Below are 51,065 nucleotides of genomic sequence, written 5' to 3'. Positions count from 1 at the left end.
AAGTTCTAACCATTCTTTGGAACTCACTGTGCTCTCTTTTTACTAGTAGTAGTGGTACACATTTTATTTTTTTAATATAGACTTCATTTGACTCACCATGCATGCTCATTTTTTTGGTTAATAGATCTTTATTTTATATAATATAGATCATTTTTGGTTTTGTTCCTTGTAAAAAAAAAATTTTAGATTCGGTCCTTGTAAAAAAATTTTGTTTTGAAAAACTCTCATAGACCAGCTGACTGTGCATTTTTGCTGATGTGGCATGTTGCGTCACCTTTTTCAGATGACGTGGCGCCCTGACTGTATAATTATTTTTATTTTTTAATGGGGTACACATGACATTTATGATTTTTTAAATAAAAAATTATTAATTTTTTTTAAAATGAAATAAATTTTGGAAAAATTAATAAAAATGATTAAAAAAATTAAAAAACTATGGAAAAATTAATAAAAATCAGGTATAACGAAAAAAATCCAGAAAAATAAAAAAAATGAAAAAAATAAACTTTTTAATTTCGAAAGAAAAATCTAAACTTTTCATTTTTAATTCTATTCTTATTATATTCATAAATTTCGAAATATTTTAAGTTCCTGAATTTTTCATTTTTTTATAAAATAAAATTTCTTACTTTCGAAAAAAAAATATGAATTTTTTCATTTTTCCGCTATTGAAAATAATATGGAAATATGAATTTTTTGAAATAGTTTAATTTTTTCATTTTTTTAATTTTTCCAGATTTTATTTTATTAAATTTTCTAGATTTTTTTCATTTTACCAACTTTTTTTAATTTTACCAGATTTTTTTAATTTTCCAGATTTTTTTGTTTACTAAATTTTCTACATTTTTTCATTATTTTTCATTTTACCAGATTTTTATTAATTTTTCCATAATTATTTTCATTTTTTAAAGAATTTTTTATTAATATTTTTATTTTTCCATAATTTATTTCATTTTTTATAATTTTTTTTAAAAAGAATTTTTTCTTTTTAAAAAAAAAATCATAAATGCCACGTGTATCCCATAAAAAAATTAAAAAATAAAAATAATATACAGTCAGCGCACCACGTCATCCGAAAAAGGTGACACAGCATGCCACATCAGCAAAAATGCACAGTCAGCTGCCCTAGGGGGTATTTTAAAACAAAAAGAAATTACAGGGGATAAAGACCTATTAACCCTTTTTTTATTAGTTTTGCTAACGAGTGTGCTCGGAGCAATGTTTAAAAAATTTTATAAGTTGAAATTTTTATTTGGGAAATACAAGATGTTACTTTTGATCATGTAATAATTACATAACTTTAGATGTTTAACCAATGTTTTTGAGACACTAATTAACATTCTCTTTCTTTTATATTGTTACATGTGTTTTGTTCCATCTCAATTATAAACAAATATTTACTTTTTACTCCACTTGTAAAAAAAAATTATCAAGTAGTTTAATGGTTAGAGTTTACATATTTTAAATCTGAAGAAGTGTGATGTTCAAGGTTCGAACATCAACTTTACATATAGTAATATGCAATATATTACTCTCTCAACTGAGCTAAGCTCACGAGCATATACACATATCATGTCTTTTTTACTCTTATGCATGAGTAGTAAACATTGACTTTTTCTATTCTAAAACACTCAGTGGTATTAATTAAAGATGTATTTGAAAAAAAATGATAAATGTATAATAATTTGATAAAATATCACTCCCACCGTTTTTTTTATCTTTTGATGTTTAAGCTCTTAGATATAAGTCTTAAGGAGTAATTAACGTATATAAATATTTTTATGTTTCGAACTAAAAAGTCCTTGTTTATAATTAAATGTCGCAACTCATTTAATAATATTATGATGTATGAGATACCCAACCCCTTGAAAAAAAAATCTGTAGTTCACATTAGAAAATTGATCAAGCCTACGGTGTATATGAGATATATGTCTTGTACCACATAATAATTTGTTTGTGTATATTAAACAAAGTCTAAAAATGTAAGATTTTTTAGACAAAATGATCATACAATTATCTAAATTTTGGGAGTGAGAGTGAAAGAGCTTGTAATTGTGATGATTGGAGTAAAAAAAGAGATAAAATGGGAGTTGGAATACGAATACAAGTGGAATGTTCACACACAAAAGAGTGGGATTATAGTTGTTGAGAGAAACAGACATATGAGGATGAGGGGGAAAACATGGGTTAAGACACGTCAACAAGGAGCAGCTAAAAACGCAGAACCATAATTTCTCTACTCTCCCGACAACGACACACACACTCACGAGTGACGAGTCACTACCATTCCCTCCACTCACCCTCCGGCCTCCATTTCCCTCCCTTTATCTCTCTCACCCAAAAAAAAAAAAAAAAAAACATTTGAACGAAATGATAAATGATTTTTTTCAATTGAATTCAATGTATTTAGTTTGAATTTAATATTGAGGATTGATGTTAAATATTTTGAGTAAAGTTTAGTCACCTTTTATTTTCTTACTCAACAACTAGTCATGCTCTTTGTGCGTATAGAATATCCGATTAAAAAGTATCTTTAAAGTATTAAAACATCAATTAAAAAATTCATTAATAGTCTAGAAGTCATAGCTCAACTGGCAAATGCCAAAATTGCAAGGCCGGACGTTGTGACCCGGGACCTCACAGTTGTGTGTGAGTTTATTTTCAGTGGATTACCACTTCATCTAAGACCAAAAAAAAAAAAAAAAATTCATTAATAAAAATTTTATCTTAAAGTGTTATTTTTATCTCAGCAATAATTATATAATTATTTAGTATAAATTATTTATTTTAGTATTTTAACTGATGTACAAATTATTCTCATTTGTATTCTTCAAAAATTAAAAATAGTAGTTAATAGTTATTACATGCAATAGGGACAAATCCCGTGCATTATAAATACCCTTTACTCTTCACTCCTCCATCTCGTTTCCTTCTCCGTTTTTCTCCAACAATCCTCACTCTCTCTCTGTCTCTCCCGCCAAATCTCTCTAGATTTCCTTCTCTCACTCACACTCACCCCGTGTAAAAATACAAGACTGAGATTTGGGGGAGATTTGGCTCATATATTCTACTTTCTCTCTCTCTTTTGGAATATATATCTTGAGACCAAAAGCTAAAGCTTTCATTTTCATTTTCCTTTTCCTTTTGGTTCCTACTTCCACCCATATCTTGGTGCCTTCTTTCATTACAAACTCCCTAAACCTCTTAATTCCTTCAGAATATCTTCTTCCCCACTAGATCCACTTTTTCCTTCAACCCTTCCACTTCCAAGCAGAATTCTATCTACACCCCCAACACATTTCTCTATACACCCCCTCAAAAAACCAACCTTGTTCCTCTTCCAATCCTTCATGCAAACAAAAACTCTTTCTTTTTACTCTCTCACTTCACTCAAACAACCTTAACACCCACAAAAACCCTCAAACATAAACCTTAAAACCCACAAAAACTCACTATCTTTACCATGTCTTTGCAGAAGCTGAAGCTATCAACACCAAGTTCAATTTTTGAAGAAAACCCATCAACCAAAACAAAGAGAAAACCCAAAAGAAAGCTTGTTCGAATCATAATCACCGACCACGACGCCACTGATTCCGACTCCTCCGGCGACCAAGAGAGAGAGAAAAACAACCAAACAACAAAACGAAGAAAACCCAAAAGAGAAATCCTTCATATTAACATGCACTGTCCCGTACCAAATTCTTCTCTCTCATTTTCTTCTCCTTCGTCATCGTCTTCTCTTGTTTCGCCGGAGAAAACCCACAAAAAGCTCAATAGAGTGAGGAGACCCAGAAAACCACCAACCTCCGTCGTCACGCGCCGCCACAGCAATTTCCGCGGGGTAAGACAACGGCCTTGGGGAAAATGGGCTGCGGAGATCCGTGACCCGATCCGAAGAAAACGTCTATGGCTGGGAACTTTTTCTACGGCGGAGGAAGCCGCCGCTGAGTACGACAGAGTGGCAGTGATGTTGCATGGTTCAAACGCGGTTACAAACTACCCAATAACTCAGGTGGAGGTTAAAACGGAGATCGAAAAGGATTTTGAAGTGACGCCGCCGGTGAGCAGCGGAAACAGCGACAGAGGTGGTTACTCCGACGCTTTGTCGTCGCCAACGTCTGTATTACCCTACGACTGTGATTCGACGCCGTTTGACGGTTTCCGTTACGTAGACGTGGACGCTTTTGGGTTTCACATCGACGCGCCGTTAAGTTTACCAGAAGTTAACGTTCCGCTGACATGTCATCAGAAGTTGGAAAAAGAAGAGAAGTTTGAAGAGTTTGATCTTGACGAGTTTATGACGTGGCCGTATTGAAAAATCTTGAGGGCTTATTTGTCTTTTTGAGAAAAGAAAAGGGACTGTTTGGTAATTATGCTGTTTTGTTGCTGGTTGTGTAATTCCGAAGATGCCCTCAGTTGAAGTTTTGTTGTGCTTATTGGAAGAGTGTAGAGTTTCGTGCCGAAAAAGAAAACTATATTTGTGTGTATTTAATTTGTAATTAAATTTATTATTGGAAAAAAATACCAGTAAAAGAATGAGTGTCTAAATCAAAACTAGTGTGAGATTGTAAGGAAAAAAGATCATAGTAAGGACTCTTGTAATTTCATGTATTAAAGTTGACAAGTATATATATAATTATAGTAGTATATATATTAAGAAATTTTGGTATTGTATAAGTAAGTAGTTTATTGTACCTTTTTTTCTCCAAAAGAAGTACTGGTTTATTGTAAAGGTAGTCAAATTGGCTGTAGAATTTCAGAGTATGTGTCTATATTTCTATATTAAGACTTGAATTATTGAATTTCTAATATTAGTTTTAGCTCTCTTTTGAATTTTATTTTTATAATAGCTCACTTTTGATTATTTTATTGATGGGTGTTTTTTTGACATATTACTATGTTGGTTGATATCTTGCTTTATTTATTCCTTAATTGCATGCACAAATGAAAAATTAGAGGGTGACCCATTTGGGGATTATAACAAATACTTTTTGTTTTTTTTTTTTTGAAAGAGGGGATTATAAATACTTCAAATCATTTCAATCTCCCAGAACCATTTGTACAAAAATTGCATGCGCAAATGCTTTATTTTTACAACTATATGTGTTTTTTTGAGTAGATTACAACAATTTTCTTGGTGGGATTCTAATTTCTATAGATACTTCGAGTGTACGGTATCATTTTGTCTGGCCAAACAAGAAAACAATATAAAATTCTTTGTATTGAGAAACAATGATTGACGTGGAATAAAAATGCAAAATGAATAAAATATTTATGTTAATTATGTGTAAAATTTAGTAAGGAACATGCTGACTTGAGTACTAGATTTAGTTCTTATTATTTTTTATTTTTTTATCATTTTTCAACATAAATATTACTTTCTTAAATAAGTATTTAAGGACGTTCTTTAACATTTTCGTATAAATAAATGTAATATAATGTCAAAAAATGCATGGGCTCTAGATTTGGTGGCAGAATTTGAATTTAATCAAAAGGTGTGGGGCGTGTTGGAGGACAGGTGGTTGTTTGATAATATTGTTAGAGAGGTCGGATATGAGACATCTACTCTGTTCTTGAAGGATTTGTGGATTGGTGAATTACCGTTGGAAGTAAGATTTATAAGGCTTTTTGAGTTGGTTGATAACAAATTAGTTTATGTATCTGAAATGCATTTTTTGAAGTGGGTGTTAATGGGGATGCATGGAAGTGGTGAATGAGGTTGTTTGCGTGGAAAGAGGAGTTGGTGAGGGACTGTGTGGCGTTATTATCTAATGTGCTTTTGTAGGTTAAGGTGTGGGATCAGTGGGTTTGGAAGCTTCATTCCTTGCATCAGTATAATGTAAAAAATACTTATAACAACTTAACTGCTGCTGACGTTGATTTTAATTTGGTTTTTAATCACGTGTTGTGGATCAATGTGATTCCTCTCAAAGTTAACATTTTTATCTGACGTTTGTTGTTAAATCGAATCTCTACGAAGGACAATTTGTTTAGAAGACATAGCTTGAAGGACAATTTGTTTAGAAGACATAGCTTGTCTAATAGTGATATTTTTTTTGCTCGGCTGCTTGTGATTATGTGGAAGACAAAGACCACTTGTTCTTCCAATGTGATGTTTATAGTTGTCTTTGGAATCTTATTTTATGATTATTGATTGTTCGGTTTTTACCAAGCTCCTAATGGAAATTTACTTGACCATATTCTTCAATTTGGAGGGCAACGAAGTTTCCCTAAAAAGTCCTGACTTTCAACATTATTTGGACATATGTGATTTATGTCATTTGGAAGGAATGAAATACAGGGATCTTTAATCATAAGACTTGTATTCTTACTTCCTTAATTGAAGAAGTTAAGATTCAGATCTACTAGTAGTTAAAATATTTTTATGTTTTGTTTGATTTTGATTGCATAATTTGGAGGCTAAATCCTTTGATGTGCATAAAAGAAGTCTTCTAATTAGTTTCTTCAGTTGCATTTGCAGCTTTTTGGAATTGTAATTACTTGAATTTGTGTTAGAGGGGCTATTTTTAATTGTTTAATATAATCTTTCTTAGCCTTTTCATAAAACAAGAAGTTCATCATCATCTAAAAAAAAATCATCATAAATTTAACAACTTCAAAGCAATTTTTTAGTAAATAATTTCGAAGTTATGTATGATTTGTTTTGCACAAATAACCTACTTTTAAAAAATTATATACCAAACTACTCTACATTGAAACATATACATAATAGATTCAAAGTTATTTATAGGAAAATAGTAGGAATACGCCATTTCATTTGGTGTGATTGTTGTACAACATGCACTCAGTTTTTTCTTGCGAATTTTCACGAAAACTATTAAAAAAAGGGTTATGTCACTTATCGTTATGATTCAAAAATATAAATAAAAGATAGATTTCATGTATAAAATGATACTTAGTTTCAATGTTTTGAATAGACAATTTTCAAAATAAATTTTTCACTTTAATTTTTAAACTAATGTCTTAAATACACTTGTTAGTATTTAAAAAGATCACACTAAAACTTATTTCTACCTTGTGCAAAAGTAAAAAATTCGTATGTATGTACAGTAAATTCAATCTCTAACCTACCCTGTTTTTTTGTGTCTGCTACTTTTTAGAGTAAAAAAAGTGTATCAGTTTTGCTATTATTATTTTTATTTAATGTTCACTTATTCCATTTAGGATGTCCTACCAAAGAAAGATGATAAAAAATCTTATTAACTTAATCAAAGATTGTGAATTAGAATTTAATCTTAGAAATACATCAATATTAATTTGAAAAATGGTATTTTTATAATTATTTTGTGATAAATTTTTTTAATAATCATCTCTCTCGTACTCAAATTATGTTCTTATTTTTTATTTTTTTTCTCTTTCTATTGTTTTTGATCAGGAAAAAATATTATCAAATAACTTATTAAATATCACTGCTCTATTAGTACTCTCGAGAGATATTTTCATCTTTTATTAATGTCATCATTTTTTCTTTGAAATAATTCGTGTCATATCTATTCAATCGATTTGAGATAATCTCTCCAATTTTATTTTTTTTAAAGGAATGTATCTATTTATTTATTTATTTATTTATTTTTACCAAGAGATGTCCCCATTTGCATTCAGATCCTAGGTTAGCACATTCATATTCAACCGTGTCGCATCATATCTCTTTTTAGCTTTAGCAATCAAATTGTTCGTTGACATCCAAACTACCCTATATAATTCATATTTCCTAATTTCAACAAGGTTGTTAATTTTGTCCTAGAAAAACAGGGTTGTTATTAATCTAGTAATAATAATTTACTGGTCTGTAAATTTGACTTCGTAAAATATGAAGTCGGTTTTGAGTTTTTGACAAATCCTTTCGGTAAAAATATTAAAAAAAAAAAAAAAATCAATACTATAAGTTGATATATTAGGCAATGAGGAAAACAAATTTGGTTTCTTCACCATTGTACTTAGTAATGTGTAAATCTGCAATAAAAACTTTACTAAATGAAAGCCAAGACTATCCATAATAATTTAGAAGTTTTAGCTTATTGAAAACTCACATTTGTCTTTTATCTAGGATTTAGTTTGGTGTTATATTTTTTTATCACTTCCGACTCTAAAATAGCATCTCGTTGATTTGATTACAAGAACTAAAAAAGATAAAAAAAATTGAGATATTTTAATAAAGAAATAGCAAATGCAGTTGAAATTTTAAAAATGACATATAAAATGACAAGAATAGTTTTTAAGGAGATCATATATTTTAGGACGGAACTCGGATAATCAATATAAACTAATTATTTTAGTTCGATTTTTTGTCAATATATTTGGGTTTAAACTTTAAACTTAACCAATCCAATTAAATTCAATAAAGATAATTTTCATTTCATTCAAAAGTAATCACTCAAAATCCGAATCAAATCATTATATTTTATTATTATCTCTTTTTTTTCACGAATATTAGTAATGTTTTCCTAAAACTATTCATGTACAATTTAATTATTGTGGTTCAACTTTTATCAGTATTTTGATCCAAATTGAACTAAACCAATCAAAGTCGATCTCAATTGATTCAGGTATCAATACCACATCATTCAAAACCAATCAGTCAAAAAAATATTAAATCATTTTAGTCACTTATCTTTATAACTTTATTGAAAATAGTCTATTTATCCATCTCCATTAAATGTGTTGTAATTGTGAGAAAGCAACTGGCTTGTGACATGTCAACATGTCCATCTAAGATCCCTTACATAGGTTCAATTCTTCTCCATTGGTTTGGACATGATGATTGTAAAACACCTCATGTGGTTCTCCTCTTCTTCTTTCAAAATTTACTGTATCTATTGTTCTTTTTGTTTCCCTTCTTTTTTATGCAAATATAGTGTAAGAAAGATATAAATTGAGCTTCTATTTGTTGTAGTTGTAGGTAAAATAATAATTTTGGTGCATTTGCAAAGATAAAAACCAAAATGTTTACCTTCTACTTTGTTTTATTTACTATTTTGGTCTATCAACTTTTAAAATGATCGACTTATCTATTTATTCATTTTAAAGTCTGATTTTTTATGGGTTAAATTTTGAATTTTATTGACGTGGCAAATGAGATATTCATGTGACAACTTTGTTGAAGATACGACATTGTGCATGTAGTTTTTTTTTTAAGAGGTTGTGTATGTAGATTCTTATTCAACAATTAATTGTCTTTTCATCAAAATATAAATTAACCTATATCACAAAAGCATCCAAAGTTTACGCAAAATACTATATGTAAGGATTCTTACTTTATGATTCATTTCCATGCTATCAATTAAATAGTTACATAACTATCTCTCTATTTACATCATTAAAGTTGGGGGAAGAAAATCATAATTTTAAAAAAGGAGGGATCAAAACAGAAAATAAGTTCAAGTAGAAATTAGTCTTGTTCTGAGTTGGGTTAAAATCCAATTAGCTGGTGTTCCACACTTTCGACTCATCATCATACACATACCATTTCTATGAGGATCAACGACTGCGTGATCAAAATTACACCTTAATTTGCACATCATGGCGAGATACAAACGTTTGCTTACATCCTCAACTAAATTTCCCACTTTTGAATTTAATTTAACCATTGAGTGTTTGCATATTCATCATGTAGCGCCCGAGATTCAAGAGGGTGAGAAGTGGTCGTCGGTACACAAGTCATGACAACGACTCGACAACTTCAAGGAAAACACAATCACATCGAAATAAGAGAGATCTTAAGACCGTACAAGTATGGACTGCAAGGTTAAATGAATACTTATAAAAATTGTTTGGTGTTATTTGTATCAACAAGATGCATCTTCTTTGATAGTTCATTCCTTAAAAACTCTTTCATTTAACGTGCTTGACTTGAAACAATTTTGAGATTGATGATATTCTTAAAAGTTTTCCAAAAAACGTACGAATAAAGACAAAACACATTGAAAAAACTAATGTTTATTTATAGGATCAGTCGACAATACTTACAGTCATCTAATCTAAGTTGTTACACATCATTATCAGAAATCTCACATGTATGTCATGCATCTTATATCAAATATTTTATGTGATATATAAATGACCAGAAATAATTCGAAGTAGTAAAATATAAAGGGTCATGTTAACTTGTGTCTTTAGGGTACATGTTAAACATTAAATTCTTGTCACTAATGAAAAATATTAATTGAAAAAATTAATATTAGATTTTTTGAGCAATAAATTATCGCAATTTACGAGACATAATTTCTATTAGTGGAATCCTTAACATGTGCCCTAAGAGCAGAAGTTAACATTTCCCAAAGATAAAATATCTCAAAGGCATCCACGTGTACAAGGACTAAATTGATGGAAATAGTAAAAATTCGAGATTTAACTTTTCAGTGTAATTTTTCCTGTGTTTCCAATTATACCCCTCTTATTATCATTGCCTTTCATCCTCACATTTTCACTCAAAAGCATCAAACAAGTCCCTAACCTTTCACCTTCCCGCCTAAACCGTCACCCTCTCCGCTTCTCCAAAATCATCATCATCACCGGCAATCAACCTTAGAAAAGATACGGTTTTGAAGTCAGTTTTTTTGGTTTGTCAAGGTAACGCCATTCAACTTCGTTTTCCATTCACTCTTGTTCGTTTCTCCCTTTTTTGTGATTTTCGCTTTTAGTTTTAGGCATTATTTTTTCAACTTTTAACTTCATATCATGTTTCATTGATGTTTGTTTGTGATGCTTGTTTAAATTATCCTTTTAGACTAGTTTAATTAATGCTTTTTGGACTTGTTTAGTTTATGCTTTTTTGGATATGTAATCACTTAAGAATATCAAATGATTTGATGACTTGATGGCTATGTAATGTAATTTTTTTGGCTATGTAATGACTTATGGACATCAAATATATGACTTAGGATGTTATGCAAATGTCTGTCTTTTTATAATCAAAGTGTATGTCTTTTACTTTTTACTTTGTTCAGCAAATGTATGCACCAAGGATCACAGTGATCTCCGTTGTGAAAATTCAAGGACCTATTTGATGGTATTTTCACTAATTTGAGGATCGATATGATGGATATGCATATAATTCAAGGACCAATTTGATTGAAATTTTTTGACAGAAAGGTTTGATTCATTCATTGACAACCTCTTTTCATTACAACATTACATCGACTTGACACAATACAATAACATTTTAAACAACTCAATCAAACAAATTCTAGTACAATGTTGACTTTTCTTACAACACAAATTCTAGGACACCATTGTTGAAGCTCTCTCACCTCATCATTGTACGTAGAGCTTGAAGATGAAGACCGACTATTGTAGTTGTTTTTGGCCATACGCCCACCACCCATCATTTATGAACACCGAATCTTCAACAATGACCACTGATTTTTGAATTTCGAATTGAATCAAAAAAATTAGGGTTTTAAGTTTTTTGAATTGGGGAAGAACATTGACATCAATTCATGGAAGAAATTTGGGGGATTTTGAACTATAGGTGACAAATTATAACATTAGGGTTCCAAATTTATATATTTGTAGAAGAAAGAGCCGTTAATGAGGAAGAGGAGAAAGAGCCGTTAATGAGAAAGAGGAGAAAGAGCCGTTGGCAATTTTATGAAAATTCATCAATTTGGTCCTTGGCAATTTTCTGTAAATCAATCAATTTGGTCCCTGCTTGCGTGGCATCTGACGTGATAAGCTTTGTAAGAGGTTAACGTTACACGTCACCTCCGTTAACAGACCAACTTAACTTAACAGATAGACTGATTTGATTGACATTTTATAAATTCAGGGACTAAATAGATATTTTACAAAATTCAAAGACGAATTTGGTTGATTTTTGAAAATTCAATGACAAATTTGAGGTATTAGTCAATTTTATTTACCATTGATTGGCTTTTTGTCTTTGGTAAGATATCTCAATCTTGACATCTTGATTGGGCCACTTCAGCAAGATCACGTTACAACTTACTTTTCCATTATTTTACTACAATTTGTAAGGACACTTGGCTCTCTTGTCCCCCTTTCCATCTTACATATGTGAAGATGAGACCAAATCTAAGTTTGGTTGACCACAGCTTTAACGGGAACAAAGTGGGACCCACGAGCCCACACACAGCAGCCTACTTTGTTAATTACAATAATAATGTTTGGACCCACCAAGCTGCTTCATGCCTCTACACTACTTAATGGCCATTAGATTTAAAATGAGCTTGGACCCCACCAAATAAATTGTGGTTAATGGCGGCTGAGACCTCACTATAGTACACACTAGAAATTTCAAAAGGTGAAGAAGAACTTACTCGTCTCACTTAAAATTTTAGCCAACTTCTACTTCACCAACATTATTTGCATTTACATCTTAGGTTCACACTATAGATATGAAACAAACTGATCATTGATGTAAAAAAAAAGCTTGAGTAAGTTACCATTTCAGTGTCTAAAATTAGATATTCCATACAACTTTAAGTTGTCCATGCATGATTGCATGTGTATGCGAAAAACATCTTTCAACTGTCCATAAGTCATAACGCAGCTGACAAAAAAGTCGAAATTGTTTGATCGAATGTCGTGATCAGAATTTAAACCCCAACTTTTCTATGTGTGCGAGTTTCCAACAAATATTGTTATTTCATTTATCTACAAAACAAATTTAACCTAATATATACAAATTTATGAGTATTTGTATTCGATACGTATTGAACCTTTCATACATTCCATATTGATGCAATGGACTAAACTTATCAAATGTCCAATAAACAAGACAACCCATACTTACTTTTTACAATGTAACAGTAACTACTATACTTGCTTATTGATTATTTTCTTTTAAGTAAATCAATCAATCAACCAATAGGGAAAGAAATATCCCTCAATTAATGCGTTAAAGATGTTGAAAGGGCATGGAATGGGGGGATTTGGTGTGTCCCACAGTTGGTGACCAAAACAGATACGAAATTGAAGAAAAACCAACCCACCGCCCTCTATATGGTATGGCCGCCATCCACTATCTTAATTTTCAACATTATAAAATTAAATGTGTACTTATTCTATGACCTTAACGTAGGAATTAAGGGGAACCATATCATAGTACTACTAGATTACAATTTTGTATACAATTATTTCATATTATTAAATGCTCACATACTGTTCCTAGTCTTGTGAATATTCATTTTTTGAAGATGCAGTTTCTTGGTGATAAGAAGATACTTCAAAGACAGAGAGTACCATTCCTTTGCTGCCAAACTTTGGATGATATGACACCTAGGCTCGATTATTTTGTCTGTTCATTAATAAAATAATTAAATGGAATTTTTATGGTTATAATAAGACTTGATAGATTTTTAGGTCATTTATTCAACAAAAAGAAAAGATCATGTTGTACCAAAAAAGTAGAAAACCTAATGGTGCTCAAAAACCATTAGGTGGATAAAAACCATTTGGCACAAAGCTGAATTTTTTCATCATGATTTTTTCTCTTCTATTTGTTCGAGAGATTGGATCCGTTCTAACATTAATGGTGTTCGACCCTCTTTATTTCTATCTAGTCTTTGGTGGATTTGGAGGCATCGAAATTTAATGTGCCTCAACAACGAAGTTTGGTCCCAATCTCGTCTTATCAATAGCATCCACAACTCCGCTGACACTATAATTTCTTCCTTCAATCAAGAAGAATCGATTGTCTCTCCTAAGTGTTTTGTTAAGTGGAATTGTGGCAATCATATGTGCACCATTCTGAATGTAGACGGAAGCTGTAACGGGACTCCTATTCGTACCGGTTTTGGTGGCGTGTTCCGCAACAATTCTGGCTTCTTCCTCTCTGCCTTCTCAGGTTCGATCACTCATTCTGATGATATTTTGTTGGCTGAGTTAACAACAATCTATCATGGTCTTAGGTTGGCAAGAAACATGGGCATCAATGATTTAGTTTGTTACTCGGATTCTCTCCTTTCCATCAATCACATTCATGGGGACATTCAATACTATCATGTTTATGCTGTTCTAGTTCAGGACATTAAGGACCTTTTGACCACAAGTAATTTCTCTCTTTAGCATACTCTTAGAGAAGGCAACCAATGTGTGGATTTCTTGGCCAAATTAGGGGCGACTTCAGATGTTGACATCATTATTCATCCTACTCGTTCAACAGACCTCCTTGGACTGTTAAGGAGTGACACTTCGGGAGTCTTTTTCCTAAGGGCGTAGTTGCTATTTCTTTTCCTTTTCTTTGCATTTTTCTTTCCTTTGCTTGATTAGCTTTGTAACAAAAAAAAAAAAAAAGTAGAAAACCTTAAACGAGTGTCATAACTCTTAACTAACATAGCCCAAGATGCAAAGTAAGGAACACAAAGAAAATCATAAGGTTTTGTCTGTTTAGATTAACTTAATTTTAAACTTACGTAAAACAACTTATATAAATAAAGAGGGTTGTTATTGTCCTCATGAGTTTAACTAAGTTGGTATGAACAATGCATAATATATAAAAAGTCTGTGGTTCAAACTCCGACCACAAAAAAAAAGTGTTGCTATTCTTTACAAAAGAAACGACTAAGAAAAGCAAGAATGTATGTATTGAGCACGTGTTGTACAATCGGGGATTGATGACAATACATGGGTGCATGTGTATCAAATAGTTTTACCCAATCACAATATGCCACCTCATTTTCTTAGCTTTCTTGCATCAATTCTTCCATAAATTTTAGCATTTTCCGCAAATAAATAAGTTTTTATTTACTATTTATAAACTTGTCAAGATAGTGCATGAAAAAATAGCTTGAGTTACACCTTTCGTTTGTGAAATCTTGAGTTACAGGTTTCAACTTTTGTTGACTTCACCATAGACATGTTGAAAGTTGGAACTCGTTAAGATCAACAACCAAACAAAAGTATGAGAAACTATGTGAGCAAGGATGCATCCCTTTTCATGCGAATTGATTCAACAATTATGTCTTAAAACTATAATCTAAAGCTATGTGAATTGCCCAAAGCCCTGTCAAAACGATGGAGCAAGCACGAAGAAAACCCAAAAATAAAACTGTCTTTTGGATTACGAACAACTTTAACACAAGCCGTACTACCATCGACACTATTGATTTTGACTCTCATCGATCGTTGGGTGCCTCACACACTACTATGGTTCTCACTATTAATAATAAAACATATTTTTGGTTTAAATGTCATATTAGCAAGATCTTAATCGAATAACTTGTTTAATCTTTTGTAAAAAAAAAAAAAAAAAAAAAACTTGTTTAAATTAAATCTAGTCTAGGTCTAAAAATCAAACTAAATCGTAAACATAAAATCCTAGGGTACTTTTGTTTTCCTGTTTCTTTGTTGAATTCATTCAATGCCGCAAGACAAAATGACTAGAAAGTTTAAACTTTATGAACATTTCAAGGGGCTGAATTTTCTTTTGATGATTATTTGGCAGCTTTTGTTTACTTACTATATATCCATCAATTTCACGACCTTTTACTAAATCACATAAATTTCTTTTTGTTTCTGAATAAATAAATCACACAAGTAACTTTCAATTTCTTGTTTCACTTCATAGACTTTTTACTCTAGGGGACCCAAAAAAAGGATATGGTTAATCTTATTCATATACTTTAACTTTACATTTAAGGCCAATAATTTTCTATCACTTCTCTCCTGTTTCATCTTAATCAATTTATCCTAAGCATAAATTGACCCTTCAATATTCTTCATATGAACCTTTAGAAGAGCAAAGAAGGAGACTTTTTCAACCTCACTCTATATCATTATGTATTCATTATTACTATCTAGGATGAAGCATCTAGGCCAAAAATCATATTAGAGTATGTAACATAATTACCCTTGTAGTGATATTTTTCTATGCTTTTTTCAGTACTATCAGTGAGTGAAGACCCAGCTAAATAGGCAAATAGTACAATTTTTTATGAATTGCTTTGAGGTAAGGCCAACCTTAGATTTAGCAATCTTAATGTCTTACTAGAAGGGTGCCAAAACATTTGTTATGGGGCAGAGAAGTGAAGTTGCAATGTGCAATTGTTGAATGAATAGAAGAATCACATAAGGCAATGAAGGAGTGCTAAAATGATGAGACATAGCTGTAATTTTGCATATTAAAGTTAGGAACATATTCATGGATTAGCCATCATGTGACATATAGTCAGTCACATTTCACATGGTTATAATTGCAATTCACTTGACTGTGTGATGCTAAAGGGTGGCTAGAAAACCCCACTGGTTTTTTTTACCCTAAATTTTTTACCTCTGCTTATACCAATGGATTTTGCATCTGTTCTTTCTACCCTTCCATTTTGAAATTAAAATAATTAAAAATTGGGTTAGGATCCTCTCCATTTATATGTTTCTCCATTTCTTCAATTTGGAGAGATAAAGACACATAAAATTTTGAAAAAAGTAAAATATAATTAATGATGGTGGGACCCACTTAGTGGTAGGACCCACCATCTATTTTTTGTGTCTATCTCTCTCCAACTTATAAAACTCCATTTATTTTGCCAAATGGAGAGGATCTTCACCCTTAAAAATTGACTAAAGATTACATAGTCAGAATTTGAACTCAATTTTTTATTTTGTGAACATTTTGTTCTTTATTAAAATTCATTAATAACTTGAACACAATCATTTGATTTAATAACAACATTTTCAACCATGGTATTTAGAATAATATTTTTTTTTTTTAAGAAGGTAATTAGAATAATTTTTTTTTTAAGAATTTAGAATAAATAGTTATTGAGTAAATGATCAACTTAGTCTTTCACTTTACTAGGGTGTGTCGATTTAACTGATCCCTTATTTCATTAAATGTCAGTTTAGTTCCTCACTTTGTAGAAGGTTTATCAAGTTAGTCTATTCTTCATGTACAAGAAATTCATTGATAGTAAGTATGTAAATCCATCAATCAAAATACACTAAATTTACAATTTAAGAGACCAACTTAAAACTCTAAAAAAGAGAGACCAACTTGACTAACTTTCTGTTAAGTAAGCGACTAAAATGACATTTTATAAAATCAATATTACATTTCCCTTTGCGATGTCTATGTTTAGCAAGTCTCTTTTATCGCAGTTAAAATTTGTTTTTGATATTTTTTATAGGTTAATTATGTTTTTGGTCTCTATAAATATGTTAACTTTTCGTTTTAGTCCCTTTAAAATTTTCCTTCAACTTTTAGTCCCTATAAAATTTTCAATCACTACTTTTGGTCCCTATTTTTAACTAAACTTTTGTATTTTTTAATGAAACTGTGTAGAAATGTATAGAAAATTGTAAAAATCACTCCAAAAAAATAGAATTTTTTAATAAAACATGAATTAAATATGAATTTTTTACCATAAAAAATATAAAAATTCATATTTAATTCATGTTATGGTAAAAAATTCTAATTTTTTTTGGGAGAGATCTTTATAATATTATACATTTTTGTGAAATTTTTTATTTAAAAATACGAATTCTACATATGAGTTTACTTTAAAAGAGGGACCAAAAGTAATAATTGAAAATTTTATAGGGACTAAAAGTTGAAGGTAAATTTTAGAGGGACTAAGACAAAAAGTTTGTATATTTATAGTAACCAAAAACATATTTAACCTTTTTTATATCATAAATTGTATATCTTTGCAAGTAATTGTGAAGATTAATAATGACCCTAGTTTTAGAGAGTGAAAAAAATGACTCTAAATAGGTAGGATTACAAAGACAATAAATTTGGTTTAAAGTATAAGGGTTAAATATGTTTTTGGTTCTTATAAGTATACCAACTTTTTTGTTTTAATCTCTTTAAAAAATTTCTTCGATTTTTAGCCCCCCAAAAGTTTTTAATCTTCACTTTTGGTTCCTCCTTTCAAGTAAATTTGCATGTAGAATTTATATTTTTGAATAAAATTTTGCATAAAAGTTTATAATATTACAAGAAACTAACAAAACAAAATCGATTTTTTTAACGAAACATAAATTAGATATGAATTTTTAATAATTCATGTTTTGTTTCCTTCAAAAAATAATTCATGTTTTTGTTAAAATATATTATTTTTTTGGAGGGATTTTTATAATATTGTACAAATTTTTGCACAATTTCATAAAATACAAAAATTACACATGAGTTGACTTAAAAATAGGTACCGAAAATGGCGATTGGATTTTTTTTTATAAAAACTAAAAATCGAAGAATAATTTAAAATGACTAAAATGAAAAGTTGATATATTTATAAGGATGAATAACATGTTAAACCCAAACTACAAATGCAAAATGTTACTATACAGTATGTGGTATTCCAGCCTTTTAGATAGATTGGCTGGGGATTGTGATATTTATCAACTCAATAAGACTATTTCAGAACGTGAAAGATAAGATCTACTTTTTTAAGGCTCAAAGGGGCATATAAAATGGTAGCAGTAATAAAACAGTGGTTCCATCCAGCAGACCCTAATCTAACTTAATTTCATTAAATATTATTCATGCAACAAAGACAAAGTTTCCAAAAGTACAAAATGGCTAAGTAGAAAAATTCCAAAGTTCATGTAGCTCCTCAGTTTCCAAAAGTAGTGGTTATAAACAATTTACAAGTCAATTGCAGTGAAGATTTAAAGCCATCACATGTTATGATAAGAGGAAACAGCTGGGAAATGTGATTAACTAATAAAGTGCATAAAAACAAAGAAAATAATAGAATTAAGATTCATTCATTTGCAATGTTGTATTTTGCAAGAAATCTCCCAAACTTTTTTGTCCTTATTGATGTATGACACAATATCTCTCAATGTTGTGTCCTAATTTCATTTCATTAGTTTTGTTTCCTGTTGAGGGCATTTGAATGCACAGTTTTTGTTAGGTACATTTAGTCAAATTAATTTCAATAAGAAAGTGTTTAAGTTGACTAAGTAAAAAATAAGTGTTGAATATGTTACATTAAATCATAATTTGGCTTGAATGAGACATATATTTGGTCGATAGGAATGAATGAGACAGGAGGAGGAAGAGGGAGCCGAACCTGAAATTATGTTTTTAATTTTCTTCATAGTAGTCAAGCACATGTCCTCCTCTTTCACAATCCACAAAACATGCTACCAAATACTCATTTGACTAAATAAAATAAAATATAAACTCCAATCACCAATTTTGTTGCTATTCTAACTCTACTTTTTTATTTTTTATTTTATTTATAACATATATACTTCTTAAATATGCATACTAGTAGTATTTAATTGATACGCACTGATATTTTTTTTTACACTTTTAATCATTATATAATCTATGAATCATTAAAAATCTTTAAGCTTTTTCAAGCTCATTTTTATATAACATCTGGAACTCTTAAGTTGATATTAGAGTCACATTTTTATATAACATCTATGAATGCATGTTCATATCTTGTTCATTAAAACCAATCAAAATAAGAAAAATTAACTATTAAATATTTACAATAAATTGTAAAATTTCTAATGGATTGATCCCAAAACAAGCTAACAAGTGTCCTAAATATATAGGTGAAATCAAATAGATTTGACACTTATCAACTTTTCCAACTATGTACAACTATTTACACCCATATGTTCTCTTTTCTCACTACTCAATTTCTCAGATTGGGCCATAATCCATAAGGCCCATAATATTTGTTTTTCTACCAAAAAAAAAAAAGAACTTAACCTAGTCTTCTTCTTCCACTGTGATTCTTGTGTAAGAAACAGAGAGAGAGAGAGAAGAGAAGAATGGCAATGGTGAAGTCTCCAAAAAAGCATGTTAATCTCTTTTACTCTCTTGATTGTGAAGAACTTGCAAATAAAGTTGCTTCTCACTCACAAACTAACATCACTCTCCAGAATATCAAATGGAGGTAGGTACCTCAACTTCTTCTCTTGCCCTTTACTTCTTTATCTTTCAATTTTGGGTTTATCTTGATGTTTTTATTTTCTATTTTCATTTCTGTAAATTTTGGGAGAACACGGTGTTTTCTATTTTCCTAGCTTAAGTTGTTAATTTCTGGGAGTTATACATATTGATCTTTCAATGTAATTAGAGCGAAACCCAATTCAGTTCCTCGCAATTTTCCCAATTCAATCCTCGACATAAAATAAACTCAAACTATCTGTCCAATGTTAGGCATTAGTTTGGGTTTGGGTTTATTTTTTATGACGACTGAATTGGGGCACGAGAAAATTGTGAGGGACCAAATTGAGTTTTCATTCTTTATTTTAGCTCAATGTATGTTAATTTAGGTTGTAAAATTTGTAATTTTTATTATTTTTCATATTCAATTAGTAGGGTTTATAGAAGGGATGGTTTAGTTGAACATTTTTCGGGGTTGTATGGGGGTTTGGACGGGAGGAAGGGGATGCCAAGAAATGAGAGAGAAATTTTAACCTTATTTGAGAGGTTATCTTTTTTAGTGATTGATAATGGAATGCTTATAATAGTCTCAAAATTAATAATTGGGTTTAATGGTTATACACTAAAAAGTATTTTTTTTAATAAAAAAAATCACTTTTGTCATTTTTAAATGTTTGTTATGGATTTTATAAAAATCATTTTATCAAAAAAATCTATTTTCACTCTAAAATGAAAAGCTGTTAGGATTAGCTTTTCCCAAAATCTATTTTTTTCAAGAACAAGGAGGTAACATATGAACTAGTTAAAAATCAAGTTTTTTAAAAAGTGATTTTTTTTGGATAGTAAACAAAAACAAATAGCTTCAGATTTGTTTTAAAATCTCTAAAAAAAAATCTCTAGATTTTTCTAACACAACTTTTCTTCATATTACAACTTCCCCCAACTAAAAAATTGTATTGGAGGAGGATTTTAGAGGGTTTGTATGAATTCTTCAAATTCAATTTGTCCTTTGTAAAGATTAGGCTTAGATATTCTAATGCTTTTTAGTGTATCCTTTGTAAAGATTAAAGTGTTTTTTTTTTTTGGGTTGAATTACAAGTAATCTTTCCCGAGTGGCTGTGTATGGAAGCTTCCAGCGGAGGTAGAAGCTAAGATGAAAAGAAGAGTCTGAGAAAGTACTAAGATCAGATCATCTGTTAGTGAAAGTTGGTAACTTATATATATTGATTGTGATAAAGTGGCGAACGATTCATTGTAGATATGTGTTTTTTAAACGATACCAAGTCTTTAGTGGTGACACTTTGTTTGTGGAATTAGAGAGATCAGAGATGAGAACATGTATTTTGCAATATGCAATATAAAGGCTGATTTCAATAGATTCAAACTAAAAAGTAATGGATTTGAAAAGTATGAGGCTGATTTATAAAATAGGAAGAAATGAGTTTAAATTCAGTGGTGTAGGAACCGATGAACACGTTAATGATGATAATGATGCAATACATGTCAGCGGTGAACATTAACACTGCTTTAGATCATCATAGGATTTGCAAAGTGAGACTGCCTAAAATCAGTGTTGTCGACGATGGATGGCAGAATATGGAGGAAGGCCTAAAATCCACCAATGCAGCCTATGGTGCCGCAAATTGCATGTGATGGTTGTAAAAAAATCCTCCATGCCATTCTTCCATGGCGGTGCCATGATAGCCATTTAACAACACTGTTTACAATAGATTAGTAATGGATCCAACCCTTTCCTATACCTCAATGGCAGGAGCTTTATAGCACTACATTCTCATTTTTTTGCTTGAAAGAAATTACACTTCATCTGGTTGTTTGTTTAATTTTCATGTTTTCCATGACATTTGTCTGAAATTTTATTCTCATGATATTTAGTTATGTTAATTACTTTTAGTAGCAATCTTAGTTATATTCTTGGTCATACCAATTTCTTGTTATGTTATTTTAGACAAAATTGATTACGAACTTATTTTATGCTTATTCAGGTCATTTGCAGATGGGTTTCCAAATATATTTATAAATAATGCAGAAGAGCTTAGAGGTCAACACGTTGCCTTTTTGGCATCATTCAGCTCTCCAGCTCAAGTGTTTGAACAACTTTCTGTCATATATGCACTCCCTCGTCTATTTGTTGCTTCATTCACATTGGTTTTGCCTTTCTTCCCAACTGGATCATTTGAACGAATGGAAGAAGAAGGAGATGTAGCAACTGCCTTCACCCTTGCACGTATGTTGTCAAATATCCCAATATCAAGAGGTGGCCCAACTAGTTTAGTCATATACGACATTCATGCCCTGCAGGTTTGTGTTTTTAATGCATTCAAAGGAAGTTCTATTGTATTCTATGCTTTGCTTCATGAATTGCTATTGAATATACTAGTATTGCTCTCATTTAATTTGATTTACACATCATACGTGGGCTAAGTAGCAACATAGTTTAATTTGTGAAATTTTCTTTATAACATTCTCTCTAAAACTTTTAGGAGATCATTGCTTCTTTGTAGAGACTTATTGCGTTTTAGGAGCATGGTTAGGCTATGTAGTTGATATTTTAACAGTGTGCTATAGATTTTATTAGTACTTATGATTTGAAATTATACAGGAGAGGTTTTATTTCGGAGATGAGGTTCTGCCATTGTTTGAGACTGGTATTCCTTTCCTATTGAATATATTAGTATTGCTCTAATTTAATATGACTTACACGTCATACGTAGGCTAACTTGGGGGGAGAGTGGACTTTTAATTGGCGTCGTCGGTTTTTTGTGTGGGAGGAAGAACTTCTTAATAATTTGTTGGAGGTTTTAAATGGGAATGTGCGAACCGAGGGGATAGATAGATGGGCGTGGAGATTGGAGGAGGGGGGAGTTTTTTTTGTGAAGTCGGCCTATAAGAAATTGGTCTCGATGGAGAGCCAAACGGTGACAATGGGAGAGGAAGAGAAGAAGGTTTTCGGTCAAGTTTGGAAGAGTCTGGCTCCCTCCAAGGTGGTGGCTTTCTCTTGGAAGGTCCTTCTTAACCGTATACCTACGTGTCTCAACCTTTCTCGTAGGCGTTGCAGCGGATGTCTCGCTGAACTGTGTGCTTTGTGGTTCGGAGGGGGAATCGGTGAACAACCTGTTTCTTCATTGTGGTGTGGTTTTTAGGATTTGGGCGGAGCTTCTCACATGGGTGGAAGGGAATTTGGTGACGCCTCCGAATATGTTTATTCATTGGGCATGTTGGAGTGGCTTGACAACTAATAAGAAGGTTAGAGAAGGTTTGCGGTTAATTTGGCATACAACTTTGTGGGTTATTTGGAAAGCTAGAAATAATTGTATTTTTAATAGTACGGTTATTAGGTGGGATGAGATTGTGGAGGAAATTAGAGTTTTGTCTTGTCGGTGGTGTCTAACTCGTTTAAAAATTTGGGCGTGCCTTTTCTATGAATGGTGTTGGGACCCAAAGGAATGTTTACAGAGATAATTGGGGTGTTGCTTTTTGGGAGTGCTGAACTTCTGTATCGGCTGCAACCTTTTTTCCTGGTTTTTTAACAGTTAATGCAGCAGTTCTGCTGTTAAAACAACTGCAGTAGGCCTGGCTTTTTGGTTTCTGGGGTGCTGGTTGGCTGGTGTTTGCGGAACTGTGTATTGGTTTGGCTGGGTTAGTTGTTACAGCAGCAGTTCTCTGCTTGTTTTTGCTGTTATTGGGGCTGCCGTGTTTTATACCGGTTGTATTTTGTTCGGTCCTGTGCATTCTTAGGTGTGTCTTACACCTAGTTCAGCTTAATAAAATTTAGCAGATTCGAAAAGAAAAAAAAAAACGTAGCAACATAGATAAACTTTTGAAATTTTCTTTATAACATTCTCTCTTAAACTTTTAGGAGATAATTGCTTCTTTGTAGAGACTTATTGCGTTTTAGGAGCACGGTTAGGCCATGTATTTGATATTTTAACAGTGTGCTATAGGTTTTATTAGTACTTTTGATTTGAAATTATACAGGAGAGGTTTTATTTCGGAGATGAGGTTTTGCCATTGTTTGAGACTGGTATTCCTCTCCTAAAGCAACGTCTGCTACAACTTCCTGATGCTGATAATGTGAGTATTTTGCATTGTTTCAGTCACCTTTCTTAAACAATTTTGCATTTTTTCCGTCGTCACCTTTATTAAACAAAAAAATGTTAAAACCTAAAACAATGTACTTTCTATATTTCATTGCAAATTTTACATACCTGCAGTCTTAATTTATTATTGTTATGATCAGGTAGTCATTGCATTTCCAGATGACGGTGCATGGAAGCGATTCCATAAGCTGTTCGACAATTATTCAGTGGTCGGTCTCCCATAAGTATCTGTGTATTTAATTTGTATTTAATTTGTTTATAGTTGTCTGAATTTTTGGAGTGGCAGGTTGTATGTACAAAGGTACGTGAAGGTGACAAGAGGATAGTTAGGCTCAAGGAAGGTCATGTCTCTGGTCATCATGTTGTGATTGTTGATGATTTAGTCCAATCTGGAGGCACCCTAATCGAGTGTCAGGTAACCTATTAATTTCTTAATCGCAAAAGATGTATACTTGTTCAAAAAGATTTTGTATATCTTTGAAGATTATTACGATTGAGTTTGCCAACCGGAAATTGCCAACACTTGAGACTTGTTTGAGAAAGCATTTTTTTTTTTTTTTTACGTTTTTAATTACAAGATTGTTGTATTGTTTTCATTTTTTTTTTCTTTTTTAAATATTTGTATTAGAAACGATGGAAATAGAAGTTTTTTTTCCTCCACCGACTCTGGTACAAAATTTTTAAAATGGTAAATAGAATGAAAAAAAAAAATGGTAATTTTATAATTAAAAGTGGAAGGTGAAAATGAAAATAGAGCATTTCTCAAACCAAATAGACCCTCAATCTCTATATGCGTGTGTATGCACACCAACTTATGCCGATTATCAATGTATGTGTCTGCATCTAAATACAACTTAACATTTCTCTCTTTTTTCCCTCAGAAAGTTTTGGCAGCCAATGGTGCAGCAAAAGTGAGTGCCTATGTCACACATGGCGTGTTCCCTAACCAATCATGGTTGCGATTCACTCACAAAGATGGTTAGTCGTAGCTTAATCTCATCAACTTCTACATTGCTATATTTTCATATATTTGAATGTTATTGTGATTTTATCTTGTAACTTGCAGAAGCCTCAGAGAAGGCATTTGCCTACTTTTGGATCACAGATTCTTGCCCAGTTACAGTCAAAGCTCTAGCGAATCAAGCTCCTTTTGAAGTATTGAGTTTAGCAGGGTCAATTGCTAATGCCCTTCAAATTTGAAGGCAAAAATTGAGCTTTGTGAATAACAGGGTTCTCTTGTACAATTTTTTGGAGTATAACATTATTACCATTGTATCCTTTCAACTATTATGTGCATTTTAGTGAGCTTAGCACATAGAAACTAGTGAATTAAATTTCTAACAGTTTGAACCCTGTATCTTAATGAGCTATGTTGAGTGTTAACCCTGGTACAAGACATTTGAATGCAAAATCATGCAATTTAGTATGAGATTTCTCATCAACAGTCGCGAGAATTTGAATTCATTTTTCAAATCCATGTTTATAATTCCGTCTTGATTAAAAAATCTTGCATGGTATTCATATAAGAGAACTGAAACACATTTCCTCAAGGATCCTTCAATGATTTTATAGTAGGCATTATCAGTAATACATATTATGAATTATATCGCCCTGAAACTGTTTCAAGTCTCTATATATTTGTTTTTTACCCAAGGCTTTGTGAGTATATCTTAGAATTAATTTTTATAGTCTATATTTAATAACTAAAATTAATAGAATTCATGTATTATTATACGGGCTACAAGTCTACAAAATAGGACAATATTCAACAGCAAATTGGCATGACAATTTTTTATTTTTTTTTATCATGGTCATGCATCAAATCAAAGGTGAGAGAATTTGCTTTTGATCTTCACCACCAATGGAGCACACACCCTCTATTGTGTTTGGGTGATGTTGTTAATTTGACTTCATTGACTATATAACTAAAAGTGAACCGGTAATAAGGGCTAGAGACCTGATGAACATAATAACATTCACAAGATGCACAAATTACCAATTTTTCCAACTACATGGATAGTAAGATCTATGACATACTATTGAAAATAGATTTGGATGATTTTATAAATATGTAAACAAACTTTTCTAGAGTTCAATAATTGAAATATCTCATTATTATGCATGCATTATTACAGTTTTTTTTTTTTTTTTTGACAAAGCATTGCATTATTAAAGTTAGAACGCACACAATCATACTGTTTGTATAAATGTACCCCACGTAATCTCTTTTTATAAAACAATTCTATTGAAAAGCAGTTATAATAATGAAATCGATTCTTATTTATAAAACAATTCTATTGAAAGTCCTTCTAAAAAAACAATTTTATTGAAAGCTGGTCTATTGGCCAACTCACGCCATTACAAAGAGACAATATTTATCCAAGGTATAACAGTTTGAAAATGACATCTATGGTTATCTAATCTAATAGTACTATCTAATTAAGCATAGTTTCATCCTGTGGTCGAATCCATTGGAGTAAAAGTTTACAGTTGCAACATAAAAACGATGAGACCTAAATTTTACCTTGAAGAATTGTAAGCAATTTATCCGACACTAAGGAAAATGTTCGAATATAAGCCTTGACTTTATTGCGCCATCTATCTCCTTTCAATGTACAATGCGACACTGTTTCACAATGTTGTCCGATGATAAATAGAATCTCATGCTAAAATGTAGATAAGTAGGGAGTCGCATGTTCGGACCCATATCCCTACAATCAGATGTCCTTACAACTACCCACCTCGCTTACATGACACTCATGGTTATTAGTATATTATAATATATAGGTTGGAATTCCCATAAAATGACTACGGTGGGAATCGAACTTGGTTGTTTTAAGATACTTTGGGCTCAACAAAAGTACTAAGCCCGATACTTGTTCTGATTGACCCAAAAGCCCATGACATTTAATACGTGAAACGCACCGTTATAAAGCAGAAAGAAAAGGTTTTGGTTCCACTAAATACAGACACAAACACTCTTCGTTTCAAACGATTCGATTTTCTTCGCTCTCTTTTCTCAGTTTTTCTCTGCGTTTTCTCAGCTTCTGCTTTCAAAGGTTCGTCTTGCATCGATTTTTTTCAATATCTGAAATCCAAGCCTTTGATTTTATATTTATTTCAATTCTGGATTATGTTTTTTTATAGCTTTTACTCGTGTTTGCTATTGATTACCCGTTATTTTGAATTTAGAATAAGATAATTTGACCACAAATTTAGCTGATAATCGTTATATTTTTACTTTTGAATTGGTTTAATTTCTGGGAGTTATACATGTTGATTTTTCAGTGTAATTAGAGTTAAACCCAATTCAGTTCCTCGCAATTTTCTCGCTGACCAATTCAATCCACGACCTATTTTCAAACCCAATGTGCTGTGAATGTGTTGGGCATTAGTAGGGTATGTTATTTGTGAGGGATTTATTTTGTCCCTGATGAGAGACTGAATTGCGCCCCGAGAAAATTGTGAGGGACCGAATTGAGTCTTCGTTCTTTATTTTAGCGCAATGTATGTTAATTTAGCTTGTAAAATTTTTAATTAACTGTTTGATTATTTTTCATATTTAATTATTAGGTTTTATATAAAGGATGGTTTAGTTGAACTTTTTTTTTAGGGTTTTATGGGGGTTTGGAGGAGTGGGAAAGGGATGGCAAGAAATGAGAGAAAATTTTTAACCTTATTTGAGAGGTTATCTTTACTTTTCATGGCTGCATATTTCTTTGACTCTTCCTATGTACTAATTTTGGTTACCTGTATTGCAGCAAACATGGCAGATGAAACACCAAGTGGTTTGAAGGAGGAGGTTCCAGACGTAAGTTTATTTTCCCCATAGTTATCAATCGTTTTAAGCAATGTTGTTAAACAATAGCTATAGCGGCGCTTTACTGCTATAATGTAGCGGAATTGGACTACAGCTATTGTTCCGCGATACACTATTTATATTGTCAAATAGTTGCTGATGCGTAATAGAATTTTAGCAATCTGCTGTTTTCTGCTTTCTACGCTTGTCAACCTTGGTTTTAAGAATGGTTTCACTGCTGTGTTTCCTTTGATTGTGCCCGATGTTCTTTAATCAGTTTTTTTTTTTTAATTTCATTGTTGTAAATTGGTGATTTGGTATGATGTTTTTTTTTATTAATAATGCATGATATCTTGGTCATAGATCTCCTTGATTAGTTGGTACCATGGTTATTTCAAACTATGAATAGGAAGACCTATTTTCTGAATCCTGAATTGAATCTTATTATCAATTGTAAGATACATTACCAATAAAAAAAATGACATTTTAAAGGAAATTAGGAAAAACAACCGACGTAGAAAACTATAAGCCCTTGTATCATCTACTAACCTCAATGATTCAAGATTCAAGTCATAAATCAAATGACAAAAGAAAAGTGTCTGGCTATACAAACTGAAAAAAAAGAAGTTTTTGGCTACACTATGTTTAAGAAGTGACTCATTAGAATGAATCGGGATGCATTGTAGTTAGCCAGGATTCATGACAATGAATCAGGACTCAAGATGAGATTTATGTTCAAAACAGATACACACTAGAGATTTGTATTGATTGGATTGTTACTATTGAATCGAGACATGACTTGCATATACTGTAAGATACTAATATATTATAACCAAGTTTGGTACTTCAGTTTGTATGATATGACTTGTATATTTTGTAAGATACTAATATATGAATCAGGACTCAAGATGAGATTTATGTTCAAAACAGATACACACCAGAGATTTGTATTGATTGTATTGTTAGACACTAATATATGATAATCAAGGTTGGTACCAGTTTGTAGTAACTATATTAACTGCTGCTGCACGTATTACTAAATTGCAGATTGCACCATTTGATCCTACTAAGAAAAAGAAGAAGAAGAAAGTTACAGTTATAGATCCTGCAGATGATGAATCAGCGGATAAATTGGCCGAGAAGATAGAAAATCTGTCAGGTATGTAAATTATAGTAACAAATAAGCATTAGCAATCTCCTGGCATGGTTTATGTTTTTAAAGTTATCTGAAAATGGTGGTTCGGCAATGTTGATTATTGATAGCTATTCACTTGCAGTTTCTGATGGGACTGACAGTGCATTTTCTGGTTTGAAAAAGAAGAAGAAGAAGCCTGTAAGACACTTTTTCTAGAGTTGAAGTTTTTTATTTGGCTCGACTAGATTTATTGGTTGCAATTTGACACTTGAAGTTTGTTATTTGATTGTAGGTTGAAATTAGTAACTTAAATGATATTGATGAGAGTGGCCCTAGTGCAGAGGCAGTTGAAGATTTAGATGGTAAACAGTCAAATAAAATTATAATTGAATATAATTTGTGTTGATAGTGGACTTGCTTCGTTTTGACTACAAGTAATGCCTTGAGGGAAGGCTAATGAATGCTAAACTTATGGTGAAATTTATTGCTTTTAGATCATGCTGAAGATGATGAAGAAGAAGCAGTTGCTTTGCAGCCTCGTTATCCTTGGGAAGGGAGTGATCGTGATTATACATATGAGGAGGTATGCCATTTTTTATGCTGATGTACATCTATTTAACTTCTTTCAATGTCAATTTCAAATTTTTGTTCACTTTCGTCAACTAATTCCATATTGTTTCTGAGCTGATTTTACCTCTCATCTGTGATTCATATTAGTTTTTTGGAACAAGATGATTCAAATTAGTTATTATCTGGTTCTTGTGGATCTCTTAATCTATGTGTCCAGAATAGTTTAATTGACTGTTTTGGGCCTTCTGACGGGCTGATGTTTTACGTCTAGACTCGTGTGTTTCAATTTTTCAAATTGAAGCATGTTAATTAATGATCAACATGAGCCTTAGAGAATATTTGATTATATAGGATTCTACATTTTATCCTTGTTGAATCAAGCCAATTCACTTCCCTTGGATCACTAGCTGTGTTCAAAATATTACCTAAAGCATTTTCAATCTACCCTTTTCAGTTTTTACTTGGAAATTGCTTCCAATCCTCCCTGCTTTTTTTTTTTTTTTTTTTTTTTCTTGTGGATTCTAAACAATTTTTGGTACAGCTTCTTGGCAGGGTGTTCAACATTCTTCGTGAACATAATCCAGATCTCGCTGGAGATCGGCGAAGGACAGTTATGAGGCCTCCTCAAGTTCTCCGTGAAGGCACAAAGAAAACTGTGTTTGTGAATTTTATGGACCTGTGCAAATCGTATGTTGATATTTTTTTTATCTGGCACTAATTATCATCACCCTTGGTTATTCTTTATTCACCTGTTGAGCTTGTATAATACCCCGTATTTTCCTTCTACAAATCAGAAACTGAATTTTTATCCTCAATACTTCCCCTCTTGTTAATGTGCTGTTGCTGTACTGTTACCTGATCTTTCAGGATGCATCGACCGCCAGACCATGTTATGGCTTTCTTGCTTGCTGAACTGGGTACTAGTGGTTCTCTAGATGGACAGCAAAGATTGGTTGTGAAGGGAAGATTTGCACCAAAGAATTTTGAAGGAATTCTCCGACGATATATCAGTAAGTATTTGTTTTTAACGTTTAATAATCAGCTGCATTTCTGAAATGGATAGTTCTGCACATGTGAAAGTTCTGTTGTTATTTGTGCTTTTGTTGCTTATATATTTTCCAGTATTTTTTTAAAAAAAATTCATCAAAGCTAAACAAAAAGTTTGCAAGACTCTTAATCTAAGGTTATTGCCATCGATATCAATTTAAATTGTTTTGTTACACATTCTTCTAAGGTTATTGCCATGGATATCAATTTAAATTGTTACACATTCTTTTTCTCAGATGAATATGTCATTTGTATTGGATGCAAGAGTCCAGACACATTACTTTCAAAGGAGAACCGTCTCTTCTTTCTCCGGTGTGAGAAGGTGAATTTTCTATTTCACTTTTATCTGCTTCCATTGTTTTACCATTCAGTATTCTAAAACGCTGGTTTACTGCTTGCAGTGTGGATCAGGAAGATCGGTTGCTCCAATCAAAGCTGGTTTTGTTGCTCGTGTTGGCAGAAGGAATGCTGGGGCATGATTTGGCCTTACTTTTTATTTGTGTTGAAACTGATTAGGAAAACAAACCTTTTTCACAAATTGTAGTCCATATTTATGCAACCCTCACTTCTAAGAGTTCGTTATGAGAATGCCTCTAAATGGGTGAGCATTGTTATTCTTTTTTTGGGGGCAGATATTTTAACAATGTGGTCTTTTGACGTTAGTAATTTGCAGGCATGCATTGCAGATATTTTATACGCATGATAATATAGTACAATACATAATGCATGAATGCTAGTTATGTTCATGTTTTTCTTGTTCTAACCAAATTGATTTTTTTATTAATTTATGTGAATAAATTTACATTTTCTATGTATAATTAAAAATTATGAAATTCCAGATACATTTTTCATAATCTGAAGAATCTTTTTAAAGAGGTGTGTTATGAAATCAATGTAAAACAATCACTAGTACACTTAATTGATACACGTAGTGTCAGACAGCTTTATATACGTACCGTTAGGAAATTTGAAAGCTAAAGCACAATTTAAGAGCTTGAAATTTTAGTGTTGGTACTTTAATTGGAAGATCGAAAATGAAGCAACTTCAAAGGGATTATTTTTACTATTTAATAGAAATGTTTTGATATGATACGATAAACAATTTTTTTTAACCGTAAAGTGCAAATGGTTAATAAACTCCAAAGAAATGAATTGTTTAGAAGAATCTAGAGTTCGATTAGATGAAGGAAAAAGTTTAAGTTAAAAGCTTGAACTTTGGTAGTGGTATCCACCTAGGTGAGATTGAACTTTAATTATAAGTTCGAAAATGAAGCAACGTTGGGGAGTTTTTGACTATTTAATAAAAAATGCTTTGATATGAAATCATAAACAATTAGGCTCAAGAGGTTAATAAACTTTATGATGTATCGTTTGAGAGAATTAGAGTTCAAATCTCTGGAAATAGGAGGGTTAATACCATTTTTTTTTTCTTTTTTCAAAACGTTGAGCAGAATAGTAAAAACAAATTACCACAGCATTGCTGCTTATTTATTTGCGTGAATACATATGGAATCATCATAAACATACATTTATTTATTTATGCAATCAACAAGGACATCTAACTAAATACATGGCCATGCAAAAAAATAATTAAAACATTTCTGCCATCTCATCCTTTGTCTCCATAATCCATTTGCAGAAGGCTTAGAAGACTGTCACACACCAAAGGTGACAATGAAGGCCATAGTCATTAGTGTTGAAAGAAGTGGCATATACATTCTCCCATACAAACTTGTGGCACTGTTAGGATCCTTATAGTTTAATAAATCAAAACCTACATAATCAAAAGTACCAAATAAAAAGTTATCTTGAGCCCAAAGATTAATAAAAAAAATTCATTCTAACCAACTTTATGATGTTACCTTTAAGTTCATTGCAAGCATTCATAGTAATATTCTTGACAAATGAGATGTGTGCTTTAGTCGCAAAATGGAAGTCTCTCTTGACATCTTGGATGCATTTGAAGACCAAAAGTGTGTGATCATAGCAACCACCCGTACAGAAGTCATGGATATCAGAGTCTTGCACGTTTAGAGTACCATTTATATTGATTGTGTAATTATTGGATTTGAGGTTGCAAGTGTTTGAATGCTACATACATTTTGAAGTAAGCATTGTTATTATATGGAGTGAAGAGATTACACATATGTTCACTGATAATAATCAAAAGCAATATTATATTGTAATCAAGGAGAAAATTTTAAAAAGCATAGACATATATGATTGTGTGTAGAAGAGACATGTATAGACAATGTTTCACGGAGATAAATACCATAATTTATTTGAATTTGAATTGTGCATAGTCAAAAATATTTAGACGGCAAATCATTATCGAACAATCTAAATTTTAATAAAAAAAATTGAAAAATGAATCGCATTAAACAAACGATCATGATGTGGATGACTGCATGCATACATAGGGTTCGGATTACATAAAATCCAAATTATTTTGCGTTTGTCAAACTTGTGTTTTAGTAAAAAAAAATTGTTTGATAATAGGTATTTGTTTTTATTTCCAAATATCAATTTGATTAAAAGTAATACAAAATAACTTTTTATCACACTAAATTTTATACCAAACTTTTGCAAATTTAATTCAAAACTACTTCTAACAAATACTCATCCAAACAAAAATTTATTTGCTAATTACATTCATCATGCAATAGTAAGCACTCCTCCAACTATCAAAAGGGCTTAGATTGACATGTCTTCTTGGTTGCCTTATATCTGAAATGAAACAAATAAAAAAAATTGTAAGAGTTTTTTTCCCTTCAAATTGTAGTTCAATAACTATTTAGTTTCTAAAAAGAAAAAAAAAACACCATTGAGAAGGAACAAAAGGAAAAGAAAATTATGACACAAGGGAGTTGCTATTTACATTCTTCGTTACTTTCAGCATTGGCAAGGTTGAAGAGCATGAAGAATAATATCCCAACATAAATGCTAATAAGGAAGTTGCTATTTACATTCTTCATTATTCCTTAATGATCAAATTAAGGTCACTTAGTTGATTATGTGCCTGTGAATGAATGTTGGGTTTGCATTATCTATGTTGTGCTTTCAATGGACACTTATTTATATCTTGTTTTAGAACAATATTTGTTGAGATTAAAACTAGGAAAAATATTGTTATTTTTGGCATATGCTTAGAATATGGAATCAAGTATCAAGCATTTGTGATACAAACAAGGGAACACTTAATGGAGGCTTTGCATAATGAAACATGTTTTGGAGCATTCTGTCGGAAATTAAGAGGTGGAATTCCATGATTGCATCGTCCTCCTATGCTAACAAATTTTAACGATCAAGTATATTCATTAAAATCCTTCCAAAAAAAAAAAGTATATTCATTAAAAGAAATTGTTTCAAATATTGTTGTTAAGAAATTGTTTCATTAAAAGTGGGCCGTGTGTAGACTGTAGAAGGTTGTATGGGAGATGCTATTTGCACCATGGTTTTGCAAATACACTTCCACGCCTCTTTACATGTTTTCCAAGCAAACCCGTCCTTTCCTGAAGTTTATATTCTCTTTTGGTGTATGTATAATAAAGGGAATGGCTTACTTTTTTTTTTTTTTTTTTATATTTTTTTTTTAAGAAAAGATGCTCAAAGCATTTCATTACTAATAACATAATTGATACAATCGGGTACTTCAAAATAAACTATGGGACTAGCTGCTAAAGTGGCTTCCCCAACAAGAATATGAGCCGACACATTTGCTTGTCTCCGATTAAACGCCACCCTAGAGTTTGTGAATGAGGATGAAAAAAGATGCCGGCATGCTAAGATGACGTGACCAAACTCTGTAACATCAAGACGATGAGAATTGAAAGCATCAGCTATTACCTTTGAGTCCGCCACAAAATCAACATTATCGAATTGCATGTCTGCCAACCATTGTAGTGCGTGTAGCAAACCAAGAGCTTCGCCAACATTCACCGAGTATTTTGTGGATAGGCTCACAGTTTGGGCAAGCACGTAGGTGCCAACATCATCACGTAAGCAAATCCTGATGCCAGTACGATTCCACAAAGAAGAAAAAGAGGCATCAATATTGCAATTGAATCTTCCCGGTGCAAGTTTCTGCCACTTTTGTTTTTTAAATTAGAGAAAACTAATAGGAAAAATAATCAATACTTTTATCAAGTACGGTGTAGAGCACGGTGCACACATAGCAATGTGCAAGGTGCATTCACCAAGTCTATAAATGGCTGTACGAATTCAATCAACTCCTCACTAAAAAATCTCATGGTTCTTAGCAATTTTTAATCATTTCCATCACAAAATCATCATATCATTATTCTCCATTCTCATAATCATCATGGTTCGTCCACGAACATCCCAAAGGTCGAGAGGAGATGCCTCAATCATTACAAGTTCTTAAATGAGGAGCGGTTCGAAAAAGTATAATGTTTTTCAGACATATTTTTAAATAGACAAACTAAATCATAGTAAGAATTTGGAGTATAATGTTTTGTGTTTTCTTTGAAAAAAGTTTCATAGGAAGATGTAAAAACAATTTTCATTGACTATTGGTTATGGAAAATATGAAAGAGAGAGAAAATTAAATGTAATTTGCATTTAATTTTATGAGAATAAACAAAAAAATTTCTTGGAAAACAGATTTTTTTTAAAAACAAGATTAAATAGGATAAATGTTTGTCTTTTTTGCTTATATTTTAGGATAAAGAAAATGATTTTTTTTTTGTTTATATTATGGGACGGAGGGAGTAGACCAATAGTATTTAATTCTATTTTGAGATTTAACTTGAAATTTTGTAGAATCTTACTTTATAGGACATCCTATTTCATTTATATGTTATAATAACATTTTTAAAAATGTCAAAAGATAGTGTCAACTACTCCCTCCGTTCCGCAATAGATAATCCATTTGAAAATGTGCAATTTTGATCTAATTTACTTTGACCGTATTTTTCTACTAATATACAAAGATTTTTTTTGAGAGATACTAATATACAAAATTAAATACTATCATATAAGATGTCGTTAGATTCGTCTCGATTAGTATTTTCAAAATATCAAATTTTCATAATTTTTTCTAATATATTATTCAAGATATTGAAGCTCAAAGTTATGCATTGAGATGCGTAATAATGTCAACTCTGTCAAGTATTATTGGACGGAAGGAATAATATATTTTCTTGTAGGGCCAATTTGTCTTTTGATTAGCTAAATACCGCGTAATACAATTTGAAAGTCTAAAGGAGGGAATTTGAAAAAGATTAAAATATTTAGTAGGACTTAGCTAAGTTAAGCTGGCTGGAAGATGATGATTTAAGCTCTCGTGAAATTAAATCCTCGTGGCAGCTAGTGAATTCTAGTACTCATTAATCATGCCAATTTTTTATTTCACATCGTTCAAATATATGAATATAAAATAGAATTGGTGATGTAAAATATATGTAAATGTCAACCGATTTTATTACTATAACTAATGATATTGTTCCTAAAACAATTTCATTGATTTCAGTTTCTTTATTTTTATGACACAAGCAAAAACTTAAATAAATTAACTTCCATTTTCAATTAACATGACATGTTTTTTGTTGTTTATAATGGAAATCAAAATGAGAGAGTGTGAAAAATTCTAATTATGTTCATTCTTTTTTTTTTTCTTTTCGAAAAAGTCTAACGATGAAACTCAAATGCATATACTAAGTATGTGTTTGGATATCCACATTTTGTTCAAAATCACAGGAAAAAAACTGGTTACAGTACCATAGAAGCTCTAATTATTAGCTTCTTGAAATCACAATATATTTATATGAAAGTTGTTGTTCTCACATCCATTGTTTTAAGAAACACATGAAAATCTTCACTGGTAGTTAACTACCGCTGACTTCAAAGCAGAAAATTAACGATAGTTTTTTTAGAAAGAAATTAATGATAGTTAACCATCGTTGATTTTTTTTAGTTACTTTCATGTATTTTTTAAAATAATGGATGGGAGAACAAACAACAGCACTTTATTTGCTTTGGTTGGTGTGGATATGCACGTTTTGTGTTGGAAACGTCTTTCCAAACAGGTGTTGAAAAAACTAAAAACAGCATTATATGTTGAATGTCCTTGTAGTCTGGACGGCACATTTGTTTATATTTTTCATTCACGCTCTTTAAACTCGGTTCCTAAATTTTACTACTATTTTGAATTTCAACGCGGCAATATGGAAACAACAATTTTAATGATTGAGATTTTGTCAATTTTTTAATGATTGAGATATTTTCTTTTTCATAATATATACGATTGAGATTTTTTCTGAATATGAAAAGGCAATAAACAATATTCAATATGGAGAGAATCCATTTAGGTTGGTTTGAGGTGTTTATGAAGGTAAATTAACAAATTTAATATTTAAGAAGAAAATTGAGTCATATATTCGACCTAAAACAAAAAGTTGGGCTTGCTTGTCTAACATGCAAGACTGCTAATTTTTTTTGTTGTTGGAAAGTTTTGTTTGAAGAAGTTAAAATAAATTATAGGCTAATATATGATTTTGGTCGTGCAAATATGTTTCGTTTTGGTTTTAGTCCCTGTAAAAAATTCTTGTTGTTTTTGGTCTCTGCAAAATCAAAAGATTTTGCAAGGACTATTTCTCTAATAAATGGGTTCAGTCATCATGTGCCACGTGTGCAAATCATCACAAAAGTGGAGCCACGGGCCAAAACCAAAATGAGGCATATTTGCAGGGACCAAAAACAACAATTTTTTTTACAGGGATTAAAACTAAAACGAAACATATTTGCAGGGACCAAAACCATATTTTAGCCTAAATTATATAATTGTACTTCTTAGTTATTACTGCACAAGGAGGATTAAGAAAGACAGAGGAAGAAAAAACAGTTACAACAACGATCCAAAAAAGATTAAAAGCAACATGAGCCATAATACAAGTTCACTAGGAAAGGAACACAAATCAGAGCCAACAAACTGCTTGCTAAATAGTAACTTTTTTTTTTTTTTTTTTAACAGATTAAATAGTAACTATTAAACATAAGAGAAGGGTTAAACCATCATATATGATAGCTAAAAGCAAAATTAGAGTGATTTGCTTTCAAACATCAGAAAGATTGGAGCTTAACTTTCTCAAGAAGGTGATGAATAAGAGTTTCCTTTTGTTGAAAGATTCGAGCGTTTCTTTCTTGCCAAACGACTCCAATACAAGATAACCAAACAAATGAAGAACAAAACATATATATCTTTTGTAGAGTTTGTCATCCATTTAAGTTTCCTAAAACCGGAGAGATTAGTCATCGCTATGCTTGTTGCGCGTAGAGGATATATGATTTACAAAAATTGCGGGTATTAAGAAGTGTTTGAAGTAATAAATTTGTCATAAACGTATGTTACTGTTACCAAATTACCCTTTGTCTATAGAGATATTTTTTTTGAAGGAGTCTATAGAGATATTTTAATGTTAACTTTTCATATTTCAAGGTATATTGATAATATTAATGAGAAATGTATTTGGAAAAAGAGTAATAATTGCATTTAAAAATTTGTAGCTAATCTTATATTTAGGGACAAAACTTTTTTTGTAAAGTAGTCTTATAAAAAGGGACGGAGAGAGTATTATTTTTCTCCCAAATTGACCAAATCTAATGCGAGGGCTGGGATCGAGTCACATACAACCTAACTTAAGCCACCCTTTGCTCCTACAAAACACTAGAGTTGTTTTGGTAAAGAAAACTCAAACCAACCCTTCATATTTATAATAACTCCACATCTTTTTTCTTCCCGCTACTTGATGTGAAACCAAATGAATACTTACTTTAGTCTCCAAACTTACTTGTGTGATTGTTCTTAACCAAATGTGATGATTAATCATAATGTTAAAGCTATCCAGAAGTCCCAACAAAAATTAAGATGTGTTGAAATTATTAGGTTCATATATTGAGCATAATTCATCCATATAAATCTATTTTATAAGGTGAAATATATCACTCTTTATAAAATCAAATAAGATCTTATTTTCAAGACACATGCAACTTATCTTTTTTGAGAGGAAGATACACGAAACTTGGTTTTGGTTTTTTCAATAGAAATATCATTGCATTTCTTTTTGAAAGGAAAATATCATTGCATTTGAAGTACTATGATATAATTTCAAGAAAAAGAAAAAGAAGGAATTGACTAAATAAAAGGAGAGGGAGAATGGAGTAATGGGATGTTAATGGACATTAAATAGAATAGACAAACTACAAAGACCTTCCTTCCCGGCCACTTTCTTTTCCTATATGTCCCCACCTTACATAATAATACAAGTATCACTTCAACATCTTCATATATTTTTATAACACTTTGACATTCCACATACAAACCAAACCTCTCTCCTCAAATCTCTCCCTCTTCCTGTTCCTAGATCCATTGCTTAATCTCTCAGCTTCTTTCAGGTAACTAAACTCTTTTTCTCTTATTGCAAATCACTTATATTTTTTCTATCTTGAGTTTCTACTAATAGTTTTCTCATTTTATTATTATTATCATCTCCAAAATTCAGCTGTTTTTGTATTTGTCTTAGATGAAATATGTTACTTATGAAATGACACTGATAAGTAATTTGTTTTATTTCATGAAATGAAATCCCTTGTCATATGGTTCTTATCTTTGTCTGAATCTTATCAACTATCCTAAGAAAACACCAGTTTTGGATTTTTCGACAAAATCAATGAAACTTCCATAAAAGAAAAAAGACAAAATCTATAAAGTTACACAAATATCATATAATAATTTGTTTTTTGAAATATCATAATTTGTCAACTATATATTCATAAACAGTTACTATTATGATAAACAAATATATAACCTTTTTTCTTTGACACAGATTTTTTTTTGTTCAAAAATAAAATAATACGTATGCAACCAACTAGTCAACAACCACGTTTTGTAGCGGTGATTACGTGATACGACACGTGGATATAGCTGTATCTTACACAACCCAGTTGTTTCTGAAAGATAATAATAATATAAAATGGTTACTTTACTTACAATTTTTAAACATATTTTCTAACGCATTCTCTTTTTTCTCGGTGTTTTAAATCATTTGAAGTTCATATATGAACTATCATATGAATTTTAACACGTAGAAAAAATATGTGTTAGAAAATATGTTGTTAACAATTTAAAGATTGTCCGGGCAAAACTCACACTTCTTGTCTTGTTCAATTTTACTGTTTGTTGTCTACGTCTTTTCGTTCTGGGCCTGGGTCAGTGGAATACAGGCCCATGTAGGTGTGGTCCACATTGATGTAACATTTAATTTTTATTGTTAGTTTATAAATGCATCTTAATGTTGATTAATTGTTTTTATATGTTTCCTGTTTTGTGTTTATTATTGTCAATATCAGAGTTTGAGGAGGTAGGTAGTAGCTGCTCTGGAAAATGGCTGCTTCTGGGGTAAGTGTTATGGAACTTTAGATAAGTTTATGTAATTGCATGTGTTATTTATGTTCTTTAAGTTAATTTGCACATAATAATGATTGTTCTTTTGTTACATTAGGTTAATTCTAGCAAGCAAATGAAGAGGTTGGAATCAAGGAAATCACATTCTTGGTGGTGGGATAGTCATATCAGTCCCAAGAATTCTAAATGGCTCTTTGAAAATCTTGAAGGTTAGCTTAACAACTACAATTGCAAATGTTCTTATTTATATCTTCATTTTATAGGCAAATGTTTTTTAAGAGTTTGTTAGTGGATGTATGTGAGATTGTCAGAATTACGGTGAGCCGAGCCTCTGTGGTTTTGGCAAAAGCTTCATAACTCTGGTTTAAATGATTATTATCTACTTTAATAGTTTTTTTGTTGGTAAATAGAATGTTAATTATCTTTAACCTCAGAAATGGATAGGAATGTGAAACGGATGTTGAAGTTGATAGAAGAGGATGCAGATTCATTTGCCAAAAAAGCAGAAATGTATTACAAGAAGAGGCCAGAATTGGTTGCTTTGGTTGAGGAGTTCTACCGTGGTTACCGATCATTGGCCGAACGTTACGATCATGTGACTGGAGAATTGCGGAAGAATGTACAATCTGATCTCCAATCCCAAGGCTCAGGTTTTTCAGACACTGGCTCTGAACCGCCCTCAACTTTGCCCTCTCCAAACGTGACCCATCGTAAATCAAGCAACCGGGCTGCCGGGTTTGATTTCTTTCTTGGAACTGGTGGGAATGCGTCTGATATAAGCCAAAAAGATGGAGAAGATGAGTCCTCTACTATGACAGGTTCCGAGGATGAATCTGATGATTCATCGGTTAACAATTATTCAGCTTTCTCTCGGAATGGTACTGATCCAGGGATGAACAGAAGAATAAACGAGTTGGAAAATGAACTGCGCGAGGTAAAAGAAAAGCTTTGGACACAGGAAGGAGAACATGCAGAGGTTTCAGTTTCATCTAGTGGGGCGACACATGAGAATGCCGACGATGTTTATGCCAAAATTAATGCATACGAACAAGAATTGATGATTGTAAATGAAAAGTTAAGACTTTCAGAAGAAGAAATCACTAAACTTAGGACTGAACTTGAAAACTACAAATCCTTAGATTCGAGAAATATGGATGTTGGTGTTGAGTTGGAAGTTGAAGGAAGCGTTGATGGCGTGGATAAGGAATTGTTCGAGTCAAGTGGTGGCACAGCCTCACTCAGGGAGGAGCTTCGAATCACTAAAGAAAATTTAAAGGCTTCCGAAACGCAAGTTGCTTCACTGAACACCGAGGTAAATAAATCCTCAGATAGAATTCAGCAGCTGAAGGATCAGCTTGACTCGGCTAAAAAGGATGTTGCTACTTGGAAAACCAAATTCAACAGCGAGAAAAGAGAGAGCACGAAACTTCAAGAAAGACTTGCGAGGTTAAAGACTAGTTTATCGGACCGGGATCATGAGATCAGGGACTTGAAAACGGCCGTATCTGATGCCGAGCAGAAAATCTTCCCCGAGAAAGCTAATTTGAAGGCCGAAATGTCAAAGCTGTTGGAAGAACAGACACATTTAAAAGAGCTGATCAGAGAATGGGAAAGCCGTGGTCGATCATTTGAAGAGCAGATCAGAAACATTCAATCAGAAAAGATAGAGATGGAGGCAGAATTGAAAAATGGAATCCAGTTGCTAAAGGCAGAAATCGAGCAGAGAGAGAACAACATAAAGGATCTCAATGTAAGCCTTGATAACTTAAAACTAGAGAAAGATAACCTCAATGTAGAAGTAGGTTCACTCAAGGAAGATGTGAACTCGAGAGACGGTAGGATTGGAAGTCTCGACCGCCATTTGAACGATTTACATATTGAACATGTACAACTGATTTCTTCTTTGGAAGAAGCATGTAGACAAGTAGAAGAGATTAAAACAAAAGCAAAGAATCTCGAGGAACAGGTGGAGAGGCAAAAAACAGAGATCTTAGAAGCAGCTGAAGAGAAGCGCGAGGCGATCCGGCAACTATGTTTCTCACTTGAGCACTATAGAAATAACTATCATATGCTTAAGCAGCATTTTATAGGGCATAAGAGGGTTCCAATTTTGGCTGCCTAATAATTAGTATAAATCTAAAATGTGATCTTGTATATTTTTGCTATGTTTAGTTGTTTTGTAGCGGTAATGTCTTTCTTATGCTTGTTGTTATGATGTATGAGTCAAGGTCAAGATTACTGAGAAGTGATAACCATGTTTTGATGGTTTTCATTTGAATTTGTATTCCCTGCTGTGGGTAGATCCTGCATTCACGCATTCGGGACATCAGTGGTCGTTTGATCTTGGTCCAAAAAAATGCAATAAAATTCAAAATACCGAGATTGAATTTGGACTTTGTCCCGACTCCGTGAATGCTGGGAATCTATGACTAGTGTTAAAAGAGGTTGTGGAATTGATCAAAGTTAGAAGCTTGATATGGATATAAGGCAAGCTTGAAAAGGCATCATTATCTTATGTTATGTTTGTTACTTTATCGTAAAATTAGGACTGCATATTGATGTAAAGACCCCGGTTTCCACTACCCTTTGTCTCCCATTATTTAATAAATTTTGCTTTGAAGTTATGCTTGGGTTGGTCTCATATATGTCTTGTCTAATATGAATGGCTCCACAACGTTTTTCATGTTCATATTGAATTTTGGCTTCTTATAATGAAAAAAATCTCCTATGTTGGTGTAGCTAGTTTTGGATTTGTTTATAGCCTCTGTTAATGTATATTTTTTATTCCATTGTTGAAAAAGTAAAGCCTCTGTTTATGCTTTAAATTTTGAAGTAAATACATCAATTGTATATAGTCCAGAAGAACCATTCAACACTAAACAAAAAGTGTAAAGAAACATTATTCACCAAATCATGGGACTATATAATTACAATATAAGCTGAAAGAAACGAGAAACTACAACGGCTATGGAAACAATTCTCAATGTCAACATTAAACAGTTTATAGACACAATCGAAATTTTTTGATTATGACTATAATAATTATTGTGCTTGATTTGATAAATATTCTTGAATGTTAGTCTAATTTAATTTTCTTAAAAACAAAAGCAAGCACTAGAACACATATTAACCTACTTAATTACAACACATAAGAAGATTAATATTATAAGAAGTATTACAGGATCTACAAAAACAAAATATTGATCAAAAAATATGAAGGACACGAAAATGAGGACTAGGAGTATTAACACTCGTGGATTAAATTCACCAATATCACAAGTTTGGTTGGTCTCTGATGGTGGCACTTTGAATGAATCACATGGCTTATCTACTTCATCTTCAATGTCACTTTGCAAGAAAAAATATATTATAGAATACAACTAGTCACGTTACGTACTTTTTTATGAATCAGAGAAAAAAAAATGTAATTTTTTTATAACATTTGAAAAATGTGTTTTGTTTTTTCTAAAGGGGATGATACAATATTTGATATCAATAAAAACATCTCCAATGGCTATAACTAAATAACTTAAATCAACAAATTAAAGCAAAACAATTCCACAACCGAAATAAAAACAAGAAGATTGTATTAATTAAAGATAGATAAGATTACATGAAATGAGATTACATTAATTAAAGATACATGATTAAATAACAAATAAAAGACAACTTCTTACATTTCATCATGTGGGTTGGATTGTGGTCTGGGTGGTGCCCATAAAACCCATCTAAATTCATATGCAACATTTTTGCTATGAACACAATATGTGAGAGGAGGGCGTTTTGTTTGACACTTAATCAATTCTAAATTATCAGGATCCACACAGAAGTCTACTTCATGCAGGCGTTTTTGGTTCCAACCAATACATCTTATCATAGGAAGTTTTAGATTGGACCTAATTGTGGTTGCAAAAGGTTGAAGTTTAATCCAAATCTTTTGACTTGGAAGAGTTGGAACATATTGGTTTTCCTCTAGCAGTTTCAATAAACTAACATCATCAAATAGTTTCAGAGCCGTTTTAAAGTAATCTAGTTGAGAAAAAGCACTGCATTTCCCATGACCGTTCCACTCATGTTGCCAAAAAGACAAATCTGTGACACCCTTTTTCAAGGATGGTCATTTCTCTTCAAGCTCTTCTCTTATACTTCTGATCATTTCTTTCTTTAAGCCGTCGGTCCGGTAGAAGTTATGCTTGGGTTGGTCTCATATATGTCTTGTCTAAACAACGTTTTTCATGTTCAGATTGCATTTTGGCTTCTTATAATGAAAATAATCTCCTATGTAGGTGTAGCTAGTTTTGGTTTTGTTTATATATAGCCTCTATTAATGTATCTTTTTATTCCATTGTTAAAAAAGTAAAGCCTCCATAATCAAAAGAGTCTTTACATACACGCACGTCAATACTCTTATATCTTAAGTTTTGATGTATTTAGTCTGAAGTAAATATACCAATCTTTCTTTACACTATTTGTTTATTATTCAATGTAAGCCACCAAATCATGGGACTATATAATTGCAATATAAGCTGAAAGAAAAGAGAAACTACTACAGCTATGGAAGCAATTTTTAATGTCAACATTAAACAATTTATAGACACAATCAACAAACTTTGATTATGACTATAATAATTAATGTGCTTGATTTAATAAATATTCTTGAATGTTAGGCAAATTTAATTTTCTTAAAAACAAAAGCAAGCACTAGAACACATATTAACCTACTTAATTACAACACAGAAGAAGATTAATACTATAAGAAGTATTACAGGAGCTACAAAAACAAAATATTGACCAAAAAAGATGAATGACACGAAAATGAGGACTAGGAGTATCAACACTCGTGGATTAAATTCACCAATATCACAAGCTTGACTGGTCTCTGATGGGATCACTTTCAATGAATCACATGACTCATCTACTTCATCTTCAATGTCACTCTGCAAGAAAATATATATTATAGAATACAACTAGTATTACAGAACTTGTTCTGATGAGTAAATGTCTCTAATAATTAGTAAAGATACGTACTTTTTTTTATGAATTAGAAAAAAAATAAAAATATAAAAAGTCTAAAGTTCTTTATGTATCATTTGAAAAATGTGTTTTGTTTTTTCTGAAGGGAATGGTACGGTAGATATCATTAAAAATATCTCCAATTGGGATATCTAAACAAGTTTCATATAATGATGAACAATTTTTATTTTTATTTTCATCATTGGAGTAACCATAATGTTGTAGTGTAGATTAGGAAGAAACAATTTTAGTATGTTAAATAAGCTATCATATTATGGGATCAAAAGTTGGTTTATTTTCTCAAATTCAATGTTGCAGATAAAACAATCATTAAAAGTGAGCTATAAATCATTGGAGTGAAATCTGTTTGAGTTGCATAAGTATGTATGATATGACATTGTGTGAGTCGCTTAACATGCTCTTAAGAGACTATCTTTTTACCATTATTGGACCAACCTTTTGAGGTTAGAAAAAAATGTCTTTTCTTAAGATAAACATTATACAAAATAAAATATCGTTGGTCAACAAGTAAATAAACTATAAATTATTGGAAAATGCTATATTTAGCGAAAGAGATCGTACCGACCATTTAACGAATAAACTTTGATCGGCTAATATGCACCACCACCGCATGTTTTCCACAAATTCCGAAATTATATCACTAAAACATTTTGCATATTCCTTTTTATTAATTATTTAAAATGTTTTAAATATAGCTCCATGTTATAAGAAAGAGAAACAAAGTCATGCATGTTGCTTCGTGAAATTTCACAAAATATAGATTTCGCTGTATATAGCAGCGCTCTAGATTATTATATTCCTAAGGGGGTGTTTGTTTCATGGTTTAAAAAGTTATTCCCAGGAACATGGAGGTTGGAATTATAGATTCCTATGTTTGTTACAAAGTTAAAAAAATAACTCCCGGAAATAAAAAATTCCTAGGAAAAAAATAACTTCCACTTACCCATGATTTTATTCCCAAAGAAAGTGGGCGGGAATAAAAGATTCCCATGTAAATGGTACTAAAATGGAAATAACTACCCATATACCCACTATCACAAACAATTCCCATGAATCTGACAATTATTTACCAAACACAATTTTCTAAAAATACTCAGGAATAAGATGCCCATTATTATTTTCCAGGAAAGGTTAATCCCAGGAATGAAATTTTAAACCGTCAAACAAACGCCCCCTAGGATCATATTTAATGAAGGTATCTTTGAGGTTGCTTAAAGCACATTGAATCGAATCGTAGTTTGACATGTTTTTTTGACATCGGTTTTTTTGTTGTTGAAGGAATTGTGCATAGCAGCTTAAATAAGGCTAAATAAAACTATTAATTAAATTGTTTGTACGGGAACCACCTATGAAAATAACTTTAGGTTTCTTATTTTTTCTAGATTGGAGATGCAATAAAAAAAACTATAAACTACTACTATACACAGTTTATGAAATAAAATATCGTTGAATGTATTAGAGTCTATAATACCTTGATTGGTGCCCTAATCTCACAATTTGCAATTGCAATTATCATTGATGGAGCAAATTAAATGCAATATCATACTGTACTTTGCTATGTCATTTTAACCACGATGCACGTCTATTATGTGTGACAAAATGCATGTTTATTTTTTATAAGTTTACGGACTCATTTAATGCGAAAATAAAAAACATGATATGATAATTATATATGGATCCAAGGAGGACATACATGGACCAGTTCCCCTTTGCCAAAAGAACAAAAGCTTAGGGGCTTTACCCAGGTAAACTTGACAACTTCGACCAGATAAACGAATTCGCCCAAAGAACAAAAATGTGAGGGCTTCACCTAGATGAACTTAATGAAAAATCTGAGATAGAAAAGTTGCACAAGGTCATAACGAAACTTAGAGGAACAAGATGCATTTAAAGAAAATAAATCCTTCATTATTCACATCTATAAAATACGAGATGATGCGTCAAATACAATATGGCTCGAGGAATTATAACCCACCTAGAAAAAAACAAGCAAAAACCGCCACATTTCAATAATAAGGAGCTCCCCAAGAACAAATCTAGCCGAGATAAACAAGAGATTTACCCCGAGTGAGACGATGATTAACTCGCCAATAGCAAAGAAACTCGTCTATACAAACCTAAACCTTGGGGCTCCAAGTTTCCTAGTCTTCGGGGCTCGTCAAAACCTCTAGGGATGGGCTCTATGTATGTACATTGATATTTTAAGAGATTTCGTCTTAAAATAAAGAAAATATCTCGCCTTTAGACATAAGGACATATAGGCTTTCCGATCTCACCTTTACATTGTCTTAGGGAAATCAACTTTGCCCTAGTGCTTAAGGCCTCAAGGGTTTTGGTGATCTTAAAATACACGTTAGCTTGTCAAACACTTCACCCTTACAAGCCTCGTGCTTGAGAGGGTTGTGTATCAGTATAATATTATTGGGTAGTATGTACCGCCCTTTGTAAACTGGGTCGATCAAATGGGCGATCCAAAGGCCATATACTTGCTACCAAAATATAGATGATTCATTAAACTTATGTCATTGACTCGATTTAGGAAGGTGGAGTGTAGTGGGGATACTCCATGATCCTCCTTTACTCTCCAACTCCCCACTAACCGACCCATTATCTCTGTATGGTGAACTTTATAAATTGTAGGTCACATTCCTTCCTAATGAATTCAATTCTTATATTCCTACTTGACAATCTTACATAGAGAACTACACAATTATGATTCCCTAATCACTTAGGAATACATAGGACCAAGGATCCTCCTCCTCCTCAGTCGATCTATGAGAAAAATACCTCGACCGTATGTATGGCACACCGCTGACATTGACAAGGTCTCGTTTTGCCTAAAACTCCTTTCACTGTCATGGGAGAGTGGGTTGTAGGTTATGCACTCACCGCAAGTACATATCAATAAAAACATATTAACGGTTTGTATTACAAATACAAAGAGATACCTTCTAATGAGGTATTACTCACCTAATGACAAATAATACTCACTAGAATACTCACCTTCATATTAACGGTTTGTAACCACCTCATTAGAATTATCTCTTTGTATTACAAGCATTTAATAAATTGAAAAAACATGACAAGAAAGAGATTGAGCGGATCCATTTTCTATTTTCACCCAACTTTGCACCAGCTGTTGCACCTGTTATATTAGATTTTTTTTGAAGAGGTTAAAAGGAAATATATTACCTAAATCAAAGAGTTCTTCCTAGTACAAGGTGTGTTAGGAAAAGAACAAAGTCACAAACATATGTACAAAAGAAAAGAAACAGACAAACAGAGAAAGAAAAAACATTAGCCAATGCCCAACATATTGAACGGACTAACCACCAAGTATGGTAGTTGAAAGAGAGATTTGAAATTTTCGCCTTCAACCACACATAAGTAAGAGACTTAGTTAATCTTGTCAACAATCTGATATGTTGAACATTCTTTGCCGTTAAAGATTTTGTTGTTTCTTTCCTTCCAAATTTTCCACACCGTCGCAAACCAAATCAACTGCATAATAGACCGCCGCCCCTTGGAACAATTTGTTGGAATATTTTATTATTTAATAATATTCCAATATCATTATGTGGGCAAATATCGTAATAATAATTATATTAGCTATTTATCAATTGTGAGCCTTAATTGGTTAGTGATCAAATTAAATAATAAGCTAATTAGATTTCTATTTTGGATAATTAATTATTTAATTAGTTGATATGGACTCAACATGAGTGGATGTCCGGATGGCCCATTAACGGAATAATGGGAAACCCTAATGGCCATCCAATATAAAAGAGGCTATGGTCCCCAATACACCGTACACGGAAATACTCTCTATTCTCCCCATCTGAAGAGAACTTGAGGCATAAAGGTACCGGTTGAGGAAGAACTAAATCAGCCGCCGCTAACTCTATTGTGTGTTTCAGATCATCTCATCTCTTTGGTTATCGTTGTTGATTAAAGGGCTGCTATGAAAGCTTTATCCATATCACCTCATCTCTCCTTATCGTCATTGTTGTTGAGAGGACTGCTATGAAAGCTTTATTCAGGTAATCCTAATACCTAATTCTTAATATCCTTGATAAATCAAACATGTCGTAGATCCTATCATAATCATGTTCAATGTTTTGTTTGCTTCCGCTATTGATTTACGATTGTTGAACATGTATTATGAAATCTGTTTTTAATTAAGACCTAAATTTCCAACAAATGGTATCAGAGCGGTCTTCATGTTTGATTTATTGGGATATGAATTTGTTATGAACCCTAATTTAATTTTTTTGGTCGCTGTTGTTTTCATGACTGTGACTGGATTATATTTCATGGTTTGCTTACGGGATGGATATATATCCAATTTAGTTTTCGAAATCGTAAATATATTGCATTCCAATTTTCAATTGATTCAATTGTTGGAAACATATGACATATCATATTTACGTGAATTGGGTTATATATTTTATTTATTTCGCGAATTTTTATTTTGCTAATAAACAATTAAATTTGATCATGGATCAAATTTTTTCGGTTTATTTTTTCCCTCTTGAGGATATTGAGTTTGGGGGAGATATATGGTTTTAGAACAAAATTGAATAAGGCAGAATTAGTTCTAAACTAATTCATATAGTTACTATTATTATAGTATATTTGGATCCTCGTGAGGATATTATTGTTCTTTCTCTCAATCAAGTTAAGAAATTAATTCATATAGATCAAACTCAACACCCTCAAGAAATATGGCTTCTAGTGTCATTAAGAATTGACTGAAAAGAGAAGTTCTATTTAGTTTAATTGAAAGACTCCATTATGACCGTCATGATACTAGTTTGCTGATTATAATTTTGGAGCTGCATAAGATGGATTTTAATATAGTGTTTCTTAATGGTGACATTAACGATACAAGATGGTGCATCTGAATAAAACTTTTGTGTCAATTGATACAAAGTAAATGGTTTGCAAAGTTATGAAATCCACTTATAAGTTAAGAAATTTGTCTCTTTAGTGTTACCAAAAATTCTCATAAAGTAATTGTCTTATTTGGTTTTGAGATAATATTATGGAGAATTGTGGATTTAGCAAGTTCAGTGGGAGTAATTTTATATTTCTAGTTTAATATGTCAATTTTATTTTATTCAGTCAACGATGATATATGTTTGTCATGTGGAACCAAGGAAATCTCTAACAAAAGTTAGCGATGAAAGATCCTGGGGACACATCTTTTGTATTAGGCATTTCAATACTTAGAGATTCTTCTCAAGGTATTATTCGGATATCACAAAAGAGTTATATCAATAAAGTTGAAAATGAAATTACATAATTTTTGGATGACCTCAATCACCGAGAGAGACTTTTCAGTCTCAAATATTGCCCGTTAGAAAATTTATAAATTCATAAATTTAAGTATTTTCCTACACTTTGTCTATAGATTTTTTATGTATAATATTATTATACGCATTTTGAAATAGTGTATATAATAAAATTGTTTGGCAGATATTTGAGCAATTCAAAGTTTGAATTGTTTAAAAAGCAACCATAAGGATCATTAAAGAGAATAAGAGAGCTTATGCTCACATCAGAAATCTGACAATTTGGAGATCATTAGTGTGTCAGACTATGGTTTTTTGGATGTAAGTAGATAATAGACATTCTAACTCAAGAAATGACTATAAGTATTTATGTCACTTAGTTGCATATAGTAAAAGGTATTGAAAGACAACTTAAGATATATAGTGACATAATTTATTCTTGTTAACAAAGTTTATAAGGTTCATTACCTTATAGATTTGTTAAATGATAGAACATGTAGAGACAAACTTATGCTAGCTATACCACTAATCAAAGACATGACACCTAAGGTCTTTCATATGGTTGTTGTCATTAAGGATGTCTTGGATTAGTGGGAGTCTCTTTTATTTTATGTTCTATAATTTGTTTTAGTATCGATACAGACTTTATGGTATAATTTTCTGCAGAAATAAAGTTCATAAGGTTATTTTGTTATAACCATTCCTGTATCATTTTGTGCAAATATTGAATTTGTAAACTTCAGTTTGATCTCACTAAAGTTTTCAGTTGGACCAGTTGGAAATAGACATGATTTAGAGATCACATTACATGAA

General features: G+C 31.8%; 4 protein-coding genes across 9 annotated transcripts; all 4 read left to right on the top strand.

The window, feature by feature from the left end:
- The first annotated feature begins 2,913 nt into the window (after nt 1–2,913).
- On the top strand, nt 2,914–4,732 carry LOC11436858 (pathogenesis-related genes transcriptional activator PTI6). The gene has a single exon (XM_003616003.4). It carries the CDS (start codon nt 3,464–3,466, stop codon nt 4,313–4,315), a length of 852 nt encoding a protein of 283 aa, XP_003616051.1. The 5' UTR covers nt 2,914–3,463; the 3' UTR covers nt 4,316–4,732.
- Nucleotides 4,733–19,650: 14,918 nt separating this feature from the next.
- On the top strand, nt 19,651–25,396 carry LOC11426650 (ribose-phosphate pyrophosphokinase 4). 2 transcript variants are annotated; one of them, XM_024785131.2, is made up of 8 exons: nt 19,651–19,841; nt 21,838–22,153; nt 22,455–22,478; nt 23,855–23,926; nt 24,093–24,161; nt 24,239–24,367; nt 24,834–24,930; nt 25,019–25,396. In XM_024785131.2, the coding sequence occupies exons 1-8, from the start codon at nt 19,717–19,719 to the stop codon at nt 25,150–25,152; spliced, it is 966 nt and encodes a 321-aa protein (XP_024640899.1). In that variant the 5' UTR covers nt 19,651–19,716; the 3' UTR covers nt 25,153–25,396. The 2 variants fall into 2 exon arrangements, with proteins under 2 accessions (XP_024640899.1, XP_003616047.1); XM_003615999.4 differs by lacking the exon at nt 22,455–22,478 and having other exon boundaries at nt 19,652–19,841; nt 23,831–23,926.
- A 1,461-nt stretch (nt 25,397–26,857) lies between these two features.
- LOC11430048 (eukaryotic translation initiation factor 2 subunit beta) lies at nt 26,858–31,249 on the top strand. Its single transcript, XM_024783225.2, has 10 exons — nt 26,858–27,011; nt 27,714–27,763; nt 28,799–28,910; nt 29,029–29,084; nt 29,179–29,248; nt 29,381–29,469; nt 29,998–30,143; nt 30,324–30,466; nt 30,740–30,825; nt 30,905–31,249. Exons 2-10 carry the CDS (start codon nt 27,719–27,721, stop codon nt 30,980–30,982), a joined length of 825 nt encoding a protein of 274 aa, XP_024638993.1. The 5' UTR covers nt 26,858–27,011; nt 27,714–27,718; the 3' UTR covers nt 30,983–31,249.
- Nucleotides 31,250–38,720: 7,471 nt separating this feature from the next.
- LOC11433121 (protein NETWORKED 4A) lies at nt 38,721–42,548 on the top strand. Of its 5 annotated transcripts, none has more exons than XM_003615993.4 (4): nt 38,721–38,915; nt 39,870–39,918; nt 40,022–40,133; nt 40,359–42,548. In XM_003615993.4, the coding sequence occupies exons 2-4, from the start codon at nt 39,904–39,906 to the stop codon at nt 42,044–42,046; spliced, it is 1,815 nt and encodes a 604-aa protein (XP_003616041.1). In that variant the 5' UTR covers nt 38,721–38,915; nt 39,870–39,903; the 3' UTR covers nt 42,047–42,548. The 5 variants fall into 5 exon arrangements, with proteins under 5 accessions (XP_003616041.1, XP_024639851.1, XP_024639850.1 ...); XM_024784083.2 differs by lacking the exon at nt 38,721–38,915 and adding an exon at nt 39,327–39,749; XM_024784082.2 differs by lacking the exon at nt 38,721–38,915 and adding an exon at nt 39,327–39,753.
- The last annotated feature ends 8,517 nt before the right edge of the window (nt 42,549–51,065 follow it).

The sequence above is a fragment of the Medicago truncatula genome, chromosome 5 (genome assembly GCF_003473485.1).
Source record: "Medicago truncatula cultivar Jemalong A17 chromosome 5, MtrunA17r5.0-ANR, whole genome shotgun sequence".
Lineage (NCBI taxonomy): Eukaryota > Viridiplantae > Streptophyta > Magnoliopsida > Fabales > Fabaceae > Medicago > Medicago truncatula.
The sequence above is the reverse complement of the archived record's forward strand: the minus strand, read 5'-3'. Positions and strand labels throughout refer to the sequence as shown.

What these genes read in the sequence shown, in the direction of transcription:
- LOC11436858 (XM_003616003.4), top strand. Translation starts at nt 3,464, where the DNA reads ATGTCTTTGCAGAAGCTGAAGCTATCAACACCAAGTTCAATTTTTGAA.
- LOC11426650 (XM_024785131.2), top strand. Translation starts at nt 19,717, where the DNA reads ATGGCAATGGTGAAGTCTCCAAAAAAGCATGTTAATCTCTTTTACTCT. An exon ending in ACGACATTCATGCCCTGCAG is followed by an intron (nt 22,154 to 22,454) that starts GTTTGTGTTTTT and finishes GAAATTATACAG; the next exon opens with GAGAGGTTTTATTTCGGAGA. An exon ending in GCGATTCACTCACAAAGATG is followed by an intron (nt 24,931 to 25,018) that starts GTTAGTCGTAGC and finishes TGTAACTTGCAG; the next exon opens with AAGCCTCAGAGAAGGCATTT.
- LOC11430048 (XM_024783225.2), top strand. Translation starts at nt 27,719, where the DNA reads ATGGCAGATGAAACACCAAGTGGTTTGAAGGAGGAGGTTCCAGAC. An exon ending in AAAAGAAGAAGAAGAAGCCT is followed by an intron (nt 29,085 to 29,178) that starts GTAAGACACTTT and finishes ATTTGATTGTAG; the next exon opens with GTTGAAATTAGTAACTTAAA. An exon ending in AATTCTCCGACGATATATCA is followed by an intron (nt 30,467 to 30,739) that starts GTAAGTATTTGT and finishes TCTTTTTCTCAG; the next exon opens with ATGAATATGTCATTTGTATT.
- LOC11433121 (XM_003615993.4), top strand. An exon ending in GCTCTTTGAAAATCTTGAAG is followed by an intron (nt 40,134 to 40,358) that starts GTTAGCTTAACA and finishes CTTTAACCTCAG; the next exon opens with AAATGGATAGGAATGTGAAA.